The following is a 72089-nucleotide window of genomic DNA, read 5'->3' on the forward strand; positions in this document are numbered from 1 at the left end:
TCATCAATCAGCGAGTGAACGATAGAATGTTATGGGTCGAGGCTGCAAGAGGTGCTGCAGTTAACCCAAATCCTCGTGTGGGGTGCACTTACAAAACTTTTCAAGCTTGCAAGCCCTCATCATTCAGTGGAACAGAAGGAGCAATCGGTTTAACCCGGTGGATAGAAAAGATGGAGACTGTGTTTAAAATCAGTGGTTGTGTTGAAAAGGACATGACCAAGTATGCATCGTGCACTTTACAAGATAGTGCACTCACGTGGTGGAAAAATTATGTGAAGGCTGTAGGAGGAGATGTAGCTTATGATACTCCGTGGGAAGAATTCAAAACAATGTTAATCAACGAATATTGTCCAAGGAACGAGGTTAGGAAGTTGGAAGATGAGTTACGAAGTCTGAAGGTTATTGGTACTGAAATCACCAACTACAATCAGCGATTCATGGAATTAGTTTTGCTATGTCCTGAATTGGTTCCAACCGAAGAACGGAAGATTGAAATGTACAAAGATGGTTTGCCCAAAAAGGTCAAGGCAAACGTTACAGCATCGAAACCTAAGACAATTCATGAAGCTATAATCATGGCAAACGAGCTAATGGATCAGGTCATCATGGATAAGAAAGCATCCAATACTGATGTGAAGGTATCAGGTAACAAAAGAAAGTGGAATGGAAATTATGATCGAGGTAACCAACAACAATCTTTTAAGAAACAAGAAACCATACAAGGTGCAGGTGGTGGTTCAAGCTTTGGTTACAAAGGACAAAATCCTTTATGCAACCGATGCCACAAACATCACTCTGGCTACTGTAATGTGGTATGCAACAAATGTAATCGAAAGGGTCATCTTGCTGAAGATTGTAGGGCTCTCGTTACAAATACAAATGGTACCAAGACTCCTGCCACCAATGCAAATAGAACTGCTTTGGCTACCATTACTTGTTATGGGTGTGGAAAACAAGGTCACTATAAGAGCCAGTGTCTGAATCCAGAGAAGAATAATGGATCTGCACGTGGAAGAGCATTTGTTATTAATGCTAGAGAGGCGTGTGAAGACCCGGAGCTTGTTACGGGTACATTTACCATTAATAACTTATCCGCATCTATTATATTTGATACTGGTGCCGATAGAAGTTACGTGAGTAGAGGCTTTTACGCTAAATTGAATTGTTCATCATTACCTCTAGATGCTAAGTACATGATTGAGTTAGCTAATGGTAAACTAATTAAAGCCGATAAAATTTGCCGTGATTGTAAAATAAATTTAGCCGGAGAAACATTTAAAATTGACTTAATACCCGTAGAATTAGGAAGTTTTGATGTAATAGTCGGCATGGACTGGATGTCCAAAGTAGGAGCTGAAGTTGTGTGTGCCAAGAAGGCAATTCGCATTCCTTGTAAGGATAGAATGCCGGTGATGATTTATGGAGAGAAGGGTAACTCAAAGCTAAAACTCATTAGTTATTTGAAAGCTCAAAAGTGCTTGAAGAAAGGGTGCTATGCTATCTTAGCACATGTTAATAAAGTCGAAAAGAAAGAAAAAGAGAAGTGCATCAACGACGTGCCTGTGGCAAGAGATTTTCCTGAAGTTTTTCCGGAAGAGTTGCCGGGATTACCTCCATTTAGATCTGTAGAATTTCAAATAGATTTAGTACCAGGAGCCGCACCAGTGGCTCGTGCTCCATATAGACTTGCACCGTCCGAGTTAAAAGAACTTCAGAGTCAGTTAAAAGAATTACTGGATCATGGATTCATACGACCAAGTACTTCACCGTGGGGAGCTCCGATTCTATTTGTTAAAAAGAAAGATGGATCTTTTAGGATGTGTATAGATTATCGTGAATTAAATAAGTTAACTATCAAAAATCGGTATCCACTACCGAGAATTGACGACTTATTTGATCAACTCCAGGGATCATGTGTTTATTCGAAAATCGACCTAAGATCGGGCTATCATCAACTACGTGTCAAAGAAGAGGACATTCCGAAAACTGCTTTTCGGACACGTTATGGTCATTACGAATTTTTGGTCATGCCGTTTGGATTGACGAATGCGCCAGCTGTATTCATGGACCTCATGAATCGAGTTTGTAGTCCGTATTTAGATAAGTTTGTTATCGTTTTCATTGATGACATTCTTATCTATTCCAAGAGTGAGCAAGAGCATGAGTAGCATTTAAGGTTGATATTAGAGTTGTTGAGAAAAGAACAGCTATACGCTAAATTTTCTAAGTGTGCTTTCTGGTTGAAAGAAGTGCAATTTCTTGGCCACGTTGTTAGTAGCAAAGGAATTCAGGTTGATCCAGCAAAAATTGAAGCCATTGAAAAATGGGAGACTCCTAAAACACCAATGCAGATATGCCAATTTTTGGGTTTAGCCGGTTATTATAGAAGGTTTATTCAAGATTTTTCCCGAATAGCTAAGCCGTTGACAGCATTAACGCAAAAAGGGAAGAAATACGAATGGACCTCGGAGCAGGAGAACGCATTTCAATTACTGAAGAAGAAGTTAACTACGGCGCCTATTTTATCGTTACCTGAAGGGAACGATGATTTTGAAATATATTGTGACGCTTCGCGACAAGGTTTTGGTTGTGTTCTTATGCAACGAAAGAAAGTTATTGCATACGCATCTCGACAATTGAAGATTCACGAGCGGAATTATACGACGCATGATCTAGAACTGGGAGCAGTCGTGTTTGCGTTAAAGATATGGAGACACTACTTATATGGGGTTAGATGCACTGTGTTTACTGATCATAAAAGTCTTCAACATATTTTTGATCAGAAACAGCTGAACATGAGGCAACGTAGGTGGGTCGAGTTAATAAACGACTATGATTGTGAAATTCGTTATCATCCCGGGAAAGCGAATGTGGTGGCTGACGCACTAAGCAGAAAGGAACGAGAACCAATTCGAGTACGAGCGATGAACATAAAATTCGCATGAATCTCAACTCACAAATCAAAGAAGTTCAACGAGAAGCACTTACTAAAGAAAATATAGGAAATGAAATAATGAAGAAGTATGAGAAGCAACTCGTTATACGGGAAGATGGAATTCGATATTTTGCAAACCGTATTTGGGTACCGAAGTTGGGTGGATTAAGGAAATTGATATTGAACGAGGCACATAAGACAAGATACTCGATACATCCTGGAGTTGGAAAGATGTATCAAGATCTTAAGACACATTATTGGTGGCCTAACTTAAAGACAGACGTTGCAACATATGTTGGGGAGTGTTTAACTTGTTCCAAGGTCAAGGCAGAACACCAGAAACCATCAGGGTTACTTCAACAACCAGAAATCCCAGAATGGAAATGGGATGGTATTACCATGGATTTCATCACGAAGTTACCAAAGACTGCCTGGGGATACGACACCATTTGGGTGATTGTTGATCGTCTTACCAAATCTGCCCATTTCTTGCCTATAAAGGAAACGGATAGAATGGAGAAACTATTACGATTGTATATAAAGGAAATTGTTTCAAGGCATGGAATACCTATTTCCATTATATCCGATCGTGATAGTAGATTTACCTCAAAGTTCTGGCAATCACTGCAGGAGGCACTAGGAACTCGTTTAGATATGAGTACCGCATATCATCCGCAAACCGACGGGCAGAGTGAAAGAACGATTCAGACTCTTGAAGACATGCTCAGGGCATGTGTGATCGATTTTGGAAACGGATGGGATAAGTATCTACCGTTAGCAGAATTTTCGTATAATAATAGTTATCATGCAAGCATTAAAGCTGCACCATTCGAAGCATTGTATGGAAGGAAGTGTAGATCTCCTATCTGTTGGAATGAAGTAGGAGATCGACAATTAACTGGTCCCGAGATCATACACGAAACGACTGAGAAGATAGTACAAATCAAGGAGAGATTGAAAACAGCCCGAAGTCGCCAAAAGAGCTACGCCGATGTTCGAAGGAAACCATTAGAGTTTCAGATTGGGGACATGGTTATGCTAAAGGTGTCACCTTGGAAAGGTGTAATACGTTTCGGTAAAAGAGGTAAACTGAACCCAAGATATGTAGGCCCGTTCAAGATCATCGAACGCATTGGACCGGTAGCTTATCGACTCGAGTTACCGCAACAACTCGCCGGAGTACACAATACCTTTCACGTCTCAAACCTTAAGAAGTGTCTTGCAAAGGAAGACCTCACCATTCCTCTTGAAGAAATCCATGTCGATGAGAAACTACAATTCATCGAAGAACCAATCGAAATCATGGATCGTGAAGTTAAACAGCTCAAGCAGAGCAACATACCAATCGTTAAGGTTCGTTGGAATGCTCGAAGAGGTCCTGAGTTTACTTGGGAACGAGAGGATCAGATGAAACAAAAGTATCCACACTTGTTTCTCGATGACGCAAAATAGGTACAATTTTAAAATTTCGGGACGAAATTTATTTAACGGGTAGGTACTGTAACGACCCGCACTTTTCCGATCGTTCTATACTTATGAGATTAATATTTACATAAATTAAACCTTACCAACATGATAAGCAATCCAAATTGTTGAGACTTATGTTTTTGAAAAGAGTTTTACACAACGTTTGACCGTCTAGTTTGACCGATGATATCACGAACTATACAATATATGATAATTATACATACATATTTAACATGATCTAAGGATGTTTTAATATCTCATTTTGTATTAATAACAAAAAGTCATAAGTATATTTTGAAACTACTAACTTAAGTTTTCAAAACAATAACCTACGTAACGTTATTTGACATAAATACTGATGATTTATAATGTTTATACATATATCGTATAAGTAATGTATTTAATCATTTTTAAAGGGCTTTTATACATAAAACAATATAAGTATATTTACAAAAGATAGTTATATTTGAATTCTCGTTCCGTTTCCTCAATAATCCTATACGTATATCTAGGGTACTATACACAGCTTCTAGAAGTATTTACTATTGGTATATACCAATAGAAATCTTCAATTATTGGAATAATATGTCATTCATGACATAATAAATTTTAACTTATCTTAGATATTTTCACTAAAAACCAAATTTTCAAGCCTATAAATAAGCACCATTTCTAACTCATTTTTACACATTCATTTTCCAAATTTTACTTCCAATTTTCACACACACTTGCAAGAACTCTCTCAACTTTTATTTTACTACTTCTTTCCAGCAACTTTACATTTTAAACTTGAGGTAAAAACTCTACTTCAACTCTTTTTCAATTCATATATTTAAAGCTATATATATAAGAGTTTATAAACTAGAACATAGTTTGAATGATTTCAAACTTGTTCGCAAACTAAATAGATCCTTCTAACTTAACTTTTAAAATACTTCAAGACCTGTAACATATCTTAATTATATGCTAACTTAACAAGGTATAACTTGGTTTTTCAAAGAACACCTTAAAAACTGAATTTACGACGTCGGAGTGCAACCGGGGGCTGTTTTGGGTTGGATAATTAAAAACCATCTTAAACTTTGAATTGGAGGTTTATTTTCTGGAAAAATGATTTTTACTATGAATATGATAACACATAAAAATTTCATGATTTAACTCAAAGTATAAGTATTTTTAGAAAAATAATCATTTGAGGTTGTTTACATGATGGAAAATGATTAACTTCATAAGTTTCACTAAAGTTTGACCTATGCCGTGTGATTTTGAATACAAACTAAGGTATTTACAGTTCATAGTCTTAAAGAGGGACTCGATCCAAGGAGATGGCAAGTTGAATCAACGAAAACGGAGTTGTAACGAAGAAACTATGACCGAAACAAAATCGGATATCCAAGACTAGTTTAGCCACGAAAATAATTGGGAAAAAATTAAATAAATCACATCTTTTTAAGTTAACATGATATTTTATATATATGTACTTATAATTCAATTTTATATGGTTCAGGATCACCCGTAAACAACACGAGAAGATTAATCATAAGATCCCATGATTGTACGCAACACGTCATTTGACAACACCGGTACTTTATGTACGCAACACGTCATTTGACAACACCGGTACCATGGGTCAAGATTAATCTCGACCAATACATATACGATGGGGTTTTATTTATTTCGTTGGGGGTTTTATTTATTTCATTGCGGGTATATTAAACATCTAAAAATGAACCATTAAAATTGAATTACTAACAACGAACTGCTAACTACGGACTAAGGAATTATTCAAAGTATTAAAAGTATAACAAGTATATATATGTGACGTTTGTTTAAAAAGAAAAGGTATTGATATATTATATATGGATAGGTTCGTGATATCAACCGGAGACCAAGTCAAATTATATATATATCTTCAAGACGAAAGTGAGTATATAGTCCCACTTTTAAACTCTAAATATTTCGGGATGAGAATACATGTATTTTATGTTTTACGTTATGGACACAAGTAACTGGAAAATATATTCTACGTTGAGTTGTACCACTGGCATACTTCCCTGTAGCTTGGTAACTGTTATTTACAGCGGTATTGTAAACGCGAATCCTGTTGATAGATCTATCGGACCTGACAACCCCAACCGGACTGGACGACCAGTATTCAACGGTTGCACAGTACTTCGTTTCATGACTACACTTGGTACGGTGTAGTAAGATTTCATAATAAAGGGAATATGCGACGTGATTAAATGTTAAGTATGGTTACCAAGTGCTCAACCACTTAGAATATTTTTATTAAACTGTTTATATACGAAATCTTGTGGTCTATATATATATATATTGCTGCCGGCATTAAACCTATATCTCACCAACTTTATGTTGACGTTTTAAACATGTCTATTCTCAGGTGATTACTAAAGCTTCCGCTGCATTATGTTGAATTTGAGCAGGATCTTGCGTACGCATATTTGTGTCAAAAATAAAACTGCATACCCAAGGATTTGTGTTGTAAAATATGCTCGAAATCATGTTGTTATCATTATATGTAAAGTTTGTAAGTCGAAGATTATCGCTAAACGATAATCATCTTTTTATTGTCTAAAGCTTGTAACAAAAATAATGGTTATGGTTTGTAATGTACAATATATGCAGTTTCTCTTTTAAAAATGTCGCATATAGAGGTCAATACCTCGCAATGAAATCATACGTTATCTAACACGTTCTTATGGTTAAGGACGGGTTATGACAAATAACGCTTTTTTCACATTCACGTTTCCTACAGTCACCGCTATCAATGGGGTCCCCGGGTCCTTAAACTTAGGTGGGAGTGTACCCGAAATAACCGCACTTAGATGCCCGGTTAGCTCTACCTTCTTAGGTAAAGTCACCCTTTGCTTCCTCTTTTGAGTGTAAAGGTCTTTCAAAAACTTAGCGTAGGACGGGACTTGCTTAATAGCATCTAGAAGGGGCAAATTAATCTTAACCTATTTAAATGTTTCCCACATGTCCTCCGATTATGGTCCCTTCTTTTCATTAAGGAATTGGTTTGGAGACTCTAAGGCCTTGGGAAATGGAACGGTTTTTTATTCTTTCTCCGATTTCCCAATTTTGTTAATGATGGGTTCCTTATTTTTCACCCCCGTCCCATGGTCATTACCTTCACTTACCTTGTCTTCCTCATCAAGAACAATAGGAGACTTACTTGACTCTCGTTGAGCTACCTCTTTTTCACCAACCTTATTGTCATACTTCTTTCCACTTCGCAAGGTGCCTACCATATTTACACTATGTCCTTTTCCCGGGTCCTTATGATTTGGATTTACAATCGTATAGCTTGGGATGGTACCCGGCTCCCGATTTCCTTTACTTTCCGCTACATTACCAATTTCTTTAGCCAATGCACCAATAGACTTATTTTTCACCTCCACTATTTTTCGCATTTCGGAGATAAATGCGTCCATCTTGGCATCTGAGCTTGATGGTTGATTGGGTGGGGCATTGTTTTGATTTTAGTTTTGGTTTTGGTTTTGGCTTTGATTTTGGTAATTGTTTTGGTTTTGGTTTCGATTATTGGGATAAGGATTTTGGTAGATTCTTTGATAGTTGCCTTGATTCTGAAAGTTCCCTTGGTTTCGAAAGTTGTTTTGAGGTCTTGGTTGAGTTCCTTGGTTGTTAGCATTTAGAGCATTGTTGTTGCTCCAACTAAAATTTGGATGATTTCTCTAACCCTGATTATACGTGTTGGAGTATGGATCAAATCTCCTTCCCTGAACCTCATTAACCCGTTCTTCCATTAATTGTTGATTCACCGGTGGAATCCCATTCATACACCCGTGTGCAAAATGAGAAAGATCTCTATAAATCTCACAAACCTCCTGAACCTGCGAAACATTACAAGCAAGACCCTGATTTGGGTTGTTAAATATAAGCATTTTCAAATCATCTAATTCTTGCTCTAAGTTCTTAGATGAACCACCCAAGTCGGACACGTGGTTCACTCGGGATGTACTAGGTTGCTTCCACCCAAGTATTAATACTCCGGGCGGGTAAGGATAGAAACCAACGTTTTGACTTATCTTTTAACGATTAAGGAAATAAGCGAAGATGTACCTCATCATCAGTGAACCCGTTTACCTAATTAGTAGCACATATCTCGCTGAACTCAGTGATGTGTTCATAAGGTTCCTCATTTTCTATACCTCGGTAGGTTGGCAAAATAGATATGAGTTGAGGTCGAACCTCGAATCTTCGAGTGTTTCCCCTTGCTGGGGTGGGAAAAACAATGGGTGAATGATCCGCATAATCACCCATTTGGTAGTAGGTGTCTACTCTTTGACGTTCAGCCATTTCTGTTTTCTGAACAAAAACTTCCTCTTTGGTATCAGAATCTGATTTAGGAGAATTTGGTGGGACAATCGGATGTAACTCTAGTGGTGGTTGTATGGATGCTGAAGCTACTGTCGAGTTGTAGCTTTTCGATTAGCTTTTGCAGATTTCTCGATTTTCGAGTTTAAAGGCTCAAGAATCTGATTTCCCGACTTCCAAGTTTGCATACATTTCTGATTTAACAAGAAGCAAATAAAATAAGAACTTGCAATCAACCGCACACTTCCCTGGCAGCGGCGCCTAAATTTGATCGGTGTCGAAGGGCCGGTCAGAAATGATCTAATTACTCTAACTTAGCTAGGGTAAATAGGATTCGTTCCTCGGAAAGTAGTGGTTAATAATGATACGCATATCCGCAAGAATATGCGGATTGCGCATCCAAAACCCTAAACCGCAAGCAAATTGCCATGTAAGACATATGGCACGGATATAGCAGCACCTTATGCGGCTATACCATGTGATGTGAGTTTTGTATACTTGCATAAGGGTCCAGTATATTCTAGAAGAATGTACGGTATAATCAATTCGGATTCTTTTCCTTAAATAACGAAAGTTAGTTGGGATAAGATTGCATTTAATTAGGGAAGAGATTCTATCGAAACCCTAATTCATGAGCCTATAAATATATAGCTCATTAACCCTAAAAATATACATTCATTCGTTTACTCATACGTAAACCACAGCATACAAATCTTCTTCGTACGAACAAAGCTTCTTACGATCTCTAAGACTTTCAGGTATGTCTCAAACTATAAAACCTTCATGTCTTTGGGCCATTCAAACTCGTATGCAAGGTTGTTGGTGGACTCTCAAATCGGCCACCCTGTCGGAATCGAAACGATACCGATGTGGGTTATCCACGACTACGCGTCGGAGGTCCGAATGTTGTTTGTCCTTAAACCCCATTATGCACTCAAGCGTAACTTCACCTTGACCTCGTGAAAATATGCTTGATCATTTGGCACCATTCGTGGGACGTGGTTACACGAACAAACAAGAAGGAAATTCATATTGAATATATTTCGTTTTTGTGTTTTCCATAAAATATTTTTTGTTCACACTAATCGGTCAATTTCAGGTAATTCACCTAATTCAGATCAATGGCGGGCAACAAAGGTTCGAAGCTGACTTTTCAGACATTTACAGGTCAACGAACACCTGCACAAACATCAAAACAGGCATCTGTGGTAGAAGGGAAAAAGGTGTCAAAACCTCCTTCGACAGAAGCTATCCTAACGGGGCCGACAGGCGCCGTGATTGAAAAAATGGTTCCTCCAATCCCGGCAGGGACAAAAAGTGAACGGCTGCAGAGTGATGGGGAAGATACGCCCCTAGCAGTAGAAACTAGCTATATACATTTTAAAGAAACGGAAACGGGGCGCATGAAGTCTTCGGAAAACATAAGTTTCGGATCTCCAGCCAGCACTGACTATATACGTTTTAAAGAAACAGAGGATGGGTTTGAATCTCCGCCAAGTGGTGTCAAGCTAATAGAAAAAACTACGTATTTAGGAACAATCCCAATTATCACAACGGTGGAACCAGAAACTCAAACTTTGAGTGTTACCCCGGCAAGCGCGCAGGAAGAAATTAGAAGATTGGGTTTGAGAAACCTAGATGGTTCGTATATTGCAGTAGCGTCACTACAAGCAAAGATGACCTATGCACCACCCCAACCAAATGTAGGTGGGTTAACGCAAACTCAACATCAGTACGATCAGGGGAGTGCGCCTTATAATCCGCTGGAGCCAAGCAGCTCGAATAATTTTATTTCACAATTGCAGCAAGTTGCACCTCCACACCTAGCGCAAGCACTCAATGAGCCAGCGCGATTCCAGGGGTTTATGCAAAACTGGTTTGCAGTAACACAAGGCCATAAAGCAAGGCAATCTCTAGAGGTGGCTCCCACTACAGAAAAGTTCGCCGCACACATAGCGAGTGAATCATCCGTTTCTGGAAGCACCTGTAATACCATTAACATTAGGAAGCTATGATGGGTTGTCAGATCCTGATGACTTCCTACAAAGATTTGAAGGAACTGCAAGAACCCATAATTGGGGAGATGCGGTAGCATGTTATATGTTGCCAATTGTGTTGCAAGGAGTAGCGCGGGAATGGTTCAATAATCTAACCCCCAGGAGCATAACAGGTTATGCAGATTTAAGATCTCGCTTCTTACTTAATTTTCATAGTATGCGTGCACGAAGAAAAACCCATGTAGAATGTCACGACATCAAACAGAAACCCAAAGAATCTTTGGGCGAGGTTATTGATAGGTACACAAAGGAGGTGGCTAAAATACCAGATCTACCAGAGAGCCAAAAGGTTTCAGGATTTATACACTGCCTTGATACAGAAAAACACCTGTCCCTGTGGCAGAGGTTGAGAAGAAAAGTTCCGCAAACATTTGCGGAAGCAATAAAAGAAGCACATGATTACATGCGGGCGCGAGAAGATATAATGCAAAATTGTGGTAAAAGCTATATGGGAAGAAATAATGATGACGATCACCATCGCGATCAGGGCAAAGGCTCCGGGTCCACAAAGAGGTATAACAATAACATCTCATTGAAAGGCGGAAGTTACAACAGTAACAACAAATATCGCAGGTTCAATAATAGCAGAGGAGGAGGCAGTTATAAAAGTAAGGGCGCTTATGATGACAATTACGAAATCATAAAGGACCTCAGCAAAACTCCAAAGGAGATATTAGCGACCGATCCAGTGTGCAAAACTTTCGAAGGCTCTGCACCGTTGCCCGATTACGCGAAGAAAGATAAAAGCAAATTTTGTGACTTTCACGACGACTTTGGCCACGAAACTAACAAATGTAGGCAGTTAATTGAAAAGGTGGTTACAGGGCTAAAAAAGGGAAGGTTGCAGCACTTAAAGAAATCGGCTAAGGTAGAGGGCAATAGGTCAAGACAGGAGAAATAATGCTCGTGGCAAAAGAAAAGTGAATCAAAAGCGGGAGAAGCAGAAAGAACCATAAATATGGTAGCGAGAGAGAGCGTAACGACATAAATAAGAGAAGTCACAGATTGGGAAAAGGTAAAAATCTCATTTGAAGCAAGTGAAAGGCAGTGGTTCAACAAACCCGTGATAGTTAAAGGATACATCAAAGGTTGTAATCAGGAACTTATGGGGTTGTGTGTGGACACTGGCTGTGACTTAGATATCATGTATGAACATTGCTATATGTCGCTGCCTAGATCAGTTAAGTCGCAGCTACAAAAGAAAGCAGTTACTTTGTTCGATTTTACTGGTGGAATGGTCCCGTCATTAGGGACGGTTAGAGTTGGGTTAGAATTACGAGACGACAACAGTGGTAAAAGGAAAAGGAATGTTGAGATTGAATTTTCTGTAGTCAAGTGGAAAGCTGAGCATAACGCACTATTAAGCAGGAACACCTTGCAAAAGCTAGGTGCCATACCATCCACAATACATGGCCTATTGAGATTCCCAACAAAGTGGGGAGTCGCAACCATAAAATCAGAAGTGGATAGGAAAGAAAGAACAATAGAAAAAGGCATAAGGCGGGGATGCAAAGATGCAGAGTCAAGTAAACAGCGAAGGGCTAAGATAATCGAAGAAACGTTATGCTCGCAGGTACGCAAATATTTTAATTCGGTATTTGATGTTGCAAGTCACAGTTTTTGGGAAAAATAAAAGCGCCAAATTTGCTTTTAATCAAAGTTACTTACTTTAAAAAGTGTGAACAATTAAGATAGGCACTTAATTACGTAATACGGGGGCATAAAATTGCGTTATAATTACTTGTTCTAAAAGATATTATGTACTATTATAAGATGCAGGGTTTTGAAAATCTTAGAAAAGGTGTTAAAATGAACCAGGATATCAAAAGAAAACATGGAAAAAAGATCCGCACTCGCATCATGGGTTTAGTAAAAAAGCGCAATCCAATGAATAAGAAAGAGGCAGCACATTCAAGGGTAGAAAAACTACCTAATGCCAAAGAAGAGCAGCTTGTGATTCAAAAGCGAAACGCAGGGGTGCGCGCACATATAGAGCCGAAAAACAGCTTACGAACAGCGTCAAAAATCAGTACAGCTGCAAAGAACGATGCGCCTGAAGAACTTGCTATAAAGCAAAGCATGCACACCCGAACATCTACTGACATCATTCAAACATGGTCGTCAGGAGGAGTTAAATTGCGTACATAAAACAATAGCAAAGTTAAATATTTTACTTTAAGCCAAATTGAAATTTATTTTCGAACATTATATCAACAGGAGGTTTATGGCATTTAAAAAAATGACAATCGAGTGATGGTTGGGATAAACACCATACCAACGAAAAACCTCTGAAGATTGTCCTTGAAAAGATTGATGCAAGCGAAAGAGAGTTAAAAGGAAAAATGCCACGAAAGCAACATTGGGTTAAAGTACAAATAAACGATGGCACTGCCAGGTTAAAAGTGGTTAGGAAAAAGAGTAATTAAAATCCAAGAAATGATTGCGTGGGGAATGACCCAGAAAATATGGTTACTGGAAAATGTAACGAAAAGGGGCACAAGGGCTTGAAAGTAAACTGACAGGATGCGCCTTGCATGCGTAAAATAAACGGCGCAAAAAAGCAAAAGATAGCAACAGTAGGATTAATCACCCAGACATCTATTGAAATTTTGTATGTTTCTATTTCTATCATTTGAATTATTTTTCATTATAAATTGAATCATGCAATTTAATCCCATAATTTGTGCATTTTTAAATTTTGATTGATTGCATGCCCCTTAAGCTGCACAGGGACACACTCTGAGTCTCAAGTGGCATAGTTTAGTTTGGTTACTAATACTATTTTTAATAGTAACAGTAGTAAAACATTGGTTTGTTTCAAACACTTGTATACCGCGCAAGACGGAGACTTGCAAAGTCATGACTATAAAATACAAGTTTGGTTACTTGTTAGTATCACGGACATTGAATTTTTCGGAAGACTCTTGAAATAAGCATTGGGTTTCTTATATAGACGGATTCGATATTGGTTTATCAATGTGTACAAATAATTTAAAACTCAAGAGTATAATATATATAAGCATTGGTTTGCTTCGATAAGATGAGCGAATAAAAGGATCATGCGTATATAGAAGGGTCGCTCCCGTCATATGCGAATGCCATTTATTCATATGCTATAATGCGTATACAAGTGCAAATAAACCGCTTATAAATTTGCAACTAAGTATAAAAAGCATATAGTAAAATATATTAAAATAGCTGTACGACAAGTCTAACGAAAGGTAGAAGAATACTTATATCAAAATGCCTTTAGCAAACAGAAAATCTCTTATACCGCAACATCGTATAAGAAAAGGCAAATACCTAAAAAGGATAAAATTCTACTCTTATGCATGTCGTTTAACATAATTATTTCCTACGAACATACTAATGTACTAGGGGTGGCTTAATTGGAACGGTGCCCTACACTAAGGAGAATATACCATCCTCGCCCGCAGCGATCAGACGTATATCCTGCTTTTAAAACAATAAATATAAATATAGATATAGGGATGCAAAACCCTTAAACTGCCGGGCCCATCCCTCGCTGGCGCAAAACGACAACTTGGGAAGTAGACAATCACTGCCCCTCCAACACAAACCACTTGCCAACCTATGCAAGCACATCATCAACCACTTCACGGGATGAAAAGTTCCCATTTTCAGCCAATTCCTCCAAACAGGGAATACTTAAATTTGCTAAAGCCGCACAGGCCTCAGTGCACTTCCCGTCAGCATCCTCCACAAGTTCATCCGAAATTGGTGTCGGAATAATATCCGGTACAGTAAGGTTTGACTTCATAATATTCCAAAAGCGCGACCGCTCATAAGCACGTGCAGCAACTATAGCCTGACCAAACGAAATGCGAATACTCGGGCAAGCCATAATATGCTTTAAAATCTCAGGAAGACCAGATCTTAAGGTGGAGTATTCAGTTTTGAGGCTTGAGCATTCAGTTTGGAGGCTTGAGCATTTGGCCTTCAGACCATCACGCTCACTAATAACTATTTGGTGGTCCGTGTTCTGCTCCTCAAGATGCTTTTTAAACTGGCAGTTCTCAGATGATGCAGTACCAAGTTGTAGGGATAGATGATTCACTTGAGACTCAAGATCAGCACAAACAGTTTCCGAACGCTTAATTTCATTCAATAAATGCTGGCATTCACCCTCAAGATGGGTATTCCTAGCCTCCAGCTTTAAACGGGCATAAACCTCCTGATGAAGTTGTCCAGATATCCGTTGTTTCTCAGCATCAAGTTTGGCAAACTCCCTTTATGAAATGTCCCGTTCATATTGATTATAAACGTTCCATATTAATTGATTTCGTCGCGAGGTTTTGACCTCTATATGAGACATTTTTCGAAGACTGCATTCATTTTTAAAACAACCGTAACCTTTATTTTATCGATAAAGGTTTAAAAAGCATTACGTAGATTATCAAATAATGATAATTTAAAAAGCATTACAATAAGAATATATTACATCAAAAATAAGTTTCTTGAATGCAGTTTTTACATAATATCATACAAGCATGGACTCCAAATCTTGTCCTTATTTTAGTATGCAATAGCGGAAGCTCTTAATAATCACCTGAGAATAAACATGCTTAAAACGTCAATAAAAATGTTGGTGAGTTATAGGTTTAACCTATATATTATCAAATCATAATAATAGACCACAAGATTTCATATTTCAATATACATCCCATACATATAGATAAAATTCATTCATATGGTGAACACCTGGTAACCGACATTAACAAGATGCATATAATAATATCCCCTATCATTCCGAGAAATCCTTCGAACATGATAAAAACAACATCGAAGTAATAAAGCATCCGGTACTTTGGATGGGGTTCGTTAGGCCCAATAGATCTATCTTTAGGATTCGTGTCAATTAGTAGATCAGTTTACTAATTCTTAGGCTACCAAGCAAAAGGGGCATATTCGGCTTCGATCATTCACCCATATAATATAGTTTCACTTACTTGTGTCTATTTCGTAAAACATTTATAAAACTGCATGTATTCTCATCCCAAAATATTAGATTTTAAAAGTGGGACTATAACTCACTTTCATAGATTTTTACTTTGTCGGGAAGTAAGACTTGGCCACTGATCGATTCACGAACCTAGAACAAATATGTAGATATATATATCAAAGTATGTTCAGAATATATTTACACCATTTTTAATACGTTTTAATGTTTTAAGTTTATTAAGTCAGTTGTCCTCGTTAGTAACCTACAACTAGTTATCCACAATTAGATGTACAGAAATAAATCGATATATATTATCTTGAATCAATCCACAACCCAGTGTATACACGTCTCAGGCTAGATCACAACTCAAAGTATATATATTTTTGGAATCAACCTCAATCATGTATAGCTAACTCCAACATTACTGCATATAGAGAGTCTATGGTTGTTCCAAATAATATATATACATGGGTCGATATGATATGTCAAAACATTTGCATACGTGTCTATGGCATCCCAAGATTACATTAGAATACATGTATAATACAATATAAGTTAGCTAGGATATGATTTGTATAGAATTGTAACAATATTTCCCGTAGCTACAACAATAAAAAAAAAATCCAATCTTGTTTTACTCATAACTTCTTCGTTTTAAATTCGATTTGAGTGAATCAAATTGCTATGGTTTCATATTGAACTCTATTTTATGAATCTAAATAGAAAAAGTATAGGTTTATAGTCAGAAATATAAGTTACAAGTTGTTTTTGTAAGAGGTAGTCATTTCAGTCGAAAGAACGACGTCTTGATGACCATTTTGAAAAACATACTTACACTTTGAGTTTAACCATGATTTTTGGATATAGTTTCATGTTCATAATAAAAATTATTTTCCCAGAAGAACAACTTTTAAATCAAAGTTTATCATAGTTTTTAATTAACTAACCCAAAACAGCCTGCGGTGTTACTACGACGGCGTATATCCGGTTTTACGGTGTTTTTCGTGTTTTTCGGTTTTAAATCATTAAGTTAGCATATCATATAGATATAGAACATGTGTTTAGTTGATTTTGAAAGTTAAGTTATAAGGATTAACTTTTGTTTGCGAACAAGTTTAGAATTAACTAAACTTTGTTCTAGTGATTACATGTTCAAATCTTCGAATAAGATAGTTTTATATGTATGAATCGAATAATGTTATGAACATTATTACTACCTCAAGTTTAGTAGGTAAACCTACTGTAAGTGACAAGAAATGATCTAGCTTCAAAGGATCTTGTATGGCTTGAAAGTTCTTGAAGTAGAATCATGACACGAAAACAAGTTCAAGTAAGATTATCACTCGAATTAAGATAGTTATAGTTATAGGAATTGAATCAAATTTTGTATATGAGTATTACCTTGATTTGGAATGATATCTTACTGTAAATAATAAGGATTTCTTGAGGTTGGATGATCACTTTACAAGATTGGAAGTGAGCTAGTAAACTTGGAAGTATTCTTGATTTTATGAAACTAGAACTTGTAGAATTTATGAAGAACACTTGGAACTTGAAGATGGAACTTGAGAGAGATCAATTAGATGAAGAAAATTGAAGAGTGAAAGTGTTTGTAGGTGTTTTTGGTCGTTAGTATATGGATTAGATATAAAGGATATGTGATTTTGTTTTCATGTAAATAAGTCATGAATGATTACTAATATTTTTGTAATTTTATGAGATATTTCATGCTAGTTGCCAAATGATGGTTCCCACATATGTTAGGTGACTCACATGGGCTACTAAGAGCTGATCATTGGAGTGTATATACCAATAGTACATACATCTAAAAGCTGTGTATTGTACGAGTACGAATACGGGTGCGTACGAGTAGAATTGTTGACGAAACTGAACGAGGATGTAATTGTAAGCATTTTTGTTAAGTAGAAGTATTTTGATAAGTGTCTTGAAGTCTTTCAAAAGTGTATGAATACATATTAAAACACTACATGTATATACATTTTAACTGAGTCGTTAAGTCATCGTTAGTCGTTACATGTAAATGTTGATTTGAAACCTTTAAGTTAACGATCTTGTTAAATGTTGTTAACCCAATGTTTATTATATCTAATGAGATGTTAAATTATTATATTATCATGATATTATGATATATTAATATATCTTAATATGATATATACATATTTAAATGTCATTACAACGATAATTGTTACATATATGTCTCGTTTCGAAATCCTTAAGTTAGTAGTCTTGTTTTTACATATTTAGTTCATTGTTAATATACATAATGACATGTTTACTTATCATTTATCATGATTAAACATAGTGTATCAATATCTTAATATGATTCATATGTATTTAGTAAGACGTTGTTATAACGATAATCGTTATATATATCGTTTCGAGTTTCTTAAATCAATAAACTCAATTTTATGTATATAACTCATAGTTAAAATACCTAATGAGATACTTACTTATCATAATATCATGTTAACTATATATATAATCATATATATGTCATCATATAGTTTTTACAAGTTTTAACGTTCGTGAATCACCGGTCAACTTGGGTGGTCAATTGTCTATATGAAACCTATTTCAATTAATCAAGTCTTAACAAGTTTGATTGCTTAACATTTTGGAAACACTTAATCATGTAAATATCAATTTCATTTAATATATATAAACATGGAAAAGTTCAGGTCACTACAGTACCTACCCGTTAAATAAATTTCGTCCCGAAATTTTAAGCAGTTAGAGGTGTTGACGTATCTTCTGGAAATAAGTGCGGGTATTTCTTCTTCATCTGATCTTCTCGTTCCTAGGTGAACTCGGGTCCTCTACGAGCATTCCATCAAACTTTAACAATTGGTATCTTGTTTTGCTTAAGTCTTTTAACCTCACGATCCATTATTTCGACGGGCTCTTCGACGAATTGAAGTTTTTCGTTGATTTGGATTTCATCTAACGGAATAGTAAGATCTTCTTTAGCAAAACATTTCTTTAAATTTGATACGTGGAAAGTGTTATGTACAGCCGCGAGTTGTTGTGGTAATTCAAGTCGGTAAGCTACTGGTCCGACACGATCAATAATCTTGAATGGTCCTATATACCTTGGATTTAATTTCCCTCGTTTACCAAATCGAACAACACCTTTCCAAGGTGCAACCTTAAGCATGACCATCTCTCCAATTTCAAATTCTATATCTTTTCTTTTAATGTCAGCATAGCTCTTTTGTCGACTTTGGGCGGTTTTCAACCGTTGTTGAATTTGGATGATCTTCTCGGTAGTTTCTTGTATTATCTCCGAACTCGTAATCCGTCTATCCCCCACTTCACTCCAAAAAATCGGAGACCTGCAATTTCTACCATAAAGTGCTTCAAACGGCGCCATCTCAATGCTTGAATGGTAGCTGTTGTTGTAGAAAAATTCTGCTAACGGTAGATGTCGATCCCAACTGTTTCCGAAATCAATAACACATGCTCGTAGCATGTCTTTAAGTGTTTGTATCGTCCTTTTGCTCTGCCCATCAGTTTGTGGATGATAGGCAGTACTCATGTCTAGACGAGTTCCTAGTGCTTGCTGTAATGTCTGCCAGAGTCTTGAAATAAATCTGCCATCCCTATCAGAGATAATAGAGATTGGTATTCCATGTCTGGAGACGACTTCCTTCAAATACAGTCGTGCTAACTTCTCCATCTTGTCATCTTCTCGTATTGACAGGAAATGTGCTGATTTGGTGAGACGATCAACTATTACCCAAATAGTATCAAAACCACTTGCAGTCCTTGGTAATTTAGCGATGAAATCTATGGTAATGTTTTCCCATTTCCATTCCGGGATTTCGGGTTGTTGAAGTAGACCTGATGGTTTCTGATGCTCTGCTTTGACCTTAGAACACGTCAAACATTCCCCTACGTATTTAGCAACATCGGCTTTCATACCCGGCCACCAAAAATGTTTCTTGAGATCCTTGTATATCTTCCCTGTTCCAGGATGTATTGAGTATCTGGTTTTATGAGCTTCTTTAAGTACCATTTCTCTCATATCTCCAAATTTTGGTACCCAAATCCTTTCAGCCCTATACCGGGTTCTGTCTTCCTGAATATTAAGATGCTTCTACGATCCTTTGGGTATTTCATCTTTTAAGTTTCCCTCTTTTAAAACTCCTTGTTGCGCCTCCTTTATTTGAGTAGTAAGATTAGTATGAATCATTATATTCATAGATTTTACACGAATGAGTTCTCTGTCCTTTCTGCTCAAGGCGTCGGCTACCACATTTGCCTTCCTTGGGTGGTAACGAATCTCAAAGTCGTAATCATTCAACAATTCAATCCACCTACGCTACCTCATGTTCAGTTGTTTCTGATTAAATATGTGTTGAAGACTTTTGTGGTCGGTATATATAATACTTTTGACCCTATATAAGTAGTGCCTCCAAGTCTTTAATGCAAAAACAACCGCGCCTAATTCCAAATCATGCGTCGTATAATTCTGTTCGTGAATCTTCAATTGTCTAGACGCATAAGCAATTACTTTCGTTCGTTGCATTAATACACAACCGAGACCTTGCTTTGAGGCGTCACAATATATCACAAAATCATCATTCCCTTCGGGTAATGACAATATAGCTGCTGTAGTTAACTTTTTCTTTAACAATTGAAATGCTTTTTCTTGTTCATCATTCCATTCAAATTTCTTCCCTTTATGCGTTAATGCGGTCAAGGGTTTTGCTATTCTGGAAAAGTCTTGGATGAACCTTCTGTAGTAACCAGCTAGTCCTAAAAACTGGTGTATGTGTTTCGGAGTTTTCGGGGTTTTCCACTTTTCAACGGCTTCAATCTTTGCTGGATCCACCTGAATACATTCTTTGTTCACTATGTGACCGAGGAATTGAACTTCTTCCAACCAAAATGCACACTTTGAAAACTTAGCGTACAATTTTTCTTTTCTCAGCAACTCTAGCACTTTTTTCAAATGTTCTTCGTGCTCTTGATCATTCTTCGAGTAAATAAGTATGTCATCGATGAAAACAATGACAAACTTGTCAAGATATGGCCCACACGCTTGGTTCATAAGGTCCATGAACACAGCTGGTGTGTTAGTCAATCCAAACGGCATAACCATAAACTCGTAATGACTGTAACGTGTCCTAAAAGTAGTCTTTGGAATATCATCCTCCTTCACCCGCATTTGATGATATCCAGAACGTAAATCGATCTTCGAATAAATAGACAAGCCTTGTAGTTGATCAAATAAGTCGTCGATTCTCGGTAGTGGGTAGCGGTTCTTGATGGTAAGTTTGTTCAACTCTCGGTAGTCGATACACAATCTGAATGTACCATCTTTCTTCTTGACAAATAAAACAGGAGCTCCCCATGGTGATGTGATTGGTCGAATGAAACCACGCTCTAAAAGTTCCCGTAACTGAATTTGTAATTCTTTCATTTCACTGTGTGCGAGTCTGTATGGAGCACGAGCTATTGGTGCAGCTCCTGGTACAAGGTCTATTTGAAATTCAACGGATCGATGTGGGGGTAATCCCGGTAATTCTTTAGGAAATACATCGGTAAATTCTTTTGCGACGGGAACATCACTGATATTCTATTCTTCAGGTTTAACTTCCTCGATGTATGCTAGAATGACGTAACAACCTTTTCTTATTAGTTTTTGCGCCTTCAAACTACTAATAAGATTTAATTTCGCGTTGTTCTTTTCTCCGTACACTATTAAAGGTTTTCCTTTTTCACCCATAATGTGAATCGCATTTTTGTAACAAACGACCTCTGCTCTTACCTTCTTCAACCAGTCCATGCCAATTATTACATCAAAACTCCCTAACTCGACTGGTATTAAATCAATCTTAAACGTTTCATCAACCAGTTTAATTTCTCTATCCCGACATATATTATCTGCTGAAATTAATTTACCATTTGCTAATTCGAGTAAAAATTTACTATCCAAAGGCGTCAATGGGCAACTTAATTTAGCACAAAATTCTCTACTCATATAGCTTCAATCCGCACCTGAATCAAATAAAACATAAGCAGATTTATCGTCAATAAGAATCGTACCCGTAATAAGCTCCGGGTCTTCCTGTGCTTCTGCCGCATTAATATTGAAAACTCTTCCATGGCCCTGCCCATTAGTATTCCCCTGATTCGGGCAATTTCTAATAATGTGGCCCAATTTTCCACATTTATAACAAACAGCGTTGGTATTACTTGCTCCGACACTATTCGTTTTAGCATTACTTGTTCCGACATTATTTGTTCCTTTAGTTCTGTTAAACTTTGGTCCGTAGACCTCACACTTTATCGCGCTGTGACCATTTCTTTTACACCTGTTGCAAAATGTCGTGCAAAACCCCTGCTGATTTTCTTCACACCTATGACATGGCTGTTTTTGGTTTTTGTTACCATTGTTGTTATTGAGGTTGTTGTTGGGATTGTTATTGTTATTGAAACGATTGTTGTAGTTGTTGTTGGGCTGTTTGTTATAGTTATTGTTAGAATTGCGGTTATTGTTGCGATTGTTGTTGCGGTTGTTGGGATAGTTGTTGCGATTTTGGTTATAATTGTTGTTGTTGTACTGGTGACTCTTGTCACCGTTTTCCTCCCACTTCCTCTTGAGTTGTTTCGTGTTGGCTTCTTCGGCCACCTATTCTTTAATTCTTCCCTCAATCTGATTGATGAGTTTATGAGCCATTCGACTCGCCTTCTGTATAGAAGCGGGCTCGTGTGAACTCACATCTTTTTGGATCCTAACTGATAACCCTTTTTACAAACGCGTCAATCTTCTCTTCTTCATCTTCGAATGCTTCCGGACACAATAGGCACAACTCTGTGAATCGTCGTTCATATGTGATAACGTCGAACCCTTGTGTTCGTAACTCTCTAAGTTCTGCCTTGAGTTTATTAACTTCGTTTCTAGGACGGCACTGCTCGTTCATCAATTGCTTGAATGCCGACCATCGTAGTGCGTAAGCAGCATTTTGTCCTACCTGTTCAAGATAGGTGTTCCACCACGTTAATGCAGTACATGTGAAGGTATGCGTAGCGTACTTAACTTTGTCTTCTTCAGTACACTTACTTATGGCAAACACCGATTCGACTTTCTCGGTCCACCATTTCAATCCAATTGGTCCTTCGGTTCCATCAAATTCCAAAGGTTTCCAGGCAGTGAATTCTTTGTAGGAGCATCCTACACGATTTCTTGCACCGTTAGCTACATTGCTAGATTCAGAGTTATTGTTGGTATGTAGCGCAGCGTGTACTGCGGCTATGTTTGCAGCAAGAAAGGTACGAAATTCCTCTTCGTTCATATTCATGGTTTGTCGAGTAGTCGGTGTCATTTCCTTCAAAATAGCCAACTGAATCGAGTTAATCATACAGAATATTAAGAGTAGTCAATAGTATTTTATAGCATAATATGAACTCATTTATAAAATCTTTTTCTTCATATTAGCATTTTATAGTTTTAATTCGGGTAGTACCTACCCGTTAAGTTCATACTTAGCAGCTATTATACTTATTACAATAATATTTCGCGTTCAAACTTTTATACAATATTTTACAAACTTACAATACTGCTATAATACATATAGGATGAAATATAGCACATAATAACTTTGCTACTCGGCAGCTATGAAGGCAATTCTAGTTAATACGCAAGTTGTTCAGCAAAAGAAATAAAGACACGTAATTCATAAGTCCAGAAACAAGTCATGCATTCAGGTTTTACTAAGACGACTTCCCATCCTTGATCTTGTGGAAAATAACCGCTATGACCATTGGCTAGGCAGCATGTTGTAATGTCGTCAAAAGGACGAGGGTTTCGTAATGTCCAACAGCCCCGTAATAATCTAAAAACCTTGTTTCTCACCCCAACTACTGAATTCGTCACTTGTGGGAAGGTTTTATTTAAAAGCTGCAATCCGATGTTCTTTTTCTCACTTTGGTAAGAAGCGAACATCACTAACCCGTAAGCATAACATGCTTCTTTATGTTGCATGTTAGAAACTCTTTCTAATTCACGAAATCCTATGTTGGGATATATTGAGTCAAAATAGGTTCTTAACCTGTAGCGTAAAATTACATTTGGGTTCTCCGCATTTAATGCTTTAAAGAAAACACGACGTAACTTACGGTCTCCCCAATGTGATATACCCCACCTATCAAAGGAAAGCCTTTTATAAACTAAGGCATTTCTGGAAAGTCGTTCAAATGTTTGACAAGTTAATTTTACCATAACTAAATGCGCTGATGAATTCTGAATGACTCTAGACAAGATTTCCTCAATCATATCCTCTGGTAGGTCTTCTAAAATATTCGGTTACCTACCCTTAATATCCATTTTGTTTTTATACTGTAAAATAGACAAGGATTAGATTCGTAAAAGATAATTAACAAACAATACAAGCAATTTTTACATAGAACATTAAAGTACAAGCACACTACAATACATATAATACACAACATGATTATAACCCTCTAATCTGAATCACTGGTTTCTTCTTCTTCACAATTGGTTCATTTTCCTAATTTTCTAGGAATATATGGTGTTCCTAATTTTAAAAGTCAAGCTAGAAGGATTAACTTTTGTTTGCGAACAAGTTTAGAATTAACTAAACTTTGTTCTAGTGATTACATGTTCAAATCTCCGAATAAGATAGTTTTATATGTATGAATCGAATGATGTTATGAACATCATTACTACCTCAAGTTTAGTAGGTAAACCTACTGGAAGTGACAAGAAATGATCTAGCTTCAAAGGATCTTGGATGGCTTGAAAGTTCTTGAAGTAGAATCATGACACGAAAACAAGTTCAAGTAAGATTATCACTCGAATTAAGATAGTTATAGTTATAGGAATTGAATCAAAGTTTGTATATGAGTATCACCTTGATTTAGAATGATATCTTACTGTAAACAACAAGGATTTCTTGAGGTTAGATGATCACTTTACAAGATTGGAAGTGAGCTAGTAAACTTGGAAGTATTCTTGATTTTATGAAACTAGAACTTGTAGAATTTATGAAGAACACTTAGAACTTGAAGATGGAACTTGAGAGAGATGAATTAGATGAAGAAAATTGAAGAATGAAAGTGTTTGTAGATGTTTTTGGTCGTTGGTATATGGATTAGATATAAAGGATATGTAATTTTGTTTTCATGTAAATAAGTCTTGAATGATTACTAATATTTTTGTAATTTTATGAGATATTTCATGCTATTTTCCAAATGATGGTTCTCACATGTGTTAGGTGACTCACATGGGCTACTAAGAGCTGATCATTGGAGTGTATATACCAATAGTACATACATCTAAAAGCTGTGTATTGTACGAGTACGAATACGGGTGCGTACGAGTAGAATTGTTGACGAAACTGAACGAGGATGTAATTGTAAGCATTTTTGTTAAGTAGAAGTATTTTGATAAGTGTCTTGAAGTCTTTCAAAAGTGTATGAATACATATTAAAACACTACATGTATATACATTTTAACTGAGTCGTTAAGTCATCGTTAGTCGTTACATTTAAATGTTGATTTGAAACCTTTAAGTTAACGATCTTGTTAAATGTTGTTAACCCAATGTTTATTATATATAATGAGATGTTAAATTATTATATTATCATGATATTATGATATATTAATATATCTTAATATGATATATACACATTTAAATGTCGTTACAACGATAATCGTTACATATATGTCTCGTTTCGAAATCCTTAAGTTAGTAGTCTTGTTTTTACATATGTAGTTCATTGTTAATATACATAATGACATGTTTACTTATCATTTATCATGATTAAACATAGTGTATCAATATCTTAATATGATTCATATGTATTTAGTAAGACGTTGTTATAACGATAATCGTTATATATATCGTTTCGAGTTTCCTAAATCAATAAACTCAATTTTATGTATATAACTCATAGTTAAAATACCTAATGAGATACTTAATTATCATAATATCATGTTAACTATATATATAATCATATATATGTCATCATATAGTTTTTACAAGTTTTAACGTTCGTGAATCACCGGTCAACTTGGGTGGTCAATTGTCTATATGAAACCTATTTCAATTAATCAAGTCTTAACAAGTTTGATTGCTTAACATTTTGGAAACACTTAATCATGTAAATATCAATTTCATTTAATATATATAAACATGGAAAAGTTCGGGTCACTACACTTTACTCACGCGACATATGTTTATGACCAAGAATTATGAAATTAGATTTTTGTTTTAGACGGCTAATATCTTTGGAAAGATTGAACATCGTGGCCTGGGTATCAATGAAAAGGTCTTGCTCAGGAGAAAGACTCTCGAACTTCGCAACAAGACTGGAAGGAGCGCATGCACCAAGATGCGAAAATTGTTGAGTAAAAGTGGGGACATATATCTTAAAAAACTCCTCAAAATAATCCAGATCCATGTCAGGGGATAAAGAAAAGCTGGTCGGAATGTTGAGTCGAGCACGCTTGTTGCGGCTAGTATAAAGTGAAGGGGCATCCGAATACAAGTCGGGGCACCTTTGGAATGATGGAAGCTTCCAGGAAAGATTTGGATCTACAGTTGATTGATGAAGAATGGGAGAATTTGGAACAATCTGGGACGCCTGGGTTTCTGGAGCAGTGGCACGGTTGTCAGATTGCACCTCTTGGTCAAATTCAATCGGATTGCTAATATCTGCAACATAAGGAATTGCAATAAAAAAATGTATATAATAATAATGAATAAATAAACAATAAAAATGTTCTTAATTAGAGCATAGCTGGTGCTTACCTATAATTGGCCTTTTTTCGGCCGCTTTAGAAGTTTCAACAACAGGGGATCGCTGAATTTCAATGAAGGAAGACGCGTCAGTTTCTCTCTCTTGACGCAGGCTAGTTGTCCTACGCTTCGAGGTCGCTGGGGCAGCTGGATTAGGTGGCGCCTTGATTACTTCTGGGTGAACATCAGAGTCAGTATCATGCAGATCTTTCTGTCCAAAAGCAACGCCATCGGACGTTTTTAACATCATAAACTCGTTCAAATCCATCTCTGCAAATACACGAGTATATACAAATATGAGAAAAAAGGAATTAAACACACACCAAAGGTAATGCAAGTAAAAAAGGGATATACCCTTCTTGTTCTTAATTGTAGCTTATCCGAATGCATCCAGTGGGTTGAAATGGAGCCAAGAACTAAGGGGACATTGGGATAAACGCGAGATGGAAGCTGAAGATTAAGGCAAGACTTATAAAATTTGTCTTCCTCAGGAAGAATCGGCAAAGGTTTGTTTTTCTCTCCCTTCTTGCCAGAATACCAGACAAGAATGCTATTGAAATCTTCAGAAACGCAAGTAGCTTTAACAAAGAAAAATGATTTTTTCCACGCCCCTTCACACCCTGTTTAGGGGTAACACAGAACCTGGCGACATTATCGAAAGAATACCAGCTCTCGTCACTCATCGAGGCACGAAACAGGTTGGTAAAAATGGATAAATATAGCTTATGACCATTGGCACGACACCACATCTCAAACACAGAAATGCGATTGGCACCATAAGGGTGAAGTTGGCTAATACCAATTGAGTAATGACGAAGCACTTCCATGTAAAAAGGGGTTGGAGGAATACGGGTGTTACCAAGCTCCATAACCTTGTCGTAAATGACAATCATTAGCTCCGGTGGTTCGTTAGCCCGTTGGCCGCTTAAAGGGGCAATCGAAGAATATTGATCGATTGGGGGATATTGTTGCACGATTCGGTGAATCTCTGATTCAGTAATTGACGACTCTATATCTTTGACATTCTTGTCGGAAGACATGGCAAATCGATGCAAGATTTAATAACGTAAATAAAAGAAAGAAGGAAAGAAAGCACGGTCCTTCGGATAACTGAATACGAACTGAAAAGTATATGGCTGCCGGAAAAAGAGAAAAATTTGAAAACAGAGAGGAGCGTGTAAAACCCAAAAAGGGTTATATGGCTATTTATAGGCAAGTGTAAATGAAAATGACACGGGCAATTCTTAAACGTACACGTGTAACAATCTACGAGAATTCACAATCGGCGTACAATAGCAACTCTAGTCAGTTGCATATACTGTCATCATTATCCCTAGGGTAAGAAATGACAGTTGTTACCTCGAGTATAGGAATTACAATCGAAAGGACGATTTTTCAACTTTACGAATATTTGGCATTAAATGCAAATGGCGGTTGGTTACACGTACACGCATATAATGTCCTATGTGTATCAACAATACATTTAAATTCACACTCCTATGATCCGATGTAATCATTGGGTATTATTTGATGCTATTATTTTATTAGTTCGACGCTATACACTTATTGGCATTGTATATAACATCGAACTGGGGGGACTTAATGATACGCATATCCGTAAGAATATGCGGATTGCGCATCCAAAACCCTAAACCGCACGCAAATTGCCATGTAAGACATATGGCACGGGTATAGCCGCACCTTATGCGCCTATACCATGTGATGTAACTTTCGTATACTTGCATAAGGGTCCAGTATATTCTAGAAGAATGTACGGTATAATCAATTCATATTCTTTTCCTTAAATAACGAAAGTTAGTTGGGATAAGATTGTATTTAATTAGGGAAGAGATTCTATCGAAACCCTAATTCATTAGCCTATAAATATATAACTCATAAACCCTAAAAAAAATACATTCATTCGTTTACTCATACGTAAACCACAGCATACAAATCTTCTTCGTACGAACAAAGCTTCTTACGATCTCTAATACTTTCAGGTATATCGCAAACTATAAAACCTTCATGTCTTTGGGCCACTCAACCTCGTATGCTAGGTTGTTGGTTGACTCTCAAATCAGTCACCCTGTCAGAATCGAAACGATACCGATGTGGGTTATCCACGACTACGCATCGGAGGTCCGAATGTTGTTAGTCCTTAAACCCCATTATGCACTCAAGCGTAAGTTCACCTTGACCTCGTGAAAATATGCTTGATCAGTTAAAAGCAAGCAATTTTCAGGGATTGATTTGTTTGTTTAATGAAGATTAACTAAAGTAATGACTAGTTTAACATCTAAGCAAAACGCAAACTTTGACTGATTGAAGATTAAGAGCATGAGCACTAAGCTAAATGAAAAGGTTGTAAACAATTGGATTAAAGCCTCTATTCCTTTACAATCCCAATTATGTATGCACTAGTTCAACATGTATTTTTGTTATCAAATTATCAACTAAACCTCGTAGACAAGTTTTTTTTAGTTTTACGATATATGATTATCTTGGGCACAAACAATGTTACCTACACCCATTGTCTTTATCCCTATACTAAATTGTAACTAGGTTGGATTAGGCACAATATGTCAAATAGCAATCACTTGTCTTGCAACAATCAATAAACTTAAACTTGCATTAATTGATAATTCAAAAGATTCAATGAAGTTATAAACCAAAAGACATAAGGATTATAAAATCAAGAATCACATAATTATATGAAGAACTAAGCATACAATAATTGTTCATGTAAGGAATAAAGTAAATGAGACTAGCCACTCATGTTGGTGATGAAGAACATGATGATTTGGTGAAGAATCTTGAATAGCTTGGCTTGAATCCTTGATCTTGGATTGATTTTGGTGATGATTGTGGTGTTTTTTGCTCTTAAAACTGATAGGAATGATATTCAAGTCGTAGCCTAGGGTTTAATATATATAGGGAGGAAGTAGGGTGTTTCCCAAGTAGCAAATCCCTAAATCCGGCTCAAAATTCTATCCAAAAAATACGTCCAGTCGCAAAAAGTGGGTGCAAGAATGTGCTGATTCTCCACCTGATGATGATTTTGTGATGCTGTCAGGCGCAATTTGTGCCCCCCAGCCGCAATTTGCGGCCGTGCCCCTGTTTCTTCAATTTTTCTCGTTTCCGTCTCGAATCATTACCCGTTATAAAAACCTCATGAAATAGCTTTTAAACCTCGAAATATACACATAAAATTCATCTCTTAATATCAATCATGATCATATTTATGACCCGATCACCGACCGTTTCATTCGTTCCTGTACTTCAAGATTAACAGTTAAAGTAATTTCATAACAGTTAAAGTAATTTCATGTTTGAACACATCGCTGCTATTATTGGTATTTTGTGTATTTTTTTCGAATCCTTTATACCATTGAAGGATACGTTTGCTTTTGTGAACTCATTAAGTACCATCTCGGATTTTGCATACCCAACGTAGATTATCCTTCTGTTTAACCTTTAACCGTTCATGGAAGTGATTGCTTTGGCAGCCGAGTCAACGATGATGAATTTTACGATAGCAAAGCTTCTCCCTAATTTCCAGGCAATTCCTTGAGTAAGACCAAACGGGTTGAGTGCAGTTTTAATATTGTGAGGGCTTGAAAATTTGGATAAACCTCCAATGAAAATGGTGGATTTCTTAAAAAAAGGTTATTGTGGAAGCTTACTTTTGTTTGACCGACTTAGCTTTGCATTAATTATTAATTGATCTTTTGTTATTGTAATGCCTTTCCTAGCACCTACCATTATTCAAAGCTTCAAATAATTGTAGTCAGAAATTTGCGTAAAAAGCTTTACAGAAAAAGGTTTCAGTCCCCAATATAGAACTTATAACTAACAATTTTGAGTACACCTCTCAATAACTAGTTCACTAGAATTATGGTATATGCAACTGGTGTGACTGATACCTCATCATCATCGACTTCAGCTCCTTCATGTTGACGTTTTACTCTTGTAGAGATTCAATCTGTAACGAACGACTTTGAGGATGAACTAGTCATTGGACAAGGAGGATTTGAAAAAGTATATAAAAGTCTAATTTCTATTGAAGAAACTAGTCTTTTTGTGGCCATTAAGCAGTTGGATTTTATGTCCAACTAGGGTGCATCCGAGTTTGTGGCTGAAATCAAGATGCTTAAGTTGTGCCACTATCACTTGATGTCTCTGATTGGTTATTGCGATGATAATAAAGAGATGATACTTATTTACGAGTATATGTCCAATGGAACACTAGATGATCATCTACACAAGGATGTTATTCCTTTACCATGGGTTCAAAGACTCAAGATGGCCATAGGTGCTAGACGTGGATTAGACTACCTCACACTGGTTTCGGGACCCATCAAGGAGTCATACACAGTGATATCAAGAGTTCAAACATTCTTTTGAATGAGAATTGGGAAGCCATGCTTTCTGATTTTGGATTATCTAAAATTGGTCCAATCAATCAATCATATGTTGATGCCAAGTGTTAAAGGCACATTCGGATAGTTGGATCCAGAGTATTTCTATACCAGAAAACTAACTGTGAAAACGGATGTGTATGCATTTGGGGTTCAGGGAGGCTTTCAGTCGATGAACCTCAAGAAGAGGTGCAATGTAGTTTGTGAAGGATTTTAAAGAACCAAACAAGGCAAGTGATTTAGTGAAATCACTACCCCACAACAATAAAAGAAAATACAACTTGAAAAATTAAAGAACAATGGATATAACGTGGTTATGTGTAATAAAAAATGTGATTGCATAAAATTTATGGGTTACATAGGGTGCATTTATAATACAAAAAGAACTACGAATCCAATACAAATACGGAGTTCTAATTATAAAACAATTTTTTTGTATGTTGAACAATTCATGTACTTGACTAGCCTCCCATCTAGTGACATTTATGTCACCATACGTGACATGCATGCTTGTCAGCTTCTAAATAGCTACAACCTTAATTCTCACGTGATGTAACAGTTGCTCACGTTTGAGCCTTGAATATTACTCCCCCCGTCTCATATCAATATTCCCCAAACAAAAAACATATAGTTTAAGAAATCTCATCATTACATTGTATTTTTTTACTTTACAGTTTTACCCCTTACTTTTTACCTATCTTTTTGTCTTATATGCAAAAGTTAAGGGCATAAATGGATTTACCTTATTATTCTTATCTATTTTGTTTATGATATTGAACTATTGATTTGGGACATCTCAAAATGTTTGAGATAATCGACCATTGATATGGGACAAAGGAGTATTTATTTGTTTCTCACTTCACGTTTGAACCACAAGTACTATATATCACTTTTTGTTTCAATTCTTCTTCACAAATACTCCAAAAGTTTGGGACTCAGTTGCACCGATTGAATGATCAATCACAGTTAATGCAATGAATCTTCATTTCTCCCTCCAATCTGATCTAGGTTCTATTGTCATACCTACTCCCCGTCAATCATTATTTCTGCAACTACAACATCCCTGTGTACTTCTATATGATAAATTCTGGGAAACCGGGATACAAATGGTATGCCATCAGTCCATGTATCATGCCAAAAACGAGTCATTTGACCATTTCCAACTTTCAGCCTCATAGCATTAGTAGGAATTAGGTTTCAAGCAGTAATAAATTTGCAAGACTTGACTATATTAAGCCACAAACCTGAACCATTATGAGCTTCAAAAGATGTCCTTTGAACTGCTTGAATTACCTTAGTCTAAAGAGCATCCAATATGTAGTTATCTCTGTCAACCTTATTTAAAAAAAAAGGGAAATAGCCAAATAAGACTGCATGTGACAAAAAAAACTTCATTTATCTTAATAACCTCCATCAGAACAAGCTCATTTGTGTCAATAATTAATTACTGTATTAATTATATAAAGCATTGCAAAACAAAAATGTTATGTACCTTCTAAAGAAACAACACATACAACTTAGATAGACAATGGCAACGGACATGACTTTGAGGTGGCAGTCACAGAGGCGTCTTCGGTACATGTGCAAAGTGTACAACCGAACAAGGCTCAAAATTGTAGAGTGGCCCAAAATTTTAAAAAATATTAATGCACTTATTTATGGAAAATTGGTCAAAATGCCTCCATTTCCTAAACTCTTTAACAATATGCCCTCAAAAAATCGAAATTGCAAGATATACCTCATGTCCACGCATCACGCACCACTCATGATGTGTACACATCGGTGCGTGATGTGTGTCATCGAGCAATTAATGTTTACAAGCACATGCCTACCTAGCACGCACTAACCATCCATAAACACGTACCATGCGTGTTGCCTTTTAATTCAGGCCACCCATTATAGTTTTAAACTTCCACCCACACCAATACCATATAAGCACGCACCCAAGGAGATTTTTTAGAAATCGATCATTTCATCAATTTTTTGCTTATCACTCACTCGGTTCTCGATAAACTTCAACCTACGATAATGATTATACCCCCAGTTACCAACATCATACAAAGAATCAAGTATCAAAAAACCTACAATCGTCTTAAAAGTTGTTAAGTGAAGGAAAATTCATCAAATCCAACTTATTAAACTGTTTGATCAAGAAACTGGACATTGACACATCACCCACAATGTCAAACAAGTAAAATCGATATTACATTGGTTTGATTCGTTATTTTTTGCATACATTTTGTCGAACACTTGGTGTGCGTTTAAGTTATCAATCAATCGGTTGCTGTTAAATTGTTTTTGATGTTGTTTATACTTAGTTTAGTTCTTATGTCTTGTAAAACAAACAGATAACTCATTTTTGGGTCGTTAACGTATCAACCAGCAAAAAAGCAACCTGCACGCACCACACTCAGATCATTCTGCAACGTGTGTGGTGTGGGGTGCATGATACGTGCTGGTATTTCTTTTACTTTAAACAGTTTTTTGATTTTGATGGTCGTCGTTGTTTGTTTTCAGCTTTATTGATCAGTTGAGCATACACCAAGGTGTAGCACCAAATTGATTAAGAGCATAGGTATCAAGTTGAGCCTCATACAGCGTAAATGATTCAAGGAGACTATTTTTGGGCCATGGTTTAAATCTAATGTCTATAGATAACGACGCGGCCTACGTAAATCCTATGATTCAGAAGAAGAAGAAGAGACAGTGAAAGGACATGTCCATATCCCTATAGACGTAGTATATCAATCGTCGATTTCATTACGAGGTATTGACCTCTATATGATACGTTTTGTAAACATTGCATTCATTTTAACAGACAAATTTTCATTACAACGAAAGTTTATAAATATGCATACCATTCCAAAATATATCCATTATATACAAAAGATATAAATATGTTTTCCAAACTATAAATGACTAATCTGTCATTTATTTAATAACAATCTTTTTGAACTCAAACGACTTGAATGCAACGTCTTTGAAAATATGCCATGAACGACTCCATGTAATATCTTTAATATGAGCAAATGCACAGCTGAAGATTTCTTTAATACCTGAAAATAAACATGCTTAAAAGTGTCAACCAAAAAGTTGGTGAGTTTAACGACCCGTCTAAATCCATATGGACGAATACATCAACATCTGGTCCCATAGCGAGGTACTAACCTCTATATGATACATTTTGTAAACATTGCATTCTTTTAAAAGACACTTCATCAATAAATCCAAGGTTTTGACAATTTGTGACTTCTACGTATAGACAATCATCATAAATAACTTTTTTTCAACATAAAAACTGTGGTGATATGCAAATATGATACACGGTGATGATTTTGAATGCAACGTCTTTTGAAAGAAGCCATGAACGGTCCCATGTAATATATTTAAAATGAGAAAATGCACAGTGAAATATTTCTTTAATACCTGAGAATAAACATGCTTAAAAGTGTGAACCAAAAACGTTGGTGAGTTCATAGGTTTATCATAAACAATAATTTCAATAATTTTAATAGACCACAAGATTTCAGTTTCATAAACAACATACAGGCATCACGTAATCTGTATAAAGATCATTCTCCAGATGAACCCCTGGTAACCGACATTAACCAGGATGCATATAGCATATCCCCCAACGTACATGAATCTCATCTGTATAAAATTGAAGTACTAAAGCAGTTCAAATTCTCTGACTGGGACGTGTCAAAGCCCATAGATCTATCTTTAGGATTCGCGTCAATTAGTGTCAATTATAACCTACACTAATTCTTAGGTTACCAAGCAAAAATAGGGATATACGGTATAGTGATTCATCGTAGAATGTAGTTAATTACTTATGTCTATTTCGTCAAACATTTATAAAAGCGCATGTAGTCTCAGCCCAAAAATATATATTGCAAAAGCATTTAGTGAAAAAGGAGCAAATAAACTCACGATACGATATTTTGTATAAAAATATGCATACGATGGAACTGAACAAATGCAGGGTTGGCCTCGGATTCACGAACCTATATCAGTTATATATATTAAAACATATAATCATGATACGATATATTAGAACTTTTGCATGACTTACTGTAATATAATCACGTTGATCAAGTGTCATTATATTGCACTAACTCATACTTTCATTCCAATATTACTCTAAAATAACAAAGGATTTAAAACTTCAGTGTTTCACCGAAATTTAGGAATCAAAACAGTTTTCAATACGGTGTACTAAGGATAAAACGAAGGTGAAGATAATTATGAATGAGAATGATATAAGGATATCTTCAGAATGTTGAGGATATTTACGATTAAGGAAGATATAACGATATTATAGAAATATCGAAGATATTTATAATGGGGAAAGAATATTTCAGTCTTTTTCCGAGTTTTTTTTATAGCATAACATTCTTTTATCCTCAAATTTCTGACCTTTAAGACCTTCAACAGCTTTTGCTGCTTTATCAACATTCTAAAATTTAACCGATATAAAGAAGTGATTCATAACTTGAAGCATTGTTTAAAATCTTGAATCGAAGTACACAGGTGTAGAATATAGCCGTTATATGAATATGATAGTTAATGTAGAATTGTCATGAATTTCGAAAGGCGTGAACGAGGTTTCCTGGTTTTCATGAATAGAGGTGAAAAAATCGGGTTTATGGATGTGTATTATCTGAATAGTAATCTTGATTCATTCAGAACGAATTTATAACTTGTCGAAGGTGGAAATTATAGATAACGATTGTTGAATCGTTGATGAAAGATGTACATGATAGCATATGTGAATTAAATATGATAAAAGCCTTTTAAAGCTTCTTATTATCTTTCTCGGGTATTACCTACCAGTTAAAAGTTCACATGTCATAGCTAATATGAAAAGTATTTTATTACGATCTCGATATATACATATATATACATATATCTTTCAATCGTAAATCGAGAATAATGAATTATTATATCATAACTCATCATTCCCGTTACTCTTTGGTGCCTGCGGTGCCTGTGATGCCTGCGGCGCTTACGAAGCTTGTGGTGCTTCTGGTGCTTACAGTGCTTGCGGTGCTGGGGATGATGTTGGTGATGGTGGTGTTGCTGATCATGTTGGTACTGCTTGCGGTACCTGTGTAGTAGATGTGAGCCTAGCTTCCAAATCGTGCACCGTCTCCTCCATGGTTTCTACTTTACCCTCAAGTCTAAGAATTAGTCCTATCCATTCATCTATGAGACTTGTCAACTCTTGATTATTAGTTCAAAGTCTTCTAACTTCTTCTAATAATCCCACCTGATTAGCATTCGGGAGTAGAGACCGACTACTTTCTTTAACTACAGTGAGGCAACCTTTAAGATGGAAAATTCTGGCAAAAAGGGTGAAAACGTTGTTGCGAACAGGTTCGTCGGTAAGCAGATCGAGTACTCCAATGTTAGGCGGTAAATTAGGCTCGTTATATGGAGCACCTTCTTCATTTCTCCATAGGGTGAGTCTTTTGCGAACCCACCCCAATTTTCTCCAGAAATCACGGTAGTTGATCGGTTAGTGCGCTCCCGTCACGCTGTCTTCGGAGCTAGAGGAACTTCGTCTATTCGAAGAGGCCATCTTACACGATCACAGAAAGTTATGAAATGATTCTCGATACGAATTGAGGATTGAATACTGGATGATATCTTCGTCCTCTTGAATACATATATATAGCAAGAAGATTCCGTATATTATGGTCGAAATTAAGGAAAAGTGTAAGACAAAGTCTATTGTGATAAATATGACAGGATATGATTTTGTCTATACACTATCTATGCAATAATTGTAATAAGACGTGTCTAGACTGAAAATGATAAGTAGATATTTTTCGACAAGAAATGATAAGCAAAACTTATACTATGCATACACAATCAAAGTCCAGACTCACTAATACATCCTAACAAAGACCCGTTAGACACACTAATGCAAAATCTGGTTCGCTAAGACCAACGCTCTGATACCAACTTTAACGACCCGTCCAAATCCATATGGACGAATACATCAACATCTGGTCCCACAGCGAGATACTTACCTCTATATGATATGTTTTGTAAACATTGCATTCTTTTAAAAGACACATCATCAATAAATCCAAGGTTTTGACAACTTATGACTTCTACGTATAGACAATCATGATAAATAACATTTTTTCAACATAACAACTGTGACGATATGCAAATATGATACACGGTGATGATTTTGAATGCAACGTCTTTTGAAATATGCCATGAACGACTCCATGTAATATCTTTAAAATGAGGAAATGCACAGCGGAAGATTTCTTTAAAACCTGTTAATAAACATGCTTAAAAGTTTCAACCAAAAAAATTGGTGAGTTCATAGGTTTATCATAAACAATAATTTCAATAATTTTAATAGACCACAAGATTTCATTTTCATAAACAACATACAGGCTTCACGCAATCTGTATAAGAATCATTCTCCTGATGAACCCCTGGTAACCGACATTAACAAGGATGCATATAGCATATCCCCCAACGTACATGAATCTCATCTGTATAAAATCGAAGTACTAAAGCAGTTTAATTTCTCTGACTGTGGCGTGTCAAAGCCCATAGATCTATCTTTAGGATTCACGTCAATTAGTGTTAATTATAACGTAAACTAATTCTTAGGTTACCAAGCAAAAATAGGGATATACGGTATAGTGATTCATCGTAGAATGTAGTTAAGTACTTGCGTCTATTTCGTCAAACATTTATAAAAGCGCATGTATTCTCAGCCCAAAAATATATATTGCAAAAGCATTTAGTTAAAAGGGAGCAAATAAACTCACGATACGATATTTTGTAGAAAAATATGCATACGACGGAACTGAACAAATGCAGGGTTGGCCTCGGATTCACGAACCTATATCAGTTATATATATTAAAACATATAATAATATTTAAACAAGTTTATATATTAATATTATTAATATACTTGTTATATTAATAATTTATATGTTATATTAATAAAAAATAAATTGTAACTATTTTATATATTTTAAATAAATAATTAATATTTATATTTCATATTCTTATTAAAGTATTTTAATTAGAATATATATATAATATATAATATAGTTCATTTATCATAAATATTATATATTAATGCTTAAAAATATTATATAATGTATTAAAATTAATATTAACATAATTGTAATGTATTTTTATATAATTAATATTTATTTGCAATAATAATAATGACATTGATAATTATGATTGTAATGATAATACTTATAATATTATTAATGATAATATTAGTAAAAATATTAATGATAATAATAATAATAATAATTAATAATTTATTTAAATCACATCTAAATTATAATTTTAATCATTCTCATAATAATATTTGTATTTATAATCTTTATTTTTATAATCACAACCTTAACAAAATTCTTAAAATCTTAATATTCATAATAATAATAATAATAATAATAATAAATATAAAAATAAAAAAAAAAATAATAATAATAATAATAATAATAATAATAATAATAATAATAATAATAATAATAAATTATACCATAGAATCATGAAATCATCATCATCATAACATCGTCATCATCATGCATCATCGATCATCATACATCATCAATCATCATCTTCATCATCACTATATCAACGAGCATCATCATTTTCATTACTCATCATCATCATTTAATTACCACATCATCATCATCAAATCACCACATCATCATCATCTAATCCGTTCATCATCGTTTTCCCATCATCTTCATCGTAATATCATCTTCATAATCATCATCATCATTTATCATCGTTATCATCATTCCCATCATCATATTATCATCATCATAATCATCATTATCTCATCTCATCGTCACTAACATCATTGATAACTCCTAAATTATACAGTTTTTTGGTAACATTTTGAGGAGTTATCTTAGTATTTTTGAGTCATTTTGATGCCAAAACACACTAAAATGGGTAAAAATGGAAAAAAAATATTTCTAATGATTATGTCAAAGTTATGTATTAAACGGTTTCAAAAATAGAGAAAATTGCAAATCGGCTAGATGAAGCCGCCGGCATGGAGAACAGAAAGCTGCCGGCTTGGAGCTGAAAGTACCAGAATGTTCCAGAATCGATGTAAAATTGAAAGAACTTGTTGAACAAGTAAAAGGAAAAGGAAACCGCCGGCTTCCCAATGAAGCCGCCGGCCTGGTTGACACGGTTTCTTAACTTATCGACCAAGTTTAAGTAAAAATGGAAACAAAATCAAGGCAAAATTAGAAAGATCTGGCAAATCAATGAAGCCGTCGGCCTGGACTGAAGCCGCCGGCTTGAATATGACGGTTACAAGATCTTAGCTTGCGGATTAAGTATAACTTACACAAGGAGTCACCGACTCAAGGCAAGCCACCGGCTTCCCACTGAAGCCGCCGGCTTGGCCACCGCCCCAAAATCCTATAAATTTCTACCTCTGGTCTCAGTTTTCATATGTAGTTAGTTTTTTCGGAATTCAATAATTCTGTTAGGTCGTTTTTAGGGGATTTATCTAAACCCTTAGGTTAGATTTACTTATTGTAATCAATATTCAAGTTTTAATTAAAGTTCTTTTACATCTACCTTCTTTTCAAGGTATGATTCTATCCTTATTTTATTGTTTTATCTATTTTATTTACTGTATTCATTTTTGTTCGTCTTTTATTATGAACTAAACGTTCATAGTGATTACGTGGACGAAAACTAACCTTCATCTGGGAGTCAGATGAAGCCGCCAACCTGAAGTGAAGGAAGTCGCCGGCTTCGTGCTTTATTCTGTGCAGTTTCTAGTTCTTTTCCAGATCTGTATGGTTGAGTTTCTGTAATGATATTTGAATTGTTTTGAATCTGTTCTGTTTGATTACACTTGTTTGCCATGCTTAATGATTAAATAACATGATTTTAGGGTTGATTAGTCCTTGATCCGATAATCTATTATTCGATTCATGCTACTTGTTTAAATCTAGTCCATCAAACTTGTTAAATTGAATTGCATGCAACTAAGTTAAAGAGCTTAATAGTGATAAACTTATTTGATTTAAGTTACTTTTATATAATAGAAGTTGATATTGTTAGGCTTAATCGAAGAACCTTCGTTTAGATTTATTTAATTAATGATTGCATGAAAACTTAGTAGTAATTGACTTTCAGCTAGTAACTTGAGTTGATCTACTTGGTGTTTAATAGCTTATATAATTTGTCAGTCTATTTGCATATTGATCCTCATCACAAGATTGGTATGTATCATGTAATTGAATTGAACATGAAGAATTAAGATGTTAGTTATACACATCACATATCTAGCATATGCTTTAAGTCCTACCTATTGATTGATATGCAACACTTAGTTTAACCTATTAAGGGATAATAGTTGGTCTATGATGGTTATTCTACTTTGAGTTAATATAAGTTATGAAACTTATCTAATATGATTCCCGTATGAATTGGTTGTCCATGTAATCACTTGTATCTTTACTTGTATATTATTTTATTTTGAATCTTCAATTCCTTGTTTTATTTTGTTTATCTTTAAAAGTAACTCTTTCCTAAGAGATAAATCTATCTCATAAAAGACATAAAAACATATCTTTAATTCTTTAATAAGAATTAAATAATAAAGCAACTCTTATCCATACCTACACTTTCCTTGGGATGATAACCTAAAATACTACTTCTGATCGGGTTTTGTTGCTCGTTAGGGTGTTAAAGTGTAATAATAAAAGGTTTTATTTATAAATTTAAAAGTTGAAGAATAAGCTAAGCACTACTGCACACACTTTTGACACATCAATCATCTATCTATATCGCTTATCATCACTCATCTTTGCATCATCTTCACCGAATCATCATTATCATAACATTGTTTAATCACCATCACCTTCTTTGCTTCCTTCATTCACAGTTAGTTTCAGAGAACAGAAATAGAAATGGAAAGCGTACTGCAGCAGCAGCTGTTGAATGAAACAGAAACATAATGGCAGCAACAAGTATAACACCCCGCCAAATTCCCACCTGACGGCTTGTTAATCAAAGGTCCCACAGTTAACAGTTACGCCCTCTATATGAGACGTTTCAAAACAATCGCATTTAATTTTATTAAAAAGTTGACTTTCAAGACTTAAGTTAATAAATTCAAAATAGGTAACACTACTGTGATCGTAACCACAAGCTAATAATATTAAACATATGCAAAAGTTTTAAATACTAATGTAATTATTGTCTTAATTAAAAACATGCTGACTCCTCGGCCAGACTATATCATCTAACACAGCGGAAGCATATACCTCTTAAAGACCTGAGAATACAAACACGCGAAAATAGGTCAACAATAATGTTGGTGAATCTACAGGTTTAATATAATAGTGTTTGAAAAATAATTATCAGAAAAATACTTTAATTCCATTGACCACAAGATTTTAATATGCACAACCCGAAGTTGCAAAATGCTACATAATTCCTGAGCACCTGAATACTAACAATGACCTGAGTATAGAAACCACTACACTTCCTTTACCCCATAAAAATGTTTACACCTGCCCAAGTGTATAAAAAGTTCAAAGTAAATACGCCACAGTTAATATTTTTTGGGCGAGGTTTGTCTGACCTAACGGATCCGTCCATATAAATTGTGCTTACCCGAAGGTAATAAAAGTATTCAAGCTAAGGGATTTTTGGACACCACTCAATATGTATAATATGTACTCGTGTCAATATAAAAAGCATTTATAAAAATGTATAAGAAATAAGCGTGCATTCTCATCCCAAAAACAATAAGTAAAAGTGGCACTGTAGACTCACCTTCGAATAGCTCTTGAACAAACGTAAGCAAATAACTTGTATAGTTTAAATTCGAGTAATGCTACCTAAGTATACGTATATAGGTTGGTCATTATTTATGTCTTATAACATAGTGGTTTCATAGAGTAAGTTGCCTTATTGCTCGAATCGACTCGTTTCAAATTAAAAGTCAACTAATTCATGCAAGTCAACAAAAGTCAAACCAAAAGTCAAACTAAAAGTCAAACATGGTCAAAGTAGTCAAATAAAGTCAACATCAGTAGGTTCATGTCAAATATTGGTCAACATGTCAAACCTAAGTCACCTAACACGTTTCAGATCAAAGTTTGTCAAACACGCGATTACAGTTTATCGTCTAGCATAACGTTCATGTATAGGTTGCAAACGATGCACAATATCTCATAGCACATAATAAATGACAAGCTCCAGATCTTAACTAGACATATAAAAATTTCCAAAAAGCAAAAGAAGAGTCTCATACGATGCATATAAGTCGGGTTTCAGAATGGACGCATTTATAATTCATTAAATCAGTTTCTGACCGCGCACTAATCTCGTATTGGCTATAACCGGAGCTAGGGACATGCAATTAATACAAGGTCAGTGGCCATTGTTCAAATACAAGTCAAACTATCATATATCTGAAAATAAGCAACTTTTGTTTAGCCAATTGGTACAGTTTATTCAATCAAGTTGGAGGTTCTGTTTCAGCTCATTTCAGAAATTACCAAAACTATGGCTCTAGTGCGCACAATGTATCAAGTTTCAGAGGTTGCAATAAACTAGAAATTTATCACATAACATGTAAAGGTCTCAAAGCATGCACAAGTCAAGTTATATGGCAAAAGATGCAAACATTACATATTTGGACAGCATGCAAGTTATCATGTTCGTACGCACATTAGGCAAGCTTCATAAATCCAAATGATGCAAGGCATAGATGAAAAGTTATCTACTAAAAGTAATTCTTCCATATATACAAAGACCTAATACAATATCACACAATAAATGGCCTTAAACATTTATTTTAAGTTACCGCGTAAATCAGTTTTTCATATACGATCAAAAAAGCATAACGTGAGTATTATAATTCCAAATCGCATGATATCCTAGTCTAACTTGAGTGTTTTTAAGTCATCTATACAATGGTTAACATGTTATAACATAATTCACAAAGCATGCAACTCAGAAAATTCGGATTCATGGCAAGATCACAACAAAACTTCAATCTAACATAACTAGAGCATACGATAACGAAAATACGCAAATCCAAAGCCTTAAAATATTAATTTAACGAGAGGATTTCAAATATATCATAATATTTAACATTTAATAAAATAAAATTTCTGTAATCATGCAAAACAAATTCGTGATTAACCCTAATCACATCAAACGATCAAATTAACGACGACAATTAACAACAACGTGTATCGATTTGAGCAATAGACCTCTTACTCTATCAAACACTAATAAAATCAGATCTAAAAAAATTAGGGTTTATAGAATTATACCTTAGATTGCTAAACAAATCACACCTATGCGTAGAGAACGAAGGGAATTGCACTTTTCGTGTTCGAGGTTTAATCAAAAATTGAAAAAATTGATGGTATGGTGATGGTGATGATGTCCACAATGAGAGGGAGGGGGAAGGATTCAACTGGTATGATTTTTGTGAGGTTTTGATTAGGTTAGATTATCACTATCTATTTATATTAACCCAAAAATCAATAATTAGCAACTAAGCCCTTGAAATATTGCAGAAATTAAAAATATAAGGGGTGGGATGGGGTTTCGGCCGAATGGGCACATGTGGTGCCTCCTGGGCTCTTGTTTTGCAAAAGCGTGTAATCGTGGCCCGTTTCAAGTGTCGTTTAAATGTACCGAACGCCCGGAACGCTAAATCGATCGCTAAAACGCAACCAAACATTTAATTTATTAAAACCCAATAAATTAAATATTTTTAGAAGTTAATAATTAATAAAAAATAATAATTATTAAAATAAATCCGAGCGTTTCGTTGCTCGAAAAGCAGTTTTTGCAGTTATTCAAACCGTAATGTTTTCATCGTATTTCTTTATCCGAAACACTTTTTATCAATTAATTTTAACCCATATTAATTCAAATAGCCTTCCAAGGATCACGCATGCATTTAATACACTTAAACACATAAAAAGTTAAATAATCACCGTTAAATGAACTAACAGACAGTTAACAGAAGTGACGGAAAAAGCAGGGTTGTTACATTACCCACCTGTTATTTAAATTTCATCCCGAAATTTTAGTGAACGTTCGCTGGTGTAGTAACTTCCGAAACAGTTTTGGATATTTCAGTCTCATTTGATCTTCACGCTCCCACGTGAACTCTCGTCCTCTTCTCACGTTCCATCGAACCTTAACGATAGGAATTTCTGTTTTGCTTTAACTGCTTGACCTCGCGGCCCATGATTTTGACAGGTTCCTCAATGAAATGAAGTTTGTCACCGATACGCAGTTCCTCTAAGGGAATCACCAAATACTCATCGGCTAGACATTTCGTCAGGTTGGATACATGGAAAATATCGTGTATTCCACTGAGTGTGGCAGTTTCAATCTGTAAGCCACTGGTCCAATTTTTTCCATTATCTCAAAGGGTTCACATAACTCTGACTCAATTTACCTCGTTTCCCGAATTGTGCCACACCCTTCCAGGGTGATACTTTAAGCATGACTTTATCGCCAACCTGGAATTCTAAATCTTTCCGTCTAGCATCGGCGTACTCTTTTGACGTCTCCGAGCCGTTCTTAACCACTATTGGATGTGTATGCCTTTCTCTGTTATCTCCTGAATAATCTCAGGACCTGTCAACGGACTATCTCCCTTTGCTTTTAGTAATGTCTGCCAGAATCTAGAATAGATATAGGCACCCATGTCTAAAGATGACTTCCTTAATGTAAACCTGAGATAACTTTTCCCTCTTATCAATTTCTCTTATCAGTAAGAAGTGTGAAAACATAGTGAGACGATCCATGACAACCCAAATGGTGTCATAACCTCTCACAGTTCTTCGCAGTTTCGTGATGAAGATCATCGTGTTCACATGTATCATATACATAAATCATATATATATATATATATATATATATATATATATATATATATATATATCATATACATATATATATCATATACATATACATATATATATCACATATATATATCATATACATATACATATATATATATATATATATATATATATATATATATATATATATATATATATATATATATATATATATATATATATATATATATATATATATATATATATATATATATATATAACATTGATTAAATCACATGTTTAAAAATAAAAGCCGCCATCTACTTGTCTTTTGTACCGACAGTTTTAACATGGATATTATTTCGTGCTCTGTTGCTAAACAGTAACGGGTAAAAGTCTTCAGAAAAATCTCATCTTTACATATTAAATACATTTATTTATTTTGGTCATTTACTGTGTAAAACTGATCAAAAAGGTTCGCCGATTATTTGTTTTAAGTTTCAAGTAATATGTACGAATTATTAAAACTTAACTTAAGATAGTAAAGGTATTTTTAACCAGTCTAAAATTTACTTAGTCTATTTATGAACCTACGTTTATTTTAAAAATCACAAAAGTTTGAATTAAACTTATATAAATAATAATCGAATGATAAACGAGTGTTACTATCGTTTAATAAATAATTTAAAACCATATATATATATATATATTCAATATATACATATATATATATATATATATTCAATATATACATATATATATATATATATATATATATATATATATATATATATATATATAGATTCATTTTAATAATAAATTTTATTATTTCTTTTATTATTTTACATTTTTAGTTCTAACAATTAAATCTTATATTTTTATTTCAAGTTATTATATATATATATATATATATATATATATATATATATATATATATATATATATATATATATATATATATATATATATATATATATATATATATATATATATATATATATATATACATCTCTATTTACAAACAATTGTTCGTGAATCGTCCAGAATAGTCAAATGGTAAATGTATATGCATAAAATGTTTTTTTTTATTTTGAGACCATTAAGCGTGCTTATCGTGTAGGAAATATTAAATCATATAGAGAATTGACTTAAAAATAAGTCGAAATTTTTCAGGTCGTCACAGTGAGTTCATAGATTTATCATAAACAATGATTTTCAATAGCTTTAATAGATCACAAGATTTTAAATATTTAACCGTACACATTTTCCATGTACAAAAACCATACACAAATTCCATGTATAAAAATCATTCATACGATGAGAGCATGGTAACCGATATTAACAAAATTGCATATAGAATATCCCTCAGCATACAGGCAGGCCGCGCTCTATATACTAAAAACTCAAAGTACTAAAGCATTCCATTTTCCAGAATGGGGGGTGTTAGTGCCCATAGATCTATCTTTAGGATTCGCGTTAATTAGTGCATACACTAATTATTAAGCTATTAAGCAAAAATAAGGATATCCGGTATAAAAATCTCAATCGTAGATATGCCTTTTTCAAGTACTTGAGTCTATCCCGTAAAATATTTATTAAAGCAACGCATGTATTCTCATCCCAAAAATATATATTGCAAAAGCATTTAATAAAAAGGGAGCTATAAACTCACCTGTAAATCGTTGAGAGTATATAATATGATTTTTCAATACTTTGAAAAATATGACTCGGCCTTCGACAGATTCACTAACCTACAATAATAATATATATATATTAAATATTCTACCATTATATTCGAATAATAATTATATCGTACATATATGATACATTTAATTAGTCAAGTTAGTAGTCCGTTGTTAGTAGTCCAATAATAGTCCAATAGTCCAATAGTCCAATATATAATCTTAGAATTAATCAAGACATGTTGTATACGTATCATTTTAGACTCAATCACGACCCATTGTATATGTATTATTTTAGACTCAATCACGACCCATTGTATATATATTGTTTTAGAGTCAATCATGGCCCATTGTATACATATTGTCTTAGACTTAACCAAGACGTATTATATACATGATGTCTTATGATTTATCAAAACATGTTATATACATGTTGTCTTATGATTTATCCGAACGTATTGTATACATGTTGTCTTATGATTTATCCGAACATATTGTATACATGTTGTCTTATGATTTATCAGAACGTACTTTGTACGTGTTGTCTTAATCAAGTAAGACTATATTATATTATCTCAGAATTAACCAAGACTAGTATAATCTATATATCTACAAGGAAAATAGTCATGACATGTATAAATACATGTAGCATATAGGAAAAGTTAGCTAGGATATGATTAGTACAGTTTTTATTGAATCAAAAACCGTAGCTAAAACTAACCATTCCTATCCAATATTGTTTTACCCATACTTTCTTCGTTACAAATCGGCTTTGAGTGATTCAAGTTGCTATAATTTTCTAATGAACTCTATTTTTCAAAATAAACTGTAAAAGTGTAGGTTTAAAGTTGAGATCAAATGTTATATATTAATCCAAGTGACGGTGGTCAGTTTCGTCGTAAGCTCGACATCTTGATGACCAATTTGAAAAACATATTTCCACTTTGAGTTAAACCATGAATTTTAGATATGTTATCATGTCTATATAAAATAACATTTTTCTAGAATATATAACTCAAATTCAAAGTTTAAGATAGGTTTTTAAAAATCAAACCCAAAACAGCCTCCGGTTTATCAACAACGATGTATGTTAAGTTTTAAGGTGTTCTTCATATATACAAGTAATAGATCCTTATGATAGATTTATATACTATCATAATACATATTAATAAGTGTTTTTAAAGTCAAGTTAGAAGGATTAACTTAGTTTGCAAACAAGTTTAGAATTAACCAAACTATGTTCTAGTTATTACAAGACATAAACTCTTATTAAGATGGCTATATAGATAGGAATTGAACAAGATTTTAAATAATGTTTTTACCTCAATTCAAAGGACTAATGTTACTGGAAAAATAAGAAAAGGATCTTGAGCTTGATGGTGTTCTTGAAAGCTTGGAAGATCTTTAAGTAGAAGCTTCGAATGAACAAAAGTTCAAGTAAGATTAGTACCTTGATTTAAGATAGTTATGATTATATGAATTGAAGCAAAATTTGAATATGGTTATTACCTTGATTAAGAATTGAAAAGTTGCTGAGAATGATTAAGAAATTCTTAATCTTAAAAAGTTCTTGGAATGGATTAAAAACTTGGAAGTAATCTTGAAGTAGAAACTTGAAATGGATGAAGTAACTTGAAGTGTTCTTGATCAATCTTTCTTATGATGTTTATAGATTTTAATTGAAGCTAGATTATGATGTAGATGATGAAGGTTGATGAATATAGAGATATTCTTGAAAGGGAGTGTTTACAGAGAAAAAAAATTAAGATAAAAATTGAAATGGAATGAGTTACGGTTAAGTGTTTATGGGCGTGATTTTTAGAATCAAATAAAGGGATTGTAAGTTTTGTAATTTAACTAAAATAATGGTTACTAGATGTAAACAAATGTTTAAACATGTTTTTCCTTGTTTTAAGGATGGTTAATAGAGTTTACTATTGGTATATACTAATAGTAAATACATCTAGAAGGTGTGTATAATACGAGTATAAATACCATATAAATACGAGTAGAATTCTTGATGAAATCGAATGGAAATAAGAGTATAGCTATCTTTGTTAAGTATAAGTGTATTAATATAAGTATTCAAGTCTTTTAAACATGTATTAATACTCTTAATACAATACACATATATTCATTTTAACTTAAGAGTTATAACGCCTTTAAATGTTGCATATATATATATATATATATATATATATATATATATATATATATATTGTTTCAAAACCCTTAAGTTAGTAGTATCAAAATATGTATATAACACTTTGTTAATATACTTAATGAGATTCTTAATTATCATATTTTCAAGTTTTATATATATATATATATATATATATATATATGTATATATATATATATATATATATATATATATATATATATATATATATATAACCATATATATATATAAATATACAATTAATACAAATTATGACATTCGTGAATCGTCGGAAAAATAGGTGGTCAATTGTTTGTATAAAAGCTCTTTCAAAAGTTTTAAAACTTATTAAAATTCATTGCTTATCATGTTGGAATTGTATTATCATGTAAAGATTAAGTTTAAATTTAGTTGAAAATTTCTGGGTTGTGACAGTACCTACCTGTTAAAGAAATTTCATCCCGAAATTGATTGAGGCCGTCATTATTGACAACAAGAATATTTTCATGAAGAATACGAGTGGAATAAAAGTAGAATTTATCATCATTGAGTAATATGAATAAAACAATTCGATTACAAGAAGAGTACGAGTGAAGCTATCGCAAAAGAGTGAAATGAGGTAATAAATGTTCGCCTTGACTTTTGACGTAGTTACAGTTGATTTCTGGAATTCAAGGGATGTAAAGAAAATCTTCGTAATCTATATAGGATTTGATTCTTCGGTAATTAAGGAAATTAGGATCCTCTTTAATTAAACGAGGTGATCTGCCTCGATTGCTAGGTCTGATATTTCCACTATAAATTAACCTCCTTCATTTCCTAATTTTCACAACTCTCATCTTATCTTGCTCATTTTACTCTCAAAAGATTCGCGAAGCTGCTCAATCCAGCTCTGGTTCTTAACATTATCCTGACTGTTGCAACAATCGTCCTTCTTTTCCAACTTTCACCGTAGGAATCTGTTTACTTTTACTATGCTCTAGGGATTGTTGTATTTATCATTCTCCAGTGTCTTTATATTGCTATACGCATTGATATACACGGTTTGTAATTTCTAAGTTGATGTCGTGCTTATATTCTCACTTATATTTCGAACCTCCATGCTTTTTTTTTCTCTTCCCGATTTTATGTAAAGCAAGTAAAATGTCTCAAACTTGTAGGTATGAATTTTCAAATAAACATAACTAATGTTCTAAGCAAGAAAGAAAATGAATAGCACGATTAAATTAGCAAACTGCTGGAATTACGAAAAAAATAGAACTATCAAGAAAATATTTTCTTGATACGTTCAGAGGTTAAGTAGAATGAAAGAGTCATGTAATATGGCACATGGTGAGGGTAAAGTCTGTCAAATATTACCATAATCAATGTCCCATGAAATCCAGCATGACTCACTGTAATATAACCACGTTGGCCTGACGTCATTATATTACACTAACTTATGCTTCCATCTCAACACTATTCCAGAAACATTCATAAATTTAAACTCGAATGTTACAGAAGTTTAGAAACTAAAACAGTTTCCTTTATGATTTAATACAGATGACGCGAAGATATCGATAATTACGGACAAGAACGATTATGGAGATGTCCTCCAGAAATGTTGAGAATATTTATAATGAAGGAAGATATGATGATATCTTGGAATTTGTAAATATTCATAGTCGAAGAATGATAAGGAAAATTTCTTCTTCATGAAATTATAATTTAAAAGGAGCAAGATGTTCTCTAAGGATTTCATCACATACTAAATCATCTACATTCTTTATATAGAGGTTTAGTCCTTGTGATTTGTCAACAGCCTCCTTCATGGTTTATTCCATCCATTTTTCAGTTACAAATTTCCTCTTAGTCTTTTTCTGAGTTTTGCCAATATACCATTCTTTATTATCAAACTTTTGGTCATTAAGACCATCTACAACTTTTGCTGCTTCATCGGCTTTATTGAGGTTAACGAATCTGAATCATTGATTATCAATCTAAGGTGTTTTCAAGAATTTTGAATTGAAGTGTTTTAGTGTAGAATGTAACCGTCAATATATATAATGGTTGATGTAAAAATGTTGTAAACTTCAAAAGTAAGGAATGATAGTTACGGTGGTTTGATATGGTGATTCATCACAGAATACGAATGAGTATAAAATATGGTTCAAGAATGTAGTGATTATTAGGGAGATAACACCTGCTAAAGGTTTACTTGGATTTTGGTATGTCTAAATCAGAATATGTAATCGAGTTCGTATGAAAATGGTTGTCCTGATTTTTATGAAAGAATGTATATCGCCATGAAAGAAGTGAGTATAGTTAATGATTATTGAATCAAAATTGAAGAATGTACAATGTAACATATTAATGTGAAATTAAGTATTTCTTGGGTATTACCTACCCGTTGAAAAAAATTTCGCAAGTAATAGCTTGTACAAAAGAATTTCTATTACAATCTTTATAAAAATATATGTATATGTATATTTTCTTCAGATCTAAAATGGATTTAATGAGTTAATATTATAAACTCATTTGGTTTACAGTCGGAACTAGAAATTAATAATCCCTAAAATTTTAGAAACTACATAATCATCGCGGAATATTTTTCCAACATAAATGAAGTTATGAATCAATACTTCATCATTCATTGTTATTGGTATTCCTCGGTTCATATGGTGCGTATGATGTTGATGTTCGTGGAACAGATTGAGATGTTGAGGCTTGTGATGCTGCTGATGTTGTTGTTTGTGGTACGGTTGCTACTGGTGCTGGTACTACTGGAGCTGGTGCTGGTGGCGCTGCTGGTGCTTGCAAATTTTGCACCATATTCTCTAGTGCCACCACTCGGGCACGAAGTTCATTAACTTCATCTACTAGATTCGGTTGATTGTGATGCGGAGTAGGGGTCGGATAGCCTCGATAATATTAGTAATATTATACTCATGATGACATATCCTGGAAAGGAGAGAGAAAATGGTGTTACGAACAGGTTCGCCGGTAAGTGCTTCGGGTTCTTCGAACCCTCCCCCAATTCATCCAGAAAAGATGATGACTAATAGTGATCATGAAAGGGATCATCGATCATACCAAGAGGAGAGTTTGGTTCAAGAAAGGGATCATCGGCTTCTTATCTATATTGATTTAATCGACTCTGAACCACCCCCAATTCATCCAGAAAAGATGATGAATAATTGTTTGGTTCATTCCGGTTACACTGCTCTCAGAGCTTAAATGAATTTCCATATCCGAGGAACTTGAACTCGTTGCAAGATCCATCTTACACGATCAGAGAAATGATTTTTAGTATGAAAGGATTGTTGATAGGAAACGACGGTTGGATGGTATTCTCAATGCATAATATGCATAGATATATATAATACCAGGATCCCTTAAATTACAGAGGAAATTACGGAAGGCACCAGATTAAATCCACTATACTAACTATTAAAATGACCCGTCCAAATCCATATGGACGAATACATCACATCTGGTCCCATTGCAAGTTATTGTCCTCTATATGATACGTTTCGTAAACATTGCATTCATTTTTAAAAGACAACCTTTCATTTCAACGAAAGTTTACAAATATGTATACCAATGATATCAATATGTTTTCCAAAATATAAATGACTAGTCTGTCATTTACTTAATAGCAGTCTTTTTGAACTCGAATGATTTGAATGCAACGTCTTTTGAAATATGTCATGAACGACTCCAAGTAATATCTTTAAAATGGGCAAATACACAGCGGAAGATTTCTTTAATACCTGAGAATAAATATGCTTAAAAGTGTCAACCAAAAAGTTTGGTGAGTTCATAGGTTTATCATAAACAATAAAATTTCAATATTTTAATAGATCACAAGATTTATAATTTGCATGGCACAAATGGGTCCGTTTCCTATACCCACCTGTAAGTTACCTTACGATTTTTAAATATAGTACACATATCTCGTGTACGAAATCATTTTTCATAAATGCCCCCGTAGGTTGCCTCGCGAATTTTAATAACCGTACACATATCTCGTGTACAAAATAACATACACATAACCTGTGTATAAAACTCATTCTCTCTATAACATTGCCTGGTAACCGACCTTAACATATAAAGCGCATATAGAATATCCTCAAAATAAACAGAACCTCTCGTCTGTAATATAGGTATCTCATATGTAATATATAAACCTCGAAGTACTAAAGCATTCAATTTTCCAGAATGGGGGGTGTAAGTGCCCGTAGATCTTCCTTTAGGATTCACGTCAATTAGGGTGTCGTTCCCTAATTCTTAGGTTACCAAGCTATAATAAATAGGGGTGATATTCAGTATAACAATTTCATTGAGGAATGTTTTACTTGTGTCTATCGCATAAAACATTTATAAAAGTATTTCACGTATTCTCGGTCCAAAATATATATTGCAAAAGCATTTAGTAAAAAGGGATCAAATGAACTCACGATACTGTATTTCGTAGTAAATATGCATACGACGGCACTGAACAAGTGCATGATTGACCTAGGATTCACGAACCTATATCAGTTTTATATATATATATATATATATATATATATATATATATATATATATATATATATATATATATATATATATATATATATATTAAAACATATAACAAGTTTATATCTTAGTATTATTAATATTATATTTAATGATTCGTTTGTTATATTAAATATAGTTATTTTATATATTTTAAATAAATAATTAATATTTATATATATCAAATTTAAAGTAAATAATATATATCATTTATCATAAATATTATATGTTAATGTTTAGAAATATTATATAACATTTTTAAAATTAATATTTATATATATTTATATAATATCTTAAAATGTGATTATATATTCTGTGATGTTAATAATTAAATGACTTATATTTATTTTATATATTTTGAGTAGTTAATATTTATTTTCATAATTTATTTATTAATATTAGTATAGTAAATACTTAAAGTATTTTAATAATATAAATGTTATCATTCATTATAATATATTAATAATAAAAATTTATATTAAGATTTATTTATGATAAAATATATATTTATATATTAATTGATATAATTTATGTATAGCTTAATTAATATCATTTTAATGATAAAAATATAGTGATATGTAATATTAATATAATTGTAATGTATTTTTATATAAATAATATTTATTTGTAATATTAATAATAATAATAATAATAATAATAATAATAATAATAATAATAATAATAATAATAATAATAATAATAATAATAATAATAACAGTGATAATGATAATACTAATTATATTAATGATAATAATTATAAAAATCAAAATTTTATAATAATTATAATAAGGGTAATATTATTAATAATGATAATGATAATTTTAATAATAATGAAAATTTTAATAAAATAGATAACTTTAATAATAATGATACTTTTGATAATAATCTTAATGATAATAATGATAATAATATTAATAAAAATGATAGTTTTTAATCAAATGATAATTTTAACGATTATATTGATAATAATATCAATGATAATAATTATAATAATTATTTTAATAATAATCTTAATATTAATGTAAATGGTGGTTCTACTAATGATAATAATGATAATGATATTTTATCTACATCATAACCTTAATAGTATCTTAATTAAATCATAATACTTATACTTGTTATTTCATAATCATCTTATTTAGTAGCTTTTAGTCCACTTTCATATCATAACCATGTAGTCATAATCATGTTAATAATGATAACAATAATAATAATAATAATAATAATAATAATAATAATAATAATAATAATAATAATAATAATAATAATATAATAATAATAATAATAATAATAATAATAATAATAATAATAATAATAATAATAATAATAATAATAATAATAATAATAATAATAATAATAATAATAATAATAGTAATAATATTAGATATTAAAAATGGAATCACCACTCACGTATCAATATTGTGATTCAATATGACAGGAAAATATGTAGACGCAACGGAAATGATAAACACTGGGTTGGCCTTTGATTCACGATCACAACCCCCGAGCAATACCTATAACCTCCTTAGCTATAACCCATAATTTCCTTACCTCTATCCCGTTTGAAAACCCGTTTTGAAATCACTCGAACATCACTCCGTCGAAATATTTTATGTATATGCTAATAATATTAATAATACTACTTAATAATAAGATTAGTATTAATAATCTTAATATTAATAATATTTATAATAATATAAATAATAACAATAAGAATACAGTGGGAGTAATGTGTAAAACCAGAGCCTGAACTCGAATGAATTTATAGAAAATTTCAGTCCTGACACCCCATGTGATCGCATGGGTTTATAGGGCAAATGCCATGCGATCGCATGGCCAGCTGGTCCAGCCTACAAACTTTTGTTTTACTCTACCGACGGTTTTATTATGTATATATATATATATATATATATATATATATATATATATATATATATATATATATATATATATAATAAATTAAATCACAGATCGTTACCAATAATAATTGTCAAAAGGTATTGGAAAAATTCCAAAATTTAGGATAACGTTAAAATCTTTATCCTTGTCATTTCAGATAAGAAGCGAGTCGTTAAAAGTGGTTCTAGATATTTATAAAATGGTATTTATTTTAAAGAAGACGTAACACTTCAAATTTTGTATATAATTTCTATAATTTGTAAAAATAAAAGATAATGTCATTTTAATAATCTTAGAGTTTTAAAATATGTTTCTACATCTCGTTATTTTATATATATATATATTTTTACAAGCAAATTAATATAGTTTTCTTTTATGTATTCAAAATGTTTTATATGTAAAATATATATATATATATATATAAATATTTTCTTACAATATATATTGAACCGTTGTAATATATATTATTGTTTTGTAATATAAGTTTGTATGTTTTATATTTGAAACATATTTTCAACTTATCATTTACACTAATAGTTTTTAGTTCATTTTTTTTCTAACTTTATATATATTCAAATTACATAACAATGTTTTAATAACAAAGTTCTTTTAGATTGAAAAACATTTTCGTACGAAACTAAATCACATAAATATTATAAGGTTTAGTTTTCTAAAACTAATTATATTCAAATCACTTTATTAAAACAACTTAAAATTTACATAATCTATTATTGAAACTACGTTTATTTTAAATCCTCATAAGTTTGTATTAAACTTGTTTAATAATAATCGAGTGTTACTATATTTACTAATTATATTTGAAATCACTTATACTCAACATACATTATATATAAATGCATTTTAATAATACTTATTATTACTTTGCTAAATATATATATTTTGAAAACAATTAAATTCTAAACCACTTATATATTCAATAACATGCTTTATTATGTAGATAATTATCTTAAATATATATATTGAAATAATTAAGTATAACATTATATGTTTAATACTTTGTTAACGTTTCCAAGTCATATTCTTATATATATAAAAAAATAGATATCGTTACTTAATAACCTATTTTCATATCAACCAAATCGTTTAATATTTTATTAACATTTCTCAATTTATTATACATACATACATACATACATACATACATACATACATACATACATACATACATACATACATACATACATACATACATACATACATACATACATACATACATACATACATATATATATATATATATATATATATATATATATATATATATATATATATATATATATATATATATATATATATATATATATATATACACACATATAATGTTCGTGAACTATCGAGAATAGTTAAAGGTTAATTGTATTCATGAAAACAGTTCAAAATTTTTGAGACTCAATATTACAGACTTTGCTTATTGTGTCAGAAATATCAAATCATATATATAGATTTGGTTTAAAATAAGTCAAAATTTTTCGGGTCATCAAAGTACCTACCCGTTAAAGAAATTTCGTCCCGAAATTTGACAGAGATCGTCATGATTGATAATAAGAATATTTTCATGATGAATATGAGTTGAAAAATAGAATTTTATCACCGTCGAGTAATATGGATAAAACAATGCGATTACTCGAAGAGCATGAGTGAAGCTATCGCAAAAGAGTGAAATGAGGAAATAACTGTTCGCCTTAACTTTTGACGTAGTTACATTTGATTTTCGGGATTCAAGGAATTTAAAGAAAATCTTCGTAATCTATATAAGATTTGATTCTTTGGTAATTAAGGAAATTAGGATCCTCTTTGATTAAATGCGGTAATCTGCCCCGATTGCTATATCTGATATCTCACTATAAATTGACCTCTTTCGTTCCATTATCTTTACCACTCCTATACTTTCTTCCTCAATTCATACTTCCAAAAGATTTTGAAAATGCTAAATCCAGTTCTGATTCTTGATATTTTTCTGGCTATCGTATCCTTCATTCTTCTCTTTCATCTGCCACCGGAGGAATCTATTTACTTATACTATTACCTTGGGGTTATAATGTTTTTAATTCTCCTGTGTCTTTACGTTGCAATACGTATTGATATACACGGTTTGTAATTTCTATTTTGTCATCATGCTTATGTTTTCCCTTATATTTCAGAGCGCCATGCTTTTGTTTTTTTTTCTTCCCGACTTTAAGTAAAGCGATCAAGACGTCTCAGATTTGTAGACTAAATCTTTGACTTTTGAATGAACATGACTAATGTTCTAAGAAAGAAATTGTAATAGCTCGATCTGATTTGTTAAATTACTAGAAATCACGAAAAAGATAGAACTATCAAGAAAATATGTTCTTGATATGTTTAGAAGTTAAATAGAATGAAAGAGTTATGTAACATGGTACATGATGAGGGTATGATCTGTGACTCATCACGTTCCAATAGAAATTCAGCATGACTTACTATAATATAACCACATTGGCCATACATCATTATATTATACTAACTCATGCTTCAATTCCCAACACTTCTCCAAAAACATTCATAATTTAAACTCGAAGGGTTCAGAAGTTTAGAAACTAAAATAGTTTCCTTTATGATGTAACACAGATAGCGCGAAGAGATAAATAATTTCGAACAAGAATAGTTATGAAAATATCTTCTGATATATCGAGGATATTTATACTGAAAGATACGACGATATCTTAGAATTTAAATTCAAAGGATGATGAAGAAAAATTTTTCCGCCAAAATTTAGAATAAGTAAGGAGCAAGGTATTCGCTAAAGATTTCATCAGATACTGAATCATCTGGATTCTTTAAGTACGGGTTTAGTCCTTGTAATTTGTCCACAGCCTCCTTCATAGTTTGCTCAATCCGTTTTTCAGTTTCAAATCTGAGCTTTTCCTCCACATCATTCTTTATTATCAAACTTTTGACTGTTAAAGCCGTCTACAACTCTTGCTGCTTTATCAGCTTTTTCAAAACTCAGAGAGCTGATTCGCAGACTAGGGTGCTTTCAGAAATTCAGAATTGAATTACATAAGTCCAGGAGATAGACGTTATATGTATATATATATATAACTGTTGATGTAGAAACGCTGCGAAATTCGAGAAAATTTATTTATGCTTTCCGGTATTTGGTATGGTAATTATCGTAACAAGATGCAGATGAGTACCTGATAGGGTTTCAATGAATAATTATAGTAGTTTTTCGGAGAAATTAAAGTCAAAGAGTAACGAAGTTGCTGGTACGTTTACTGTTAATATGGTGGAATATAAAAGGTTTCCCGGTAACAAAAACATATATATCAAGTGTAACACCCCGTTTTTCTAAACATGACGCTTGTGGCATCCGACTGAGTACAAGAATGAGTATTTGATAGTTTGGATGTAATGAGTTGACCACGTTGGAGTTTAGGATGTTTTAAAAGTGAAATTGGAGTACATCAGGTAAACTGTCGAGTTTGAAGGGGGATTATCGCGTTCTGGTGTGTCGCGATCCGTGACAAACATAGTCAAAATGTGACAACTTCTGATGATGACTTCTGTCCCTTTTGTCGCGTTTGAATGCTGTGTATCGCGTCCTGGTGTCGCGAAACGCGACGTAGTGTCATGAAACGCGACAATTGTCGCTCTAATGACATTTTAACCCATTTTAATGGAATCTTTTGAGGGTGTTTTGGTAATTTCACTTATGGACGGGTTTTATACCCCAAATCAGTTCCAAGGCTTATCTTATCTTCATTTTCACACATAAACACTCTCATCTTCAAACCCTAGAGAGAGGAGAGAGTTTAGAGAGAGAGAGAGAGCTTCATTTGGAGAAGAAGAAGGGTGTTTCAGGTCAAACCTCAAGTATATAAGTTGTTCTACTAGTTAACGGCATCATTTTGGCGGTATTGGTAAGTTCTAACTCCGAGTTTCATTGTTTGATTTGAGATTCAATGTTAGGGTTTTGAGATTGTTAGTTGTAAAACCCATTTAGATGATGAAGAGGGTTTATGGAAACTTGTTATTTTGATATTTGGCGGGTTTTGGGTTGGTTGATCATTTAACCGTGTTTAAGGCTTGTAAATGGTGTATAATCACTAGTGTTAGTGATTATGGAAGTATTGGAAACCATTTGGGTGTATTTAGGTTGACTAATTTTGAAATGGGTCAAAATTAGGGTTTAGGTGTCAATTTGGGCAAGATTGGTGTTTAACACTTATGATTGGGTTTAATTGGCGTATTAGGACCATTTTCACTTGTGTTAGTGATTATTGGTTAGTTTGGGCGTGGTTTGAACTTGGAAGTGCAATTAGGTCGAAATTTGCACTAGTATTCGAAATGGGTTAGTTTGTAATCCACCCTAATTGTGTTGTTTGTTTATGTGATAAATGGAATAGGTATGTGACAATGGCGAGTTGCGGGATTGGATTGCACTTCATCGAGGCGTTTAAGGTGAGTGTAAATTTACTATGCACATGTGTATGTGTAAAATGGGTGTGTGTGTGTGTGTGTGTAGAGTGACCCTTGCTTGGGTTTACTCTATGTTGGTGTGGGTGAATGGACTCCTCTTGTGCTTCGGGTCCATATGATACGCTTATGCATTTTAGGTTTTACCCTTGGTGTGGTGATTTGGCTAGCATTTTGGATAACCCTTTTGGCGATGGGTTGCTAGCATTTGTTGTTGAGGAAATGAATCTCGGTTAGCGCGGATTCATGATGACTCGGGTAGTTCGGTCATCTTGGTGATGAGGTGGTAAATTTCGGGTTGTGCGAATTCACTAAGGCTCGGGTAGTTCGGCCAACCTTAGTTGTTGAAGTGGTGAAGAAGGTGAATTTCGGGTAGTGCAAATTCACTAAGGTCCGGGTAGTTCGGCCAACCTTCATGTGGTTTGGGTTAAGGGGTTAACCTTATTTGTTGTTGTTGATTATATTTATTGTATATACGTATATACTTATCATTGTGTTGTAGCATCTTGTGGCGTTAGCTTGGTGATTACGTAGCGTGTAGCTACTTTGTGTATGTGCTCTTTTGTAGTTTGTTTACCATGCGGAGCCGGTATGTGTTTATCTTGATGCTTGGTGATGCATAGCCATTTTATGCATATGTATGTGTATAGTATCTTTACATTCACTAAGCATTAGCTTACCCTCTCGTTGTTGCTATTTTTATAGATTCGCATGATTGGCGGCTCGGGTAAGCATGGGGATTAGAGATCTTGGCTAGGTTGCTCCAGAAGATCTTGTTCTTGGACTCGATTAGGATTGGGTAGCATAGTCCTAATTACCATGCTCGGTTTTGTTGGAAATTAAAATAGTTGGGTCGTGTTCGCCCTTTCGGATATTTAAACTATGTATTAAATGTTTTAAAAGTTTATCGAACTTATTATTTGTGTTAAAGATGTTTCGGAAACATAATTGGGACCTAAATATTAATGTATTAAAGAAAAATTTTACTGTCCGGTTTAAATACGGGTTGGGTTGTTTCAAGTGGTATCAGAGCATGGTCTAAGGGATTTAGGTGACTTGAGATAGGTGCTTAGACTTAGACTTTTGTGTGTGCTTATTTATTCCGGGACTTGTACGTGAACTAGTCGGACGGGGACTTGGTTAGTGCCTTAGCGTGTAGGTGAACTAACTAGGACTGTGACTCGTGTTATGATATTACTTCTTGCGTGTGTTTTTATAACGTAGAAATTTTGTTTGTGTTGGTTATATCATCAAGCGAGGCGGTCGTTGTACTAACGAGTCGATACGGTGTGTGTGCGTAATAAGGACTTGCAAACCTTATTACGGGTGCAAATCGTGTCTAACAAGTGATGTACGACGAGTGTTTAGCAAGATGGGGCGGTGTTGTGTGTGTGGTTTATACGTTCGTGGACTAATCGTTTGCATTCTTTAGAATGACGATGCAAAACGAGATCGAGACGAATGACGATGAGTTTAACGCTAGAGTTGCGGCCGTCGTTGCGGAGCAAATGGGAGCGTTTTGAGAAGAAATGGATAGGAAGTATTCTGAAATTCAAAGTAGGGGTGAAATGGAGCGTTGTCATAAGAGTTTCATGAGGACTAAACCCCCGATGTATGACGGGAAACCGGATCCTTTGGTAAGTACAACATGGATCTCAGATGTCGAAGAGTGTTTTTGCCCGCCCGAGAAGATGACAAGACTCGCTACTAGCTTGTTGCGGGGTAGGGCGAAGGATTGGTTGGATGGTAAGATTGATCTTGTCGGTGGTGAGCCGTTTATGGCATTATCGTGGGACGAATTTAAGGAGAAATTCTTTGAGGAGTTTCGGACTGGAGCCGAGTTGATGGAATTGTGTGATGAGTTACGAAATTTGCGACAAGGATCTATGGACTTGAATACTCTCAAGATGACCTTTATGGCGAAGGCTCATTTTTGCCCGGAGTATATGGGAAATGATCGTATGTTGATGGAAGATTTCTATCGAACCCTGAATGATGACTTGAGGAATAAAATTAGCAGGGGTCAAGCGAAGTTGTTTGCGGAGTTATTCGCGGTGGCTAGGGGTTTTGAATGGTATTCGCGATCAAAGATGTGTGAGCCTTCAAGTAAGAGAAGGGTTGATTCGTACGGCGCCCCAAGTAAGAAAAATAAGGGTGCAAGTGCGAGTACGGGTAATGGGGGTAAAGGCACAATGGATTCTCGTGCATCTAGATGTTTCAATTGTGGTGTTAGGGGCCACAAGTTATGGGAGTGCACAATGCCGAGAAGTGATGACGGAATGTGCTACTATTGTCATAAGGGGGACATCGCAAGCCGGATTGTCTCGAGTTGGCGTGGCGAATGCCACAAGGAGATGTTAAGGTACGTTTCGTTTTAATAAATATGTCCTTTGAATATTTATTTATGTGCCGGTGTGTTCGGGTTTGTTGGATGCATTGTGTTATGCATATTATTGTTATGGGTGACGTTCCTAATGGAATTACCCTATGGTGATGTTTAATTGTCTGATGAAGGGCGTAAGACTTGGTGCAACCAAGCATTCCTTAGTGTTTGGAAAATGTTTCTACCAAGCCATGGGAATGGGCTTTGGTGTTCGGATGTCAGAGCGTGTTCGCTCTCGTGTTGAAGTTGATGAACAGTGAGGTTCGTCTGGTGGATAGAACACTTGAGATTAAGTATTTTAGATCTCGATGAATGTGGTAATGGAGTCTACGGAACGCAAAGATAGATGCCCCTTTCATACCTACGAGCGTGGTGTTCGACTCCGATGGTGTTGCGGTCACATTGTACTTAGGGTACCGGGGAGAAACCCTTCAGTATATGAGTGACTAGGTGGGAAATTTGACAAACTATAGCAATTGGATGATTGCGAGAGTAGAGTTTGTGTAATTGTGGTACACTTTTCGATCGAAGTGTTTAAGGATTGGTTAAAATCCTTCGTGTGCTCAAGATTGGAGCAAGATGTGGTGAAGGGTCGTGTGAACCCAATTGTAGAAAGGTCTACCTTTCGGTAGCATTGTACGGTTGTACAAGGTGCGTGTTGTGTTAGTTTTGTGTCGTTGTTTTCATTAAGCCAACGGGTGACGGTGTGCGTCAATTTCTAGTGTGCGAAATGAATTCATGAGAATTCGAGTGTTATGACCGATGGAGAGATTGGTCACGTATGTCGGAGAGTGGTAATTATCGCAGATGATGTTGCACGGTGATGCGGTTAAGGAACGTAGTTCCAAGTGGGGGAGTTACACTCCCGCACGTGGAGGTTTTAGTGTGAGATGTCGAATAATGCTCATAGTAGATCCGGAATTACTGTCGAGACCTAGATTTGGTCGATCTGTGGTAGAGAACAATTTTGGTTAAATTGTACTTATGGTTTCGGATTTGAATTACCACCGAGGTGGTAATGTGGTGAATCTCGTTAAGAGATAACGGGCGTATTTGACGAGCAAGGCGAAATCCCTCGGTTTAGGGATGTGCGTGTTGGACTCTCTTCTGGAGAATTATTGTGTTGTACTAATGTGCGATATAGGTGGTTCTTGCTCGATTGTGATAGCGATGTTCGCGTGTGCGTATGATTCATGTGCGGAAATTACAGGCAGTGGGGAATGATTCTAAGTATGCGTATATACTTTTGTTTGTGGTGGATGGTTAGTGTATTCCGTTAGGATTCACTATGGTGTAACAGTGTGCGATGTTACACTACTCATTGTTTGAGGCCAAAAGCGCGTATGTGATTGGTGGGTTATGGCCGTTGACTCGGTCCGCTAACTTCACTTTGGGAGTAGTGTTGTACCGGCATGGTATAACGTTATCGGAATGGAAATACCATTCATGTGTTGTGTTGTGGGATGTGAATATTGGGTTGTTCGTATTCACAATATTTTGGGTAGTACGATTGTCCCTGTTGGTTGGACTCATAGTTTGAGGTAGTGAATGTCGGGTAGTTTGGATTCACTAAGGCTCGGGTTGCACGACCATCCTCGGTTATACTATGTGGTGGAGGTAGTGAATATCGGTTTGCGTGTATTCACGATGACTCGGGTTGTACGGTCATTTCGTTGTGGGAAATATGGATTGGGTTGGTGAATTTCGGGTTGTTGCGAATTCACTAAGGTTCGGGTTGTTTCTACCATCCTCCATATGTGTTTAGGCTCGGGTTGTTTTGGCCATGTTGGTGTGGTTAGTATTGTGAACTATTGGTTGTTTTATACACCAATGGTGGGGTCGTGAGGACCATGTTGTGTGATTAGTGATGCGATAGCCGTGTTTCGCTCACATGTTGTTACGGGTGTGACAATAGTCGATTTTGTACACCTTGGGATCTGCGTTGCTATAGTCATTTTGGGAGCTATCGGTTTAGCCGTTTGCTTATGATGTTACGGTAGTTGCGTAATAGACGTGTTTGCGCACTACAAGGGTTGTTAAGTGGGATGTGTTATCCGTAAGGATTCATTTATATTCGGTCTTCATCGGTTAGATGGTTGACTTTATTTTGGAACGTGGTTGTTACTAGCAATGTACTTGGTATGGGTACGCTAGGAGTTGATATCTCGTACGAGATTGGTTGAGCTTTCCCGATGCGAGGGATTGAGCAAGTTCTTGTGCTCGGATTTGTGGATTTTAATAAATCGCGGGGTGACGATTTAGTGGTTAAAGGTGACTCTTTGAGAAGAATTGCCTAGAGGAGTTAGAAGAATACAAGGTGATTCTGTGTATTCTAGGTGACCGTTATAGACATCGGATGTTGTGTGTGTTGTACATCTCGGAATGCGTGCAAGTGTGTATTTAGTTAATGGATTAATCTTCGGGTTAATGAGTAATGTGATGGAAGCCGGATTGAAACGTTTGTTGAGAACCATAGTGTGTAGGTTCGGATCAGTTAAGTGACTAGGATCACGAGGACGTGATCGAATTTAAGTGGGGGAGAGTTGTAACACCCCGTTTTTCTAAACATGACGCTTGTGGCGTCCTACGGAGTCTAAGAATGAGTATTTGATAGTTTGGATGTAATGAGTTGACCACGTTGGACTTTGGGATGTTTTAAAAGTGAAATTGGAGTACATCAGGTAAACTGTCGAGTTTGAAGGGGGTTTGTCGCGTACTGGTGTGTCGCGATCCGTGACAAACATGGTCAAAATGCGACAACTTCTGTCCCTTTTGTCACGTTTGAATGCTGTGTATCGTGTCCTGGTGTCGCGAAACGCGACAATTGTCGCTGTAATGACATTTTAACCCATTTTAATGGAATCTTTTGAGGGTGTTTTGGTAATTTCACTTATGGACGGGTTTTATACCCCAAATCAGTTCCAAGGCTTATCTTATCTTCATTTTCACACACAAACACTCTCATCTTCAAACCCTAGAGAGAGAGGAGGGAGTTTAGAGAGAGAGCTCTATTTGGAGAAGAAGAAGGGTGTTTCGGGTAAAACCTCAAGTATATAAGTTGTTCTACTCGTCAACGGCATCATTTTGGCGGTATTGGTAAGTTCTAACTCCAAGTTTCATTATTTGATTTGAGATTCAATCTTAGGGTTTTGAGATTGTTAGTTGTAAAACCCATTTAGATGATGAAGAGGGTTTATGGAAACTTGTTATTTTGATATTTGGCGGGTTTTGGATTGGTTGATGATTTAACCGTGTTTAAGGCTTGTAAATGGTGTATAATCACTAGTGTTAGTGATTATGGAAGTATTGGAAACCATTTGGGTGTATTTGGGTTGACTAATTTTGAAATGGGTCATAATTAGGGTTTGGGTGTCAATTTGGGCAAGATTGGTGTTTAACACTTATGATTAGGTTTAATTGGCGTATTAGGACCATTTTCACTTGTGTTAGTGATTATTGGTTAGTTTGGGCGCGGTTTGAACTTGGAAGTGCAATTGGGTCAAAATTTGCACTAGTATTCAAAATGGGTTGGTTTGTAATCCACCCTAATTGTGTTGTTTGTTTATGAGATAAATGGAATAGGTACGTCCCATTGGCGAGTCGCGGGATTGGATTGCACTTCATCGAGGGGTTTAAGGTGAGTGTAAATTTACTATGCACATGTGTATGTGTAAAATGGGTGCGTGTGTGTAGAGTGACCCTTGCTTGGGTTTACTCTATGTTGGTGTGGGTGAATGGACTCCTCTTGTGCTTCAGGTCCATGTGATACGCTTATGCGTTTTGGGTTTTACCCTTGGTGTGGTGATTTGGCTAGCGTTTTGGATAACCCGTTTGGCGATGGTTTGCTAGCAATTGTTGTTGAGGAAATGAATCTCGGTTAGCGCGGATTCATGATGACTCGGGTAGTTCGGTCATCCTGGTGATGAGGTGGTGAATTTCGGGTTGTACGAATTCACTAAGGCTCGGGTAGTTCGGCCAACCTCGGTTGTTGAAGTGGTGAAGGAGGTGAATTTCGGGTAGTGCGAATTCACTAAGGTCCGGGTAGTTCGGCCAACCTTCATGTGGTTTGGGTTAAGGGGTTAACCTTATTTGTTGTTGTTGATTATATTTATTGTATACGCGTATATACTTATCGTTGTGTTGTAGCATCTTGTGGCGTTAGCTTGGTGATTACGTAGCATGTAGCTACTTTGTGTATGTGCTCTTTTGTAGTTTGTTTACCATGCGGAGCCGGTATGTGTTTATGATGCGTACCCATTTTATGCATATGTATGTGTATAGTATCTTTACATTCACTAATGTAACACCCCAGCTTAACATGACCACAATATTGTCCGCTTTGCCCGCAGGCGCACGGCTTTTTCTTGGCGACCATACACGAGAAACACTTTCCCAGGAGGTCACCCATCCTGGTAGTGCTCTCGCCCAAGCACGCTTAACCACAACGTACTCGCACTTCTACTCAGCCTGTGATCCCAAAACGCGTTGTGTTATTTAAGCGTGAGTATTACCTTATAATCTCATGATCACTCATGTTTGTGGGCGATGTGGGATTTGCCTAGGGTGTTACAACTAAGCATTAGCTTACCCTCACGTTGTTGCTATTTTTATAGGTTCGCATGATTGGCGGCTCGGGTAAGCATGGAGATTAGAGATCTTGGCTAGGTTGCTCCAGGAGATCTTGTTCTTGGACTCGATTAGGATTGGGTAGCATAGTCCCAATTACCATGCTCGGTTTTGTTAGAAATTAAAATAGTCGGGTCGTGTTTGCCCTTTCGGATATTTAAACTATGTATTAAATGTTTTAAAAGTTTAGTGAACTTATTATTTGTGTTAAAGATGTTTCGGAAACATAATTGGGACCTAAATATTAATGTATTAAAAAAAAAATTTACGGGCCGGTTTAAATACGGGTTGGGTTGTTTCATCAAGGTTATAATAAAGCTAATCTGAATGAAAAGTCAAAGTTGACTTGTTGGATGTGTGATAAAACTGGATACTTTGAAAAGAGATTGCAAGGTTATTTTCGGTAATAATAAACTTTTACTTTGGTTTCAAGAGTTTTTCAGGTGCATGAATGACTATATGTATAAATCTTTCTTTTCGTAGATAACGTGTGGTTGGTTCATCCTATCGATTGTTCATTAATTGAGATGTTTCCAAGAATCATGAAGGGTTTGAACGCAGATTGTAATCGTCAATATACATATGATGTTTAAGATGAAATCATCTTAGAATTTTGAATGATACGAATATTTTTCTGGGTTTTATGAATAAAAGTGATGTTCTAGTACAGTTTTGAATTCAAAGTATGGTTTTGAAAGATGTATGAATCTAAGAATGATGTTATCTGTTATATCTTGACTTGGATTCTGATCTGTTAAAATTAGAATATGTAATTGAATTTGAATGAGAATGGTTGTTCTGATTTCTATGAAAGAATGTATATCGTTGTGAAAGTAGTGAGTATAGTTAATGATTATTGAATAATTGAAGAATGTAAAGTGTAACATATTAATTGTGAACTTAAATATTTCTCGGGTATTACCTACCTGTTAAAAATTTCATAAGTAATATTTTGTACAAAAGAATTTTTATTACACTCTTTATGAAAATAAGTGTATGTATATTTTCTTCAGATGTAATACAGATTTAATGAGTTAATATAATATGAAACTCATTTAATTTTCGGCTGGAACTAGAAATGAATAATCTCTAAAACATTAGAGATTACATAATCTTCGCTGAGTATTTCACTGATGTAATCAATACTTCATTATTTATTAATATTGATATTTCTCGGTGAAGGATGTTGGTGCTCGTGGATATTTTCTAGAAGGTTTCAAGTACATCGAAAATGAAAGTGTAAAATCAAACATGTATTTGAATAATACACAAAACATGTAATTGAATAATACACTTGGTTTATTAGGAGATGGAATTTATTGAGTTGATGCAGAGATTATAGTTAACGATTGTTAAGTTGTTAATAGAGGATGTACATCATAGCATATTAGTAATATGAATTAACCGAGTAGTACCTACCAGTTAAAGATTCACACGTAATAACTTAGTACGAAAAGATATATTATGGTTTCCAAATTTATATATATAAAAAATACATATAAATTCTTCCGAAATAATGAGTTAATATTTCATAACTCGTTATTACAATATACTCATTGGTGATTGTGGTGTTGATATCTGTGGTGGTTATGGAACTTCTGGTTCTGCAGGCGTTGCTGGTGCTAGTGATACTGCTGGTGATGCTGGCGGTACTGCTGGTGTTGCCTGTATAAGAAGTCTAACTTGTAAATCACGCACCATCCCTGTCAGGGTTTCTATTCTCCCCTATATCATCTCTATCAATCCACTCATCTAAGTTACGTTTAGAACTAGAATAAATAATCTCTAAAACTTTAGAGATTACATAATCGCCGCATAATATTTCTCCAATGAAGTTATGAATCAATACTTCATCGTTCATTGTTGTTGGTATTCCTTGGTATCTACGGGCATATGATGTTAATGTTCGAGGTACAGATTGTGATGTTGAGGTGTGTGATGCGGATGTTGTTGTTGGTGGTACTGGTGCTGTTGGTACTGATGCTGGTGATGCTGGTGATGCCTGTGATGCCTGCACATTGCGCACCATATTCTCCAAAGTCTCTACTCGAGCGCGAATCTCGTTGACTTCTTCTATTACACCGAGATTATTGGCGGTTGGGACGAGCGGAAGAATATAGTTTAGAATTCTAATATTATATAATCATTACGAGATATCTTGGAAATGAGGGTGAAAATGGTGTTTCGGACAGGTTTGCCAGTAAGTGCTTCGGGTTCTTCGCCAAAAGGGAAATTTGGTGGGTGGAAGGGATCACCTTCTTCTCGTCTCCATTGATCAAGTCGACTACGAACACATCCCCAATTCATCCAGAGTAGATGATAACTAATTGGTTGGTTCATTCCGGTTACGCTACCTTTGGAGCTCGAGGAACTCGAGGAATCAAGTGAGAAATCCATCTCAGAAAAGCTGTCAGAATTCGAGGTACTCGAACTGGTTGCAGGATCCATCTTGTACAATCAGGAAAATAATTTTTGATATGAAATAGATTATAGGACTTAGATTGGTATTCCTCAATGCATAATTTACATATGTATTTATAATACCAGAATTCCATAAGTCACGGAGGAATCTTCGGAAGATGTTAGGCAAAGTTTACAGTAACATATGTGCTAAGATATGAATCTTTCTATACATTATCTATGCAATAAATGCAGTAAGACATGTCTAAACTAAGAATGATAAGCAAGTAATTTCTGACAAGAATTGATAAGCAAAACTTTTAATATGCAGCTAAGGTCGAAGTCCAGACTCACTAATGCATCCTAACAACTACCATTTAGACACACTAATGCAAGACCTGGTTCGCTAGGACCAACGCTCTGATACCAACTAAAACGACCCGTCTAAATTCATATGGATGAATGCATCACATCTGGTCCCATTGTGAGGTACTGACCTCTATATGATACGTTTTGTAAACATTGCATTCATTTTTAAAAGGCAACCTTTCATTTCAACGAATGTTTACAAATATGCATACCAATGATATCAATACGTTTTCCAAAATATAAATGACTAATCTGTCATTTACATAATAACAGTCTTTTTGAACTCGAACGATTTGAATGCAACGTCTTTTGAAATATGCCATGAACGACTTCAAGTAATATATTTAAAATGAGCTAATGCACAGCAAAAGATTTCTTTAATACCTGAGAATAAACATGCTTAAAAGTGTCAACCAAAAGGTTGGTGAGTTCATAGGTTTATCATAAATAATAAAATTTCAATATTTTAATAGACCACAAGATTTATAATTTGCATGGCACAAATGGGTCCGTTTCCTATACCCACCTGTAAGTTACCTTACGATTTTTAAATACAGTACACATATCTCGTGTACGAAATCATTTTTCATAAATGCCCTCGTAGGTTGCCTCACGAATTTTAATAACCGTACACATATCTCGTGTACAAAATAACATACACATAACCTGTGTATAAAAATCATTCTCTCTATAACATTGCATGGTAACCGACCTTAACATATAAAGCGCATATAAAATATCCCCAAAATAAACAGAACCTCTCGTCTGTAATACAGGTATCTCATCTGTAATATATAAATCTCGAAGTACTAAAGCATTCCATGTTCTAGAATGGGGGGTGTTAGTGCCCGTAGATCTACCTTTAGGATTCGTGTCAATTAGGGTGTCATTCCCTAATTCTTAGGTTACCAAGCATTAATAAATAGGGGTGATATTCGGTATAACAATTTTATTGAGGAATGTTTTACTTGTGTCTATCGCGTCATACATTTATAAAACTATTTCACGTATTCTCAGCCCAAAATATATATTGCAAAAGCATTTAGTAAAAACGGATCAAATGAACTCATGATACTGTATTTCGTAGTAAATATGCATACAAAGGCACTGAACAAGTGCATGATTGACCTCGGATTCATGAACTTATATCAGTTATATATATTAAAACATATAACAAGTTTATATATTAATATTATTAGTATTATAATTAATGATTCGTTTGTTATATTAAATATAGTTATTTTATATTTTTTAAATAATTAATTAATATTTATATATATCAAATATAAAATAAATAATATATGTCATTTATTATAAATATTATATGTTAATGTTTAGAAATATTATATAATGTTTTAAAAATTAATATTTATATATATTTATATAATATCTTAAAATGTGATTATATATTCTGTGGTGTTAATAATTAAATGAGTTATATTTATTTTATATATTTTAAGTATTTAATATTTATTTTCATAATTTATTTATTAATATTAATATAGTAAATACTTAAAGTAGTTTAATAATATAAATTTTATCATTCATTATAATATATTAATAATAAAAATTATATTAAGATTTATTTATTATAAAATATATATTTATATATTAACTGATATAGTTTATATATAGCTTAATTAATATCATTTTAATGATAAAAATGTAGTGATATGTAATATTAATATAATTGTAAAGTATTTTTATGTAAGTAATATTTATTGTAACATTAGTAATAATAATAATAATAACAGTGATCATGATAATACTAATTATATTAATGATAATAATTATAAAAATCAAAATTTTATAATAATTATAATAAGAGTAATATTATTAATAATAATAATGATAATTTTAATAATAATGAAAATTTTAATAAAATTGATAACTTTAATAATAATGATACTTTTGATAATAATCTTAATGATAATACTACTAATAGTAATGATAATAATATTAATAAAAATGATTATTTTAATGAAAATAATGATAATAATATCAATGATAATAATTATAATAGTTATTTTAATAATAATATTAATATTAATGTAAATGGTGGTTCTACTAATGATAATAATGATAATAATGATAATGATATTTTATCTACATCATAGCCTTAACAGTATCTTAATTAAATCATAATACTTATACTTGTTATTTCATAATCATCTTATTTAGTAGCTTTTAGTCCACTTCCATATCATAACCATGTAGTCATAATCATGTTAATAATGATATTAATAATAATATAATAATAATAGTAATAATATTAGATATTAAAAATGGAATCATCACTCACGTATCAATATTGTGATTCAATATTGCAGAAAAATATGTAGACGCAAAGAAAATGATAAACACTAGGTTGGCCTTTGATTCACGATCACAACCCCCGAGCAATACCCATAACCTCGTTAGCTATAACCCATAATTTCCTTAGCTCTATCCCGTTCGAAAACTTGTATTGAAATCACTCGAACATCACTCCATCGTAATATTTTATGTATATGCTAATATTAATAATACTACTTAATAATAAGATTAATATTAATAATCTTAATATTAATAATATTTATAATGATATAAATAATAACAATAAGAATACGGTGGGAGTAATGTGTGAAACCAGAGCTTGAACTCGAATGAATTTATAGAAAATTTCAGTCCTGACACCTCCATGCGATCGTATGGGTTTATAGGGCAAATGTCATGCGATTG

The 72089-nt window shown here is 34.1% G+C and overlaps 1 pseudogene; it reads left to right on the forward strand.

The window, feature by feature from the left end:
* The first annotated feature begins 27703 nt into the window (after window positions 1-27703).
* On the forward strand, window positions 27704-51563 carry LOC139894657 (probable receptor-like protein kinase At5g38990; annotated as a pseudogene).
* Window positions 51564-72089: the final 20526 nt, after the last annotated feature.

Source organism: Rutidosis leptorrhynchoides, chromosome 2, assembly GCF_046630445.1.
Source record: "Rutidosis leptorrhynchoides isolate AG116_Rl617_1_P2 chromosome 2, CSIRO_AGI_Rlap_v1, whole genome shotgun sequence".
In the NCBI taxonomy this organism is placed as follows: domain Eukaryota; kingdom Viridiplantae; phylum Streptophyta; class Magnoliopsida; order Asterales; family Asteraceae; genus Rutidosis; species Rutidosis leptorrhynchoides.